The 59,243-nt window shown below is 38.5% G+C and overlaps 1 protein-coding gene across 4 annotated transcripts; it reads left to right on the forward strand.

The window, feature by feature from the left end:
• Positions 1-2,119: 2,119 nt before the first annotated feature.
• fndc3a (fibronectin type III domain containing 3A) lies at positions 2,120-58,742 on the forward strand. Of its 4 annotated transcripts, none has more exons than XM_008426371.3 (26): positions 2,120-2,566; positions 7,671-7,814; positions 24,710-24,785; positions 36,530-36,606; positions 36,693-36,942; positions 37,070-37,351; positions 37,973-38,031; positions 40,139-40,305; positions 40,412-40,471; positions 40,550-40,688; positions 40,793-40,846; positions 40,943-41,067; positions 42,185-42,359; positions 43,528-43,614; positions 46,063-46,201; positions 46,997-47,065; positions 47,153-47,271; positions 48,060-48,165; positions 48,332-48,507; positions 48,596-48,709; positions 50,030-50,179; positions 51,373-51,719; positions 52,392-52,604; positions 53,545-53,711; positions 54,546-54,670; positions 56,253-58,742. In XM_008426371.3, the coding sequence occupies exons 2-26, from the start codon at positions 7,704-7,706 to the stop codon at positions 56,574-56,576; spliced, it is 3,711 nt and encodes a 1,236-aa protein (XP_008424593.2). In that variant the 5' UTR covers positions 2,120-2,566; positions 7,671-7,703; the 3' UTR covers positions 56,577-58,742. The 4 variants fall into 4 exon arrangements, with proteins under 4 accessions (XP_008424593.2, XP_017163815.2, XP_008424594.2 ...); XM_017308326.2 differs by having other exon boundaries at positions 7,674-7,814; XM_008426372.3 differs by lacking the exons at positions 2,120-2,566; positions 7,671-7,814 and adding an exon at positions 22,052-22,825.
• The last annotated feature ends 501 nt before the right edge of the window (positions 58,743-59,243 follow it).

The raw sequence follows: 59,243 nt of genomic DNA on the forward strand, positions 1-59,243 counted from the left end.
ACTGTTCGTTCGCATAAATCAGAAATATTACAACTTACAGATTTTCTAAGGAATTTTCTAAGGAAAGTATAAATCAGACTGATTTAATTTCACAAAAATATGCCAGTGTGTCCCTTATGCCAGTCTACCTCACACTTTCTAAATCTGTATTTCCTTTTTTTCCACAAATATACTACAACAATACTACAAACATAACTAAAAAGAGAACAGGTAATAGAATTTGAACATTACCTTATCTAAAGTATTTACCTAAAAGCCCATGTATTTGCTCAACATTTAATCAATCACAGAGAACAAGACTTTTCTTTTTTTATTATTATTTCTAAATACGCTGATGTGTCCAGCAGGGGGAGTTCTAGATAATCTCATATTTGTGCGTGGTTGGGGGATAAGACAATGCGCATATTTGTGAATATCTGACGCCTATTCCAATACAAGTAGTTACAAAACAAAACGTGTCTGGAGCTTTGTTTCGTTATAAAAAAAAATGGGTGCCACGAAACACTGGATTGTACATTTCAGCTTTTTGGATTTCATACTTTTGAACCCATTTATATGAGTGAATACCCTTCTCTATGGGTGAAATACAAATATCGTACACATTGTAATCAATCAATCAATCAATCAATCAATCCTTTTATTTAGACACAAAAAATAGATAGATAGATATATAGATAGATAGATAGATAGATAGATAGATAGATAGATAGATAGATAGATAGATAGATAGATAGATAGATAGATAGATAGATAGATAGATAGATAGATAGATAGATAGATAGATAGATAGATAGATAGATAGATAGATAGATAGATAGATAGATAGATAGATAGATAGATAGATAGATAGATAGATGAAATACTGTAATTTTCACCTATTGTTCAATAAAAAGTAAGATGAAGGAAGTCCTGATCGGCTATCCTGTGCTCCTGAAAACAAGCATCCCTACATGATGATTCCACCACCATCTTTCATAATAGTTTTTTCATGTTGGGTAAAAATGCAGTTTTGGTCTCATTTGACCAGATCACCATCTTCAGCGTGATTCCGTTCCCTATATGGCCTACAGTAAACATTAAATGTGAATGTTATGCCTCTCTTCTTGTCGCTCTTCCACAGAGGCATGGTTGTGGTGTGTGTGACTGACCAATGTCTTGCCAATAGACCCTACCAATGGAACTTTAGATCTCGAACAACAGGCCTCCTAACTGCTTTTAATGCTCTCCTTCATCGGAATGTCAGTTCAGGTGGATGACCATAGGTTTTCAGTTCTACCATACACTTTCTGCTTCCTCATTGAATGAGATTTGTGAGATCTACAAAGCTTTGAATACTGTTTTATAACCTGACCCTGTTAACTTCTTTGCAACTTTATCCTTGCCTTGTCTGTGCTAATTGGTCTGCATGTTATTGTTTATTCAGTAAGATTCTCTTAGCAAATCTCTGAGGTCTTTTATGAATAGGATCTTTCGAGTTGAAAATAAGCACATATTCGTTAGAATTGATTTTACTTAGGGGCATCTAATTAAAGTGGACTGAAGAATGTGCATCACTTTTTTGTAACCCCTCTCCGCACTTACCCTTTTTGTTCAACATAAGATCACTCCGTCTACATAAAATTCTTATAAAATTTATTGCAGCTTGTGATTGTAACAACCTATTAGAGTTCAAAGAATTCTTTTTCTTAAGCAGTCTAACATATATTACTGTTTTAACCTTTTACTTTTTGTAAATTTAGAACCTTAACCTTTTTTACTTGAATTCTTACCTGAATGAAGTTTGTGTGGGAAATGAGTAGCTATTTAGATTAGATTAAGATTTTTAAGAAAGCATACGATGTTTAGTTATTATACAGCAGAGAGTTACAAATGCAAATTAAAATAAAAGCTATCTCCCTTTGCACACATTTGTTTGTCTGTGGCTGACTTGGACGAACCGCTCTAAGACACGTCAACCATAGCGTCCCCCTTAAAATCAACAGAAAATTGCGCAAACAAACGAGGTTCATTAATTTCAGCACAAATTTACCCCACACGCGCCTGCGAAGGTAGTTAACCCCTGTATAACAACCTTGTGTATATTTTATTTTCGTTATCTTGGAATTAAAGGGGATTCGTCAGAGTTACTCGGTCGCGCATGCGCGCTAAGCTCCAGCAAGCAAAATTCCTGCTTTTTATTATTCGTGGAGCAAGGCTGCGGATGGAAAGTTATCTCGATAAAACTGACAGCTACGCTTTGTCGTCGTTGACTGGTTAGCCCTGATCTGATTAGGGCGCAGTTAGCACAGAGACGCCGTCGCTTACACGACGAGAAAAAAGCACATCATCATCATCTCGCGAACTATTTTGCTAGGTAGCATTAGGTAGCTAATGCTAGCATGACAAATTTAGCCTTTTCCTGTGTTTATCCAGGTAGCTAGCGAGGTCTCAGTCTCAGGTGTCGCAGAAGGTAGCTGGAGCTTGTAGCCTACTGACATTTAAAGGTTCCCAGGAAGAGCTTGTGTTGGAAACATCATTGTGCATCGGCGTGTCAGTCAAGACTGCTGCTGCTGTGCCAACTGACTGAGTGAGTAACATTAGCTGTAACATTCCCCACTTCTGCTGCGACAGTCAATAATGTATGAACCCCTCCCGTTTATTAAAGAAACTCTAAATTCACCGTAAGGTCATTATGTGTCAGTGTGCTGACTGAAAGGTTATGTTAGACTTGGATAATAGATAGCTATGACATAACGCTAAGTAGACACCTGTAGTCACTTCAGTTAGCTGCACGGTGGCTGCTTAACTTAGCTAACAAAATAAGAAGCACAGACCCTGAATTATGTTATTAGTGTTTTTATGACTTTAATGTTGATTAAAAATATTGTAGAGTCGCGAAGAGAGCAAAACAACAAGCCTATCTAATGGGTTCCCTGAATTGATGGCCAGCTGTTACATGTCTGCAGAACACATGATTTCCAGGTGTTGCAGCAGAACTTCAGCTTTAGGTTTGGGTTTCAGTAGAACTTTAAACAAACTCGAGGCAGTTTTTAGCTGAGTCGTGTGCCTTAATATTTGAGTTGGTAGTGGAACAGTTTTGGCATTGCTATTGTTCAGTTTAACAGACTGGGATGAGCTAAAGTATTAGCTTAAACGGCGTTGAAAAACATGTTGTTGTTTTTTTTACATGGTTGAAGGATTGGTTTCTGTTGGGTGAGTTGATCTATAGCATCGTTTTAGTTTAAAAAACGAGTTATTTACAGATGATTCACACAACATTAAAGTGAAACCAAGACTGTCAAGATGGGGGTTTAAAGACCTAAAGGAGTCTTAATGTTTTTCATTTTACTTAATTCATACACCTTTGTTAACGTATAAGTTAATATAATATTAAATTAAAGCAAGATACTACATTGCTTTCATTTATTTTTAAATGAAATATAGTTAAATCATACGGCTAATGTTCTGTTTATTTAAACTATCTGTAACTCGTGGCATATCAATGCCTTTTAAATCAGCTTATTCTTTATTTTTATTTTTTGGAACATACATAATGGAAGACATTATCTTACCACAGACCTTTTAAGTTTAAGTGATAAATTGAACTTGTGTTTGAAAAATGATTTTCATATGAATTCAAAGAAAATGATTGCAAAGTTCTGGTACGGTCACATCCTTATTTAGGATTCACTAAATCAAATAAAAAGATGCTCTTTAAGGGGGGGGAGTAGCTACTAATGTTGGCATAAATCAAGGAAATTGTCCACAAGCTGCAGCCAGAGATTTGCTAATAGTTGCATATGTATCTATAATTATAGGACTTAGTAGAATTCATTCCTGCAAAATTAAAAAATACTTACATTTCTGTTTGTAAAGCAAAGTTTTGGAGCAGATTGTGCAGTGACCTTATGCAATATTAATATTGACCAAAGTGAATAAGCAATACAATAGCATGGTTTCTGTGAAGTACAGAAATAAGAAACAAATTTGATTTGTTGTTCTGACTTGCATTTTATGTTAGATGTTATATATATTCAAACTCTCTTCAAGCATTGTATACAGTAGGGCTGCTTAGTTAAATTTATGTGGTTGCAATATTGTTAGTAAATGATGCAATGTCAGTATCAGTTATGATTAATGCACATTTCCCCTTCTCCTTTCGATTGTCACATTGCCTGACACCATCTAAAAAAACAAAACGGATTTCTTAGAATATTAAATTAACCATCAGGCAAGTTTGTGTGTGATGGTTAAAGTCAAAACAGCTACATTGTTGGATATACCTAGTCCCTCAATTTATGTTTAAATATGTGAGTAATTAGTAACCCAAAATCCCAAAAACTGCTTCATTCCAAAATTCATTAAAGGGATTCCCACAAAACTTTCTACACATAAGTTTTGATTAATTTTCTGTCTTTTAGTGGATAAAATAAATGTCTAATAACTCGTAACTATGTAGTCAACCCTTTGCAAGTTTATCTCAATATCCCTGTACACTGTGCAGCTAATGGGTGATCATCCAAGTACTATACAATGGATTTATTTGTCCTAGAAATATATTTGTTTATTGCAGCGAAATGCTTTGCAAGGTAAAGGTATTTGTAAAAAACAAGTTGTTTCATTGCCAAAAGCAACTTTTTAAATGCATTTTCCCCAGTAGTTGGATAGACTAATACTGTGCAGCCCTAATGGAGATGCTGAAGTACTCAGGAAGGCTGTGATGGTTTAAAAAAATGCTGAATAGGTGCAACATGTTCCAAGAAAATATGCCCCAAACTATTATGCGACCTACTGTTGGCCCTGTACACTGGCCATTATCTCCAGCTTGTCTACACAGCTCCAACTCACTCATTTTCTTTTTTTGCGGACAGTTCTCTGGTAACTCGAAAGATGGTTTTGCGTAAAAATCCCAGAAGTAGATTCAGAAGTTTCAGAAACTTTCAGACTGCCCCATCTGGCACCAACAACCACACCATGTTTAAAGTCCATTTAAATTCCTCTTCTTCCCCATTCGGATGCTCTCTTTAAACCTCAACAAGTCTTCACAACATCTTGATGTCTAAATGCACCGAGTTGTTTCCATGTGTATTGGTTGATGTTTGTGTCAACAAGCAGTTTGACTGATTTATCTAATTCGGTTGTGAGTGCTTTAAAATGTATTTACACCTGATTGAACTTTGTTTGCATATGTTTGTTTTAAAGACATAGTAACCAGAAAATAATTTTATTTTGGCTTGGTCCCGGTTCATACTAAATGGCGATCGAGCTTTAAAAAAGTATCCTCTACATCTGGTTCAAGGTGTCGACTGAAACTGTAACCGTAACCGAAAGGCAGCTGGTGTTTTTGTGGATGAACACGAAAAAAAGATATATATATATATATATATATATATAATCAGGGCAACAACAGATGTCGCCGCAGTTTGGCTACAGGAGTTATGTGTGTTGCGCGCTTTGACAGGAAGGGACTGAACTTTGGTTTTAGTGTATCATAGCCACAATAAGAATGCAACGTTTGAGTCAGCTGGTGTTTTTGTCTGGCTTTTATTAGAGGGTGGTGTAAAGGTTCATAGATAAATCGTTTTTATCCAGAAAGAGAGACTTGAGGGCAAGGCAGGAAATGGATGTATCTTGTATAACTGTCAAATAAGCAGTGATTTCACTAAAATGTAATCATATTGTGCAACTTTTAATTTTTTTTAAAGAATCAAACAGCAGATTTAGCATTTCTATTTACATAAAAAGCGTGCGGCCTTTTACGGACAAACAGTCTAATATTTGTAGAAGATTAATCCCAACAGATTGGAACCAGAGAGAAAGAACCGCCCCGTCTGCAGTTTATCTTGAAATCTGCTCGTAATACTTTGCTAATCTCATGTCAGTCCACACTTGTATGAATAGTTCCCTTAAATCTGTTTCATTCACCATTCGACTGCAAAATGACTTTGTTGTTTCAGCATAAGGAGGGGAGGGGCTAATCGAACAGATAAGCCAGATCACTGTGAGGTTTAGGGACGCATGCGCTGGAGTCCAATTAGGTTCAAGGACACATGCCACTGTTCTATGATGACGATTGTGTTTATTTGTTTGACGGAGTATTTAATATATCAGTGTTTTCTTACATGTTGCCCTGTGAGGATTTAGTCTGAAGTTTTACAGATTTGAATGTAGAACATTTTTATTCTTTGATTTAATAAGCCTATTTTTTTACCACTATAGACAGTGTGGCACCACTGCAAGCCTTTGCTCTTGTGTTTGTCATTTAAAGAGTGTGAGAAGACATTGGGTAGTATTAAGTGCTTGACTCAGCTGTGGGTGGGGAAGATACTTGGAAACTTCTCTTGAAATGAGGGGGTGAACAGTTTTCCATTTGCGGTTATTTAATTCTGATTTTTTTATTTTTATATCTGAAGTGTGCTTGCTTTCCTTCACACATTAAATAAAGCTCAAACAAACATCTACTTTTTTAAGACCTTTATTGATTACTTGATGTTAATCTGTCGTCGGAATAGTTTAAATGCAGAAATAAGGCCCCAAAATGGTGGTTGAAATAATAAAAGGTTAAAAATAAATCTCTAATAAGTCAGATACCTCTCACCTAACAGAGAGGAAGGGAGCTATTTCTTCTGTTCATTTATGAACTGCTCTGTTTTACTAGTTGGCTTGACTCATGGTTTGCCATATAATTTTATGGATATATGGATATAAAATAAAATGTAGCCATGTGATGAGAGGCTTCATTTCAGACAAGTTTATCTCTCTTAAATATTTTTGAGAATTTCTGGAAGTAATTAGAATGCTCAAATACCACATGTATTTCAATTTAACTGTGCATCATTTCATGAAAATTTTTATTATATCCCTGTTTCTGTTGCTTGTAGTTTTGCTACCCATTTGAGCTAACTGTTGCATTATTAGTCAGATTATAACCCCTGATTGAACCAAAATGACTAAATGACCTACTGGTAGACATTGTTTATTAAAAGTCCTATTTCCATGCAGAACACTACAAACATTACTTTTACTCATTGGTTCTGAGTGCATAATTGTTTATGAAGATTTTATTTTATTTTATTTTTTGTTTGTTTTCCACTAATACACTTTTTGCGTTTCCTGTTCAGGGCCTACCATCTTGTTTTGCAACTTGTATTTATTTGGACTTTGTCATGTCTGGTCAACACCCAGATGGGATGAAAAGTTTTGGAGGATACTTTCTGTCATATGTAATGTTATTTTGGTAAAGAAAAGAAAAAAAAAGAAAAAATCAATTAAGATCGTAATTGGTATAAAAAAAAATATATTTTCTTTTTAAGCTATATCTTCCGTGCCTAGTTTTAACCTATTTGACCAACTAATTTGTGTTGCACATCACAGGATGTGGCAAATGTTAGCACTTTGTTTGTGGTAAACCCACTTAACAAGAAAGCAGTAAGACATTTAAATGAAATTCTTAACTCTGTTCAGAGAAGAGTAGAAAGTTTTAAAAAAATAAACAGTGACTGCAGAAGTTTGTCACTGATCTCAGTGATTCACTCATTGCAACTTACTAACAGGCAGACAGAAACCACATCCCTTGCATGATCTGAGTAAATGTTCTTAGCAGCACATTCCAAATAATGTTCAAAACTGACACCTAAACCTTTGTCATTGACCAATTACTCTCCCTTTGATGATTGTCTTGTTTGTTGCAGCAGCACCTCTTCAGTGGTGTGAATGAGGGAGACATGGCAGACCGCACGCCACCTCTGGAGTCTGGCCAGCTTCTCAGCCCTGAACTCCCAATCCTGGCCTCACCACCACCCCCAGCCATGGTCAACGGAGAAGGTCCCCAGCAGGTAGACACACACATCTCTGTGCTCACTCACTAGCTCTCTGCTTTCAGTTGCTCTCATATCCAAATGCCTGGCATTTAGAGCTGTACTTTAATTTTGGAAAACCACTTTTCCAAAAGTTACCCATCAAAAAGGTTCTGAGTAGGGGACACTGATAAATCGGCCTTGATTTTCTTAATTTTGGGAGATCTGTGATCAGCCGAGATTTGTACAGCTGATATTATCCAACGATCAGGGATCATTTCAAGGATAGTCCATAGATTTAGTTGGGAAAATTTCATAAGATTAATGTTTTTCAGTTTAGCCATGTGAAAACCAATTTTGTTGTTTTGGATAATTGTGTCCAAGTTCTAATTAACCGGCTGTTAATTTGAGGTCAAAGCTTCACCTGCCATCATCAAAGGGTGACACCCTGCTGTTGAGAAGATTACTGCATGTAGTTATTGTACATGTTCACAGTTAATGTTATTCATTTCATCAGCCTATCTACTTAATACCATATCACATTGTTACCCATTTGTGCTCCTTCTTGGTTCTACCTCTACTTTCAGCACTGTCTCATGAAAGGCCAAACTTGACAAAAGCTGGACAATAACACGTTCTTCACACCCTCCGAGACACACTTGCACGCTGGTGAAACGAATAAAAGATGATAAAGGGAGAGATGGATAAAAAAGATGGATATATAAATTAAGAGAGATGTAAATACAGCACATATAAGATGAATACAGAACAAGCCATAGAAGTCCCCACAGGAGACACTGGAGGTGAATTAGAAGAATTTAGAGGCAATCTTCCTCTTTCATTATACCATCTACTTTCCGCAATGCCAACTCCCTCAACATGATGATGTCACCACTGTGCTTAACACTTTGGCTCCTCTGATTTTGAAACCTTTCTCTTTGCTTTTAGTCTGCTTACAGGTCAATGCATTGGAGTTACATTTGTGAGAAATTCTTTTATGTTCTGTCAGTGGCCTCAAGTTGGCAACTGGTGAACTGTGAAAGAAGAACGATAAATTTTCTTTTTTGTCAAGCATCCCTCATTGTTTTATATTTAGCTCTTGAAGTGGTTACACCAGGGGCAAAAAAAAAAGTGTAAGATTCTGTTGAGCGTTGCAGGGAAGCAGTGATGTGGTATTTGGTTGTTTGGATAAACCTGCAGGGGCCTGTGTGTCATTAAGAAAACACACAAGTGTTTGAAGCCCTGCATGTCGCGCTGTTTATCGACAGCAGAAAAATGTCATTGTTTGAATTAGTCTGATAGCTATTCATTAATTACCTTAACATTATTTATTTGACGACATGCCTCTTTGGGTAATGATTTCATTAAATTCTCAAAGATTCCTGCTTGGTAAGATAGAAAAATGCATTAACGGAGAGTGTTTTAAAAACATTTTGATCTTCCTTTTTATGAAACCCTTATGTTTTTTTTAAAGCTTTTTAACATGCTTAACAGGTTGTGTTCTTACTCAACTAAGTACTGAAACAAACCAAATGGATTTGCTGTCCTCATCAGTTTCTCACTGAACGGAGTTCATAGGCAGCAGCTGCACACTGCTAATGAACCGCATCTCTCTCAGTTTTGATAGCCGTTTTGCCATATATGTACATAATACTGGTTATCTCCCATCATGCCCCGTCAGTATCAGCGTGAGATTAAGCTATCCTGACAAGCCTGAGTGATTTCTTGTCATTTCGCTTGTCACTTGTTTGATTTGCGTCGGTTTTTTTGGGGGTTTTTTTCCCTCCTGATTTCCCGAGGATAGCAATGACCCCACAGTGATCTTTCAGTCATTTCCTCAGTCTTACTCCTGGCAAGGCTTGATAATATCACCACTGCCACATAAAACTGCCTTTCCACCCAGCCTCAGTCATTTTCCACTGTGGAAAAACCCACACCTGAATAAGGCTTTGTTCACTTGGAGATCAAATTTTGCTTGTTTTGTTCATTTGGGAGGGAGGTGTTCTCTGTGAATTCAGTTACCTTACCACCTCTCTCCCAAAGGTTTCCTGATTGCCTGAACATGCCCCTTGTGTGTGTTTACTCAGTTTTATGAGAGCTAAAGGAATAAAATGCTGTTGCCGCTTCCTGACTGTCATCATTACCACTCTGCTGCTCAGAGATTTTCCGACACAGCTAATATACGAATAACGCCTGTTTTTCTTTCCTCTTTTTAATCACCATTTTCAGTATTATCAGTATACAGTTAATTTTAAAGATTCAGGTACATGCATTTAGAAAGATCTAGTGTATAATTATAAAACTATTACATGTACAGCTTCTTTGTACCTTGCAAAAGAATTGGGCTATTTCACATACTGTCACTTTACAACCACTATTTTGAATACATTCTATGTAGATTTTTGTGACAGATCAAACACAAATTAGTGCTGAATTCCTAAATATAAGGGGGGGGGAAAAAACCATGGTTTAAGATTTGCATATGTATTCAAGCCCCCTTTGTTCTAAAACGTATAAATAAAATGGAGAAGTCTCCTAATTAGTAGTCTCCTGGCGTGCAATTTTATCTCTGGTCTGAACGAATGCTGCAGGTGGCTTTTGAAAACACGCCAGCCCCACAGAGAAGTATGGTGGCGACAGCATCATGCTGTGGGAATATTTTTCTTCAGCAAGGACAGGAAGGCCGGTAAGTTGGTAGTGAGACATCAGCGGAAAATTCATTAGAGGTTGAAAGGAGTTACAGTGGGGTGACTATTGTTAACTGGAAACGTGCAGACATGACCTGGTTTGCCGGTCTATCAGTCAAACCTCTCACCGAAAGGCAGAAGAGGACAGTGGTTGCTTTTTAGACCTTTGCTGAGGTAGATAAGATTCGCGGGTAAGATCGGCTTCACAAATAAGTATCCTCTGATTGCCTGTCTCCCAAAATTAAGGAAATCGGTGCACCCCAAATAATTAGATATGTTTTTCTATGTTTAAGGACATTATCAAATTCTTTTGTCTTTATTTATTGTAAAAAATAATTTAAACCTAGTCCTAATTTTAAATGCATTTATAAACATTGATCATTTGTATCAGAGTGGCAAATACAGATTTTTCTTTCTTATATAAAGTATATGCTATTGAGGAGGATGTAACTCTGCCAGCACACCAATTAGAGTGAAAAGTGGAGAGTGACATGTGGAGCAACCTTTTGGGCAGCATAATGTATGTGCTTTTCTTTGAAATGACGTCAGGACCAGATATTTCGGTCTGCATTTTCTAGGTCAGTAGTTTCCGTTCAAATTAGACATTTTCATCTTTGCTTTAGAATAGGCCAGACATTTAAAAGTTGCCTACATACTTAAAACCTTTGGAACAAAAAGCCTTTTGTTTTGAACTGCATAGTTTTAAAAATATCACATTCAGTGAGTCATGATGCATTCATTAAATCCTGTAAACTGGCTTTCAAAACTCTTTAGTTTGCATTTCTTTTTGGTTATTAACTGTAATTATCATCAAGGTATTTGCCTCAAGAAAGAAATAATCTAATGATGCACAACATGGCTGCTTAGAACTCTGCCTTATATAATTGATATTGTTATTTGTTGTTGCATACTATTAATAAATGCTTAGATTAGAAAACTGAACTTGTCTATTAGTAGCCTATAGGCTTAATACTTCCTAAAAAAAACATTTGGGATAAAAAAAAAAAGAATGAACACACTTTGAAACCCAGGACCTGATATCAGACAAATAAATTATGCCATTAGTTTTTATGTAGCACTATCCTGTTTGATTGATCATTACTGACTATGTAAAGTAATAGTCACTGTAAAGATGCAGCTTATTTATATGTGGTTACCTGGTTACTGTAGGCACTCTTTAGTGGTTATTGAGTGTAATTTGTAACTAGGCAACTGGGTTGGGCAATTAGTTGTAAAAAAAACATTATCTAGATTCTCAAATACACTTCAGCTCAGTTCTTAATCACCTCAGTTCTTAATCACCTACATGTGTGTTTGCTAGCTTTTTCATTCTTCCTTCACACGCTCACTTATTCTCGTTACAAAACTATAAATGCTACACCAGTTGGTTGGTTGATCATGTACCATGAAACAGACTTTATTCATTTATAAATCAGATTAGAGGGTTGCAAATGATTCATTCATACAGCTTGACGTATTTCATTTTGTATTCATAATATTACAGTCATGTGGCATGGCACTTACCTGGATTTTTTTTAAAAAGGAGTGCGTCTTGGCAGATGTTATACAGAGACCCTGTGACTTAGTGAATTATCAGTGTTGGCATCTCCTCAATTCATGTTTCTGGAGATATTTTTGCTGCAAACTGTTAAAAAGCTTAATTAGGTAGCCTAGTGTGCCATGCATATGACGGGTAAGGAACACACACTAAATATAAATTATATTTTAACCCATGAAACAGCATTAGATTATAAAAAGCTTGATGCTAGCTGTCAGCTTCTTCACACACCTTTATTAATCTGCATTCATTTCACTGCATAAGATTTCAAATATAGACATGACTCATGTAATGCATTTTTCATTATAATCTTCTGGCCATTGATGTCCAGTCACCTCCAAAAATGCTAAAATTAAATTGTGTGTTGCAAAATAAAAGCACTCACCCAAATACAGCATTCTGATGTACGCTGATCGATATTTTAGCTTGAGATTTTTTTTTTCACCCAGAAAAGTTTAAGCAAGGAGTTTATCAAACCTTTTAACTAATCTTTAAAGTGTTTCTGACAGGAGTTCATTCATTTCGGATAAGAACAGCACTGCTGATCCTGACAACACTGTTTGCAGATGTTTATTCCTCCTGTAGCCATCCAGGTAATAGCTGGTGGTTGAGGAGAGTCATGTGAGGTCAGAGAGTGGACCTTCAGGACAGATTGCTAAAGTAATGCAGATGAAAGGTCTCCACGTCCCAAAGTTGTTCCAAGGGAAAACTGTCCTCAGAATATTTTGTGTATTCCCTCCAGTATTTAGCAATGTTCGGTTGTTTTAATTGTTCAAGACCAACGTTGATATGCGTTCCTTTGATCAAAAACAGTGGATTATTATGCTGTCCAAGCTTATTCTTATACTCCTTCACAAACACCTAAATGTGTAAAGGTTGATAGCTGTTAAAAAATATAAATACCAAAGATCCTATTCTAATTAAGACACATGCTTGTGAATCTATATAATGAGTTTTGATGTTTGAGGGTTTTCAATAAAGGTGGTACATTTGAACATGCTGTTGGTCTGCATTGGAATTCCTTTTGAAAGGTTTTTTAAGGGGATTATTTTTGTTTTTCCTAATACCTCCACTTAAATCCTTCCCGTGTAGCTCAGTGTGTAGCGACATATTGAAAAAAGAAAAAGGAATCGTTTAGACCTTTTCCTATATTGCCATACCAACGTTTTTTCTTTCTTTTAACCAACAGTGGCATGTTCAGTTTGCTCATGGTTGCAACAGGTTTGCAGGCAGGGTTTGCTTATCCCACTGGTGATGTTGAAATCGATACTTAAGACAGCCTAATAAAGTATACAACATCCTGTTTTACGGTGTCCTGCTTTAAGGGCACCATGTGAGTCACACATCTAGGTTTTGAGCTCTGTATTGGTTGCTCTTTGGTTTTCACTTGACACATCTATATTTTGTACTGTTGAATAAAGTATCTCGTAAACTTCACTTTCTTATTGTGACTTTTAATATTCCAAGCCTTTGTTCGCTATTAATGTTGTTGCATCGTCTAAAGCTGGACTAAAAGAGAATAGACTCTGGACTTCATACAGTTTTAAAGTGGAGCTGGAGAAAATGTCAAAATGCAGTTTTCTAGTTTCTTAGGTCTGTTTAGATACTGTAGATTATAGTGAATGGGATGCTAAAACTCATTGTGAGTTATAGGGTGTTTGTGATGATCAGAGAGAGGGTCGAGTAAAATATGAGTACGCTGATAATGAGACCCAATGTTCTTAATTTTGGGAGATCTGCGATTCGCTGATACTGGCATGACAAAACCAATGTTATTCACTGATTTTTATATACCTCTGGAAAGGTTTGAAAATCAGCCACGGTCCCCTTTTGCTCTGCTGTGAGAGAGGGTTACCTGACAGAGCTGCCCACCAGATGCCGCACATTAACTGCATGGTGCAGTAGTTACCCCACTGTTGCCAACTTAGCAACTGCATTGCCGTGTTTAACAACTTTTCAGACAAAAACATCAGTATCGGTCAAAAACGTAATCGGCAGGTCAAGCATTTAAAGCAGTGGTGCTCAAAATCGGTCCTGGAGGGCCGGCATTCTGCATGCTTTAGTTCTCTCCCTGGTGGTATAACAACCTTTTCAGCATGTCAATGTTCTTCTTAGGCCTTCTAATGAGCCATCATTGGATCCAGGTGCGTTAAACTAGGGAAAGAACTAAAACATGTAGGATGCCGGCCCTCAAGGACCGACTATAGGCACCACTGGTTTTAAGATTGGTGATCGACCAGAAATCTACAATCAGTGCACCTCTACTAACATTTGTTAATTATAATCAGTATATCCATCACAATATTTAGCAATCATACTGAAGTTTAATCTTTTCCTGGTATTAGGAAAACATAAGATTTGTGAATTGTTCTATAAGGACAAAAAAATGTTAGTCTTTCTGCTTTGATGTCATAACAAATAAAGACCCTAAAACTAAGTAGTCAGTTTAGTAATCCATTTTTTACCTCGGCAATAAAGATTTTGTTGAAAACTTGTGTGGCAATTAGCTTATGTTTTCAACATGAATAAGCTGTATTGATAACACTGTTATAGACATAATAATCAGTAGTAATTTTGAATTAATTGTTCACATGAACTGAATATGTAAAATTTTGTCAGTACTGCTAAACCTTAATATTTTACTATGCAAGAGGATAATAAAAAAAAGCACATTTGCAATGTTTATGTTTAACCTTTCAGCCATTTTCTTTCTGGGAATTGAATGTAACGTAGGCGTGCTGTTTGTCTGATAAGGTGCGTAAATATCATGACGGCTGGAGAGTGAGGAGCAGGGATTACAGGAGGGGTCTGGGCCCTGACGGAATGAGGCAAGACGGTGGCGACAGTGAAGTGAATTCACTGCGATAGCTGACCCCCTTGGTTTCTGACCTTTTAGTTATAGAAGCAGGGAGGACAGAATATTCTTTGTACTTGTGTTTTTTGTTTTTTTTTTAATCCAAATCTTTGGCTTTGATATTAACGCTCCATTGGACCAATTATTCTGAGTCAGAAAGGAAGCTCTTGTCTTGGGGTCATTACCTGAGATGATTCCTTTTAAGAGATGACTTTGGCTACAGGATGAATCACTGCTTCCTGCCCCCCCCCTTTGGTTTTTCCTGCGCTTGCCGTTTTGGTTTGGAGCTAAATAGGTAACAGATGAATCGGTCTGCTTCTGTCAATGTTTAAGCCTCACTAATGGCTTTAGCACTTAGCGGTTGGCTGTGCTGATGGATATGTATATTTTCTCCCATTTTGTTCATTACTCTAATTTGTTGGTGCCTAGATTTAACGTTTTAAAACTTTTATGCTTGTTTTTTTTTTGTTCTCCTCTTTTGATGTATTTTAGGACTTTGCTTACTGCCTGAAAACACATTTGTGTTGCCTCATGTTGTTGGCTTCTTATCAAACAGAATCTGTTTAAAAGTCCTTTCAAATGGACTATGATTGATGGATTACAAAAAACAGTGAATACTCGGATGGGATATTAATGAACTTTAACACCTTCTTAGTTTAAACAAAATCTGCACAAAGTGAGGTGACATTTACGACCAAATATATATAGACATGTTTTTTCGCTCAGTTGTGAGTAAACGCAACATATCGTGACTTGAGCTAGGCAAAGAACACAGTCATAAATGTTTACTCTGCTTGTGGCTACGCATTATGTGTGGGCTAATGTTACAGTGGGATAGTGAGACCTGACTCTTAATTTAGCTGTATTTAGCACCGGCCTTGTACGTGGTAACCAGACAGACGAGACAGAACCCTGGACGCGTTCCCTTTACAAGTGACCAGAGGGCTTGAGATGTTGTGACAAATATGCAACCCACTCTTCTTGTCTCCTGGTAGGCCTCTGAATCATCTGCAATGGCGGGGGTGAGCCCACTGTTTGTCAACTGTTGCAAGGAGGAGGGTAATTTGTGACTCAGCAGGGTTTAGGGCACCTTGTTTAAGTCAGTAAAGCAAACCATATCAGCTTAGCTGCTGTGAAAAAGGAATGTTTTAGACACTCCATCCAATTTCTGTAATGGTGGTAAAATGCTTACTTCAGTTTGTTTGTGTCAAAAATTCACAAATGTACAACCAGGTCAGATTTTCTCGTTGCGAAGAAACGAGACACCAGACATGGTGAATCAAAGTGAACAGGTTTTTAAGTATCTTCCACTGCTATCCTCACTAGCATGTTGTAGGTGGAATGCACAAACTCAATCGGTGCCAAAATATTCCAACTTCTTTAGTAGTTGGTTGGTAGTACTCATTTAAGATGCACTTAAATGAGTACGCACCTTACAAATTGTAATGTATAGGGCTCAAGGACACGTAGATGAGCACACTTGTTGATGCATATTCACGTTAACAATTTACGTTCTGTATGTCAGGTTTGATCATTTTGGTATTTGAGTTGGTTAGAGAACATTGGAATAAAAAAACATTTTTATATAAAAAATAAAGAACAATTTCCCAAGTTTTATTTCCTTATTAGAATAGAGTTTTAAAGTAGTTCCATATTTCTTAACTGTTTTCTATTCAAATGCCAAATTCCTACTTTTTTATTATTATTGCATTTTATTAGGAAATAAAGATAATTCAAAAAGTCTTTATTGATTATGAAATAATCTAGTCCAGCTTTTCCTATAGTGCTTAGACGTCCAAGTTTTATGGATCTGGAAACAGAGCTGATCTGTGCTTATCTAGATGCCAAAAAGCCCTGCAAGATATCCCTTTAGCACACTGCTGAATCAGAGACAAAGCTCCGATTCTCTTAAGTTATTAGATTGACTTACCTTGACTCAGATTTCCAAAAGGCTGCCAGCTTTTTTTAAAATCTTGCATGCCCTGGTCACAGAGGTTAAAAGCTCAGAAGCATAAAACTGAGCATCTTTGCGGTAAAACAATCCACCTTCTAAATATTTACTGATGTCTTTGTCCCTGTTTAATAGAAGCAACCTGAATGAACAGTTGACATGCCTCCATTGAACATATTAACGGAAGCTTTTGTGGTTCCTTTGGCATCACTTCCAACAGCTCACTGATGCTGATAACAACTAACGGCATCTTCTTTCTTCAAAAAACACCAAAGTATTTGCTTATTGCACTCAAGGGTGGGCATTTATCTCATCAATTATTATATATCATGATAACTTACTTATCATGATAATTTGGATTTATTGTTATAAGGATAAATTCCAATTAAAATTTAAAAACCACCTAAAACTATCTGTATTGTCGGAATTCCTTTTACCATTATCTCCATCCATTTTCTATAAAAAGATCAATAAAAAATAAGTTTAAAAATATGATTAAATGAAGGAACTGTTTGCACTTTCACTATGTAAATCACGCTTCATTATGTGACTGGTATGCCAAAGAAACATGTTACAATTGGGAATGTTTTTTTCAGAGCAGTACTTCTGTTTGTGGGGCTATAATTGCTGGAGTTGGAGCTACACCCATACAGCTACCTAAAGAAGAAGTAATAAATTGCTCTTATCGCCACTTTTATCGTTATCACAATGTACCACAAGATTGCTATAAAATGTTTAATTTCTTATCAGCTTCACTTTATTTTACTACATCTTTACTTTAGCTTTGACTAAATATGTGAATAAAGTTACCATGAGATACTGCTCATTGACTATGTTTAATATCTTTCTGCTAAAAAAAATTACAAAATGCTGTGTCAAATTAATACTTTTGTATTAATAAAAAATAAATAAATAAAATGGTTGGACCAACTACTAGAGATTTTTGCCCCAAATGTTCTACCTGTTCCCATGTGTAACACGTCCAGGGGATCCTGCAGGGTTAAGGATTATCAAATTGCTTTGAATCATCCCTGCACACGTAAGTATACGCCATCAGCTGCAGGGAGATTGCGTCGGTTCCTGGTTAGTTCCGACCCTGGCAGGATTTTCCCTGTGTCATTTGGCTCTCGTTTCCTGTCCACCCAGCTGCTACGCTGCATCAACGCACAGTAAACAATTAGGAGGAACAAATAGTGAGAAACCCGAACTCTGAGTCACCGGTGGCTGAGAAACGTCAGAGCTAACTGTCATGAGCAGAGAACAGGCCCATCCTCAGGGGTATTAAAACATGGCAGTGGCCACCTGGATGACACTGTGTGTTAACTGATCCTCGCACTCTTTGCATAAAAGTTATACTTGGATGCAAATCTCTGCAGTGTGGAGAATAAGAATTAGCCTTTGGACAATGCAATCTAGACGTTTTTGGCTAGACTTTTTCCATTCTAAGCTAAAAAAAAAATTAATTGAATGTGTTCATGAGTCTGAATCTCAGTACTTGGTTGTCTGTGTAAATCTTGTGAAATTAGCTTTGCAGAATCTTAACCTATTTTCTGTACAAGTTAAGTCATCATTCGAGAAAATACTAAAAGTTCAAGTACTTGGCAGTTTTGTTTCAGCTTGAAAGGGGCTGTAAACGGTTAGCTTGTGTTTGCCAACTGCAGTTATCTGGAGGGGAACTTCCCCTATCTGCGAAGATATAAATGATTTGCTATCGTTTTTTTCTTGTTCTGTTTTTCTACTTTTTTGTCTTCTGAACACCTCTTAAACTGCTGAAGGGACATTTCTTCTGTATGAGATCTTTAAAATTTTAATTGAGCAGGTTTGTCCTGAAGACTAGGATGAAATCATAGGGATGATTATATGTCCCTTTCTTTTTGATGTTAAAGAATAAAATTATTTTGGGGATCACATTTTTCAGTATTTGACCAGTCATACACCATTAGCAGAGAATTGGCCAAATCTGACCTTTGGCCAATTGATGGGGCATTTTAATTTATTTTAAAATGACTTGCCAGACAATACTTTAATAAATCAGGTAGTTGTTTTGGTCCTCATAAGAGTAGGCTGATATTGATTTAGATTTCAAGAAAATTGTAGAGAGGTGCATGTATTTTGTCTAAAAATACATCCACAGGTGACACGTTTTTTGTTAGATTGCTTTCAATTTTAATAAGGACAATAATTCTCTTTAGCTACTTAATAATCTTCCAAAGCACATGTCCAAGATTAGCGAACAGCCATGACCTAATAACATACATGGTAACACCAATGTTTTCATGTATGAGATTATGTAATTCATAACTAAAACAGGAAAGTTGTGATTATTTGTACTGCTCCAAAATAGTTATGTTAGTAATAGTTCATCTTGATAATTGCAAAAATGTAGAAATGGTGCTTGCTTAATTTAGCAGTAGTTTTCTTGAGCTTTTTTTTCTTCTTCTTTTCGCATAGAAAGTCATACTTTCCTGTTTTCCAGTCCAGGTGTTCAGATGTTTATGCATTTACATTTATGCTTATCATAAAGCAACTAGCAGTGGTGTTGCTGCACCTTTCAGGTTCGTCTTCTGGACGGTATACTGGACATGCCCGGGCAACTCCTGTAACTCGCCTCTTAGGGGAAATCTAAACCTGGTGTAGCCATACAGTTTTTCCTTTCAAAGGTAGTGTGTTTGTTTGAATATTGTTCTTCCTGTGTGTTTTTTGAAATGCCACCTTCCAGTGTAAACAGCAGCTAATAAATTTCCATAAAAACTGCAGAATTTATTTCAAGTGCTACTAAGTGCTCATTGAAGATTTTATAATTACAGTGAGAGGTAAAGTGGTATGTGAGTGTTAGTGGGGGGTTTGACTTGGGTAAAAATGGTTAAAGGCAAACACACACATTCAAAAACTAAGGGAACAAATTAGACAAGGGTCATTTCCAGAGATTTAATTCAAGTGCTGATTCCGTTGTGGTCTTTGGCATTAAACCAGACTTGGTATTTAACAGTCGGAACACTGTTTCTTCTTTTTTTATTATTTTTTTTTTTACTTTCTCTCTTTGGTGGTCCAGAGCAATGAACTTCTTGTTTATAGATACTAACAGGTTCTCTCGTGAGACTCGTGATTAAAAATCCACAGTCAGTGTAGCGTGTCTGTCTGATCTAATCCAAAATAAGTAAGAAAATAAAATAACAAAAGCATATATTGTATGCTCTTTTTCTTGCATATACTTTTTGATTTGCTGATGCATAACATAGAGAATAAAATGTTGGTAGATTTGTCTTGAAATGTTGCAACACTAAGTAAACAGAACTGCACCCTGTTGGGGTTACTTATAGAAACGGAGGAAAACACGTAGTTATTCAATATAGCATCAATATATTTTAGATATAACATGTGGAACCTGATGGATTACTTAAGTTCCACTTTTGATCTTGCTTGACTTAAAAACCAAAAAACCCTGTATAAATGAGTAGTCTAAAATAACAACCGCCCACAGCCTCCATATTTATGCTTTGAAATAGGTGTTTTATATTTTGCTATTCAAGTTTGTGGTTGTTGTATGTGTTTTATTGGGATTTTACGAGCTAGAGCGAAATAAAAGCATTTAATAATTGTGCAGTGGAAAAGAAATGAATTGTTTACAAGTAAAAATCTGAAAAGTGTGTGCTGTATTTGTTTTGTCAGGAATTTGTCATCCAAACTATTTATGGATTTAGTCCACCTGTATGTAATTAACGCTCGGCTTCATGTAGTTGCTCTGGAAGTGCTGGTGGTTTGTCACAGAACACATTAGAAGGTGAAGGAGCACATCTGTCAGGGGTAAGATTGTGACAACGGTATAAGTAGGCGTAGGCATGAAATGTTAATTCTGCTTGTGATTGTGCATATTCTTATTTTAAATATGTTTTATTTATTTATTTTGAGGACACATTTATACCATTTTGCTGCACAAGCAGTCTAATACAATCTTCCAGCAGTGCACCAAGTTACCCTAAAATTTTTTGGCTCAGGCCAATAAAAGAAGGGGGCAAAAGGAGAATGGAGACATTAGGTTTTTTTTTTTGTGCAAAAGTTAATGGTTTATTCAGACTTGTTTGAGGAATTGCAACTTGAATTTAAATTATCAAATTAATCTATGATGAAAAGTAAAATCTTGCTAACTTTTTTAATGTTTTCTTAAATGATTCATGTTAAGTAAATTTAAAGTGACAGCTAAAGTTACAATGGGTCAGATTTTATTGTGCAGCTCCAATGCAAATATATGCAAATTTCAAGTAAACTTAAAAAAATGTTTTTCACTAATGTTTTTAATCCACGATGGTTACCATTTTTTGTGGCCCTTTGGGAATATGAACTCCTTTGCCAATCTGTTCAATGGTTGGAAAAGAAGACGATCAATGAGAGAAATTTCCTGTGGTAGCTAATAAAAATCACACATTTCTTATTTCTATAAAAAAGTCATTTAACTTCCTCCAAATTATCCACCACTTTGTTTTAGCTCATCACCTAAGATACTGGGTAATATAGCAGTGTGTTAAAGGGTATTAGTACATGGCAATGTATTAAGTAAATTCTGAGATTATTTACCAAATTAGATTGTAAATGTATTGAACACTATTTAAAGTCTTGTGAATGGGTCTACTGTGCAAACTGTTAACATTCCTCTTCCATAATTAATCTGACTATATTTCCCCGAGGTCCTTTTACCCTCCAAGCGCTACTGCTTACGGGTTTCTATTTCTCGCTTTTCTTTTCTGTAATTGCATCAATCAGTATTATTCGTTGTCTCAGCAGTAAAACAAACTAATGCCATTTTGTAGAACAGTTTCGTGCACCTTTCATTCAGCAGTATCATTGACGCAGGGTACATGCCAACTTGACAAACACTGATCAGGTGATCAACACTGTCACTTTAAGATCCCGTCCATTCAGAGTAAATGAGGGCAGATGTTGAGGAACTAAGCACTTTCAAGCTGCATGCGCCGTAACTATCCAAATAACTCCTTTGTTTTGACGGATAGCGTGCTGCTTTACGATCTTTGAAGACGTTTGAGAAACTCAAGGCTGCAGCTGTCACAAGCAGCGGAGTTCTGCAACTCCACCTCGACTCTGAATCGATCAGGAGCGTTAGGAGGATGTAAGCATGCCGCTCTGTGAGAGAGAGAGAGAGAGAGAGAGAGAGAGAGAGAGCGCAAGCCAGGGGGAAGTGTGAGGGGGAGGGAGAGTCAGGAGAGAGCGAGGCAGAGGGACTATAGCGTAGTCATATTTTTCAGCCTCAGAAGCTGCGTGGGTTGCTCAGCTCTCTCATGCAATTGTTGTTGTTGTTGTGAAAAAAGACAGAACAATGGACTCCCCACGCCATGGACCCCTTATACCTTTACTGGCTCAGCAGTGCTGTGATTACACCCTGATGGAATGCTATTGAAATGAGGCACGTTAAGGAGCACAGCAGGCATTAGCTGAGCTGGCGCGTAGTCTGTGAAAGAGGCAAAGAAGGAAACAGAATAGCAAAGTGAAAAGTCTTTCTCCTTCTTCATCCTCTCCTCTTGGGCTCATCTTGCCGTCTCTTCCTCTTCCGAAGAGTGGCCAGCACTGATAAGGTTCCTCAATCCGTTCTGGTAAAGACGTCGCTGTGGATTGTTGAAAGGGTTGCTGTGGATACTTGCAGCAGGGAGGCTGCTGCAGCGTGTGCCGCGGTTGGAGCAGATGCAGCTGAGCCAAGCTGAGCAACCATGAGTTTCACGCTACGCTTTACATAAAGGGCTTCATCCAGCGCAGGAAACCGAGCCTCCAGGGTGTTTTTTTTTTCGGTCTCTTCCTGGACTGAGTACCAGGAGTAGATGAAAGTGAAGACCGCAAAAGATGAGCTTAAAAGAAAAACAGATGCGTTAGCGTCGCAGGCCATGTGATCCCCGGGTGAAGTTCTGGAGGGTCGGGTAGACCCTGAAGCATATTTTCCTGTCTTTGACGGCGTGAATAGTGATGCTTGAATGAGGGAAAGCAATGCGGGGAACAGTAAGTAGCTGTAAGATTTTTTTTAATTTTTTTTATTTATAGAAACAAAATCTTTCTCCTTTTTTTAAAAATTGATTTTAACTGTAACTTCCGGTTGAAAACAAGGTCAGTTTTAATTTTTTGTTGCATTTATATCTAAATAATTAAAGCAAGCAAGAATCGCACACATGTTCCTGAATGAAGCGCTCAGACTCTGATTGAATTAGACTTCCTCGCCCCTCCCACCATCGCACTACACACACTGCTGACGCTGCTTTGTGTGGGTTTGTATGACCGTTTGAGACTCGGTGTGTGGCAGTCAAAAGGCTCCTTCCTATCGTCCCTGAACACATGAATGGGAGCAGTGTCAGAGATGGAGGTGCTGATGATTTCAGTGTTTGAAGACAACCACAGACAAAGCCCTTTGCCAGAGGAGTGTAGATTCTATGATCGCGACTTCCACAAGAGTGAGGTACCAACGAGCGCCCACACACAGCGCCAGGCAACAAAAGCCTTGTTATGCATATACATGACTTTACAAAGAAAAGCTAATTGAAGGATATCTTTTGTGGATGTATTTTTTATGTTTAATCAAAAGGGTTATGTCTAATAAAATTGTATCTGGGTGCCCGTCCTGGTCATTTGCATGAGTCAAATTGCATGGTTTCGTTTCTCACAGTGAATGTGATGGAGCTTTGACTGAAGAGTGATATGACATTTATAGCTGCGTGGAGCTGAGATTTTTTGATTGATTTTCCTTGTTCAGTTTCTTTGCTTTTTGTGACTTTGTGTACGGATTGAGCTTTACAATGCTGATTTCTGGTTTTATCTGAAGTCAGATCTTTCATTTCCAATTTGACTAAGATTTTTCTATTCTTTTTAAAAGGAATAACAAAGCAAAGGAAAATGCAGTGTTGTAGTGCCTAATGGAGGAGATGGCAGTGAATCAAACTGAATATTAAGGATTTAATTTCAAAGCATATTCCGAACTTTTACCTGATATCCATTCAAATACTTAAATGTCTTAAGACCTTATTTTAAGTAAAACTTATTTATTTACTCATATTTTTAAAAAAATAATCTGTGCATTACTGTCTTGGCAAGCAGTTTGTGTTTCACTTGGAGAATTTGTCTTTTATCTGTGATCATCATATTTCTTCCACCCCTACTAAAGGCCTTAAATCTATGAACTCCCAGCATTTTCAATCTACAAACAACCAACAGCATACATTATAAAGGGCTTTTTTTTTTTTTTTTTTTTTTTACATTTAACCACCAGATAAATATACGTTATTTATATTCAAATATAAAAAATTTTCAGGGACAGTGAGTAATTTTGATAACAAAGCAAAAGAAAATGACAATCATCATCTAGCTTTTAACACTTTAATGAATGATGGAGGTGTGGAAGTTCTTAAAGGGACAGGCCAATTTCAAAGTATTGGATACATTTTATAACAACTGAAGGTAACAGTTACTTGATTGTGCTATAAATGGCGATATGTGCCGGAAAATACCTTTAACACCCGTTTGAGAGATAAAGTTGAGGCACAAATTCTTCTGTTTGGGATTTATTAGTTGTCCAATAATGAATAATTATTGAAGATGTTATTTCCATTAATTTACTCTTCTTTACTCTATAAAAGATGGGAATATGATGAAGGTTCTTTGACAGAGGTGATACTTCTGAGTCCAACAAAATGAAGGAATTACATTATTTTTATTGGTCTGGCGCACTGACTGCATTATAACATTTTTACTGATCTCAAGAAAGTACATGCTATATCCATTGATTCAGTTATAGACCAAACGTGGTGGGAATTCTCAGATATGATGAATTTTATAAATGTGGGAAATAAATCACACTTTCTGTATTTGTAAACTAAATGTCTTGTTTCTTTGTAGGTAATCCTGGTGCAGGTAAACCCAGGTGAGGCCTTCACTATACGACGAGAGGATGGTCAGTTTCAATGTATTACAGGTAAGAGACCAGTTGTCTTTGGTAATTTACAATGTAAATTTGAGCGTTTTATTGCATGCCTGTAACATAAAAATATGTAAGAAGAAACATAGTTCTTCTGAATAGTTAGTTCACAATAATCTTGGTGAACATTCACTTCAGCATAAATTGAATGTCTGGGTGAATTTCATTCCTTAATTCCTCCGTGCAATTTCAAAATGTCGATGATGAGTCATGTACTTTACCCAGTAACAAGAGAGAAGATGCTAAATACAACAGTGGTGTAGCGCTGTAGACATCAAGCTAATGCTGAGTGCAGTTAATTACTTATTGTATGTTTTCTCTTTTCTTTTGTTTCAAAACAATAAACCTTTATCATTCTTGTGGTGCAACATAGCCACCGACCAGTCAGGGTGACCAATCCTGGTCATAATTTTATGCCTGGGTGTTATATTTGCATTGTTACTTGTCAAACAAAAGATATATAATTAGAAAGTATGAAGCAGCAACCAGTTGCACTGAATTATCAAAGAAACTGGAAAGACTATTCTCAGATAAACTGAGCTGCACATTTTCACACTTTTATCAGGACTGCAAGAATTTGTACCATTTGTACCACAGTGGAAATGACTGAAAATCAACAATATCTGTGCATCAGATAAATCATGTTGAGAAACATGTTCACTGGTGGATTTAAGCCAGTATGAGAACTTCAACAGTGAAATCCTTGAGAAAAACTGGCACCTTTTCTCATTATTTACACAAAGAAGGAAAATGAGGTCTAAAACAGAAAACAAGCATTTATTCATAGTGCTTCTGATATAGTATGTTGATATTAATGCTGTCTGTACATTTTCATTTAATGTTGTGATGCATGCTTAAGCACACTTGCTAATATAGTGTTTCCAGTAGGGATGCACACGTATGAAAAATTTGGACCAATATTGATATCCGATATGAAAGTTTCTGTTATAGCAGATAACTATTTATTATTTATATTACATATTTTTCACTATTTTTGCTGACTTCACCACTGCTTCTCTGCTTCTCCACTTTAAACTCTCCACAATTATGTACTGCATCACTTTCGGTGTCACATGACCAAACAAATACCACATGACCAACTTCCTCTCGTCCCCCTCCAGAAACAAATGGCAATAAGATGGAAATAAGTATTGCTTATTTATCAGACCTACACAAAATGTTATGTTAAGCTCAGTTACAGCCTATAAGTGAGAGGGCAGCCCCCACCACCATCATTTTTTTAAAATCTCGGTACATCTTGATACCGGTTACACTTAATCGGATGGTTTCCTATTCCCCAATATGCTAATGCCTACTTTAGGTAGATGTAAAGCGATATTGATGCTCATGGAGTGATTGGAACATAAGCAAAACAAAATATGTTGCAAATGCTTCCATCTAAAACCTGCAACACACAGGATTCAGCAATAATATTGAAATCTGATGTTTTCTTCTCAGCAGGAATTTTGTAGAGTCTCCAGTTCTTAATTTGCTTTTAAAAGCTTTTACATTTTCTGTTATTATGTGAAAAGTGATAATTCTGCTATGTTTATCATCAAAGCCTGTATGATTGTGCAGAGCAGACTGCATTACATGGATAATTGATCTGAATAATCATCCTCCCCCGGAGGAAGCAAATAATGCCCAAAAATTAACAGCTGATCCTGATACATTGACTTGTATGTGTTGGAAAAACGATATGCTTTTGGTAAATTGTCAAACACTAATCTGATGTGGTAAATATTTTTTTACTCAATCTTTATTTTACAAAAGTCATTGTGTCCTAAAGTCACTGTTGTACAGATTATTGTACGGCTTTTAGAAAAGCTGTGCTCAGGATGCAATAAGGCAAGTTTTTTTTCTTTTTCTTTTTTCTTTTACAGAAATGAAAATCTTAGCAGCAATAAAGTCTCAGCTCTGAGCCGGCACACTGTGATAATTGCATCCTATGATTTGAGCCATTAGAGAAAATGGTGCATCTTAAAAAAATATTATGCAACACATTTTAATGGAATTATATAATGTTTTTAAATAATGAGTTAACCATACATGACACATGAATGAATGCATTTTTAACGAATTATGTTTAAGTCTTTTTAAAATTGACATTTAAGTCTTTTTACAAGTCTACACATGTATCAAGAAGTGCTTGTGCTGTGATATCTGGCAATATCAAAGCCCTACAATATTTCTTGTCTAAATGGGAACTCCCATCGGGAGTGCCCTGGTGTGCCGTCTCAAATAACGCGTGCCAATTGGTACTTTCAACACTAAAGACTGCTGCCACTGAGCTGATTACTGGTCTTCATGTACGGATAGTTTTATCTGTAGTTTAGACACTATTGGCCTGATGCTGCTGGTGTTTAATAGAAAATAACATTTGTTCTTACTTCATTGAGTATTAACCTTGAATCTGTCTTGTGAAATGCAAGCTGGTTTCTGTCAACATGACTTAATTTGGTCAGGGTCAGAAACTATTTTAAGCATCTTAACGATGGTATGTTTTAATCCTCGACACACTGAATGTATGTCTGACTCTAATACTTTAGCCAAAACAGGAGCAATTCTTGATGTGCATGTTGTATTGACCAAGTGAAAGAACGAAGACCGCCTGTCGGGCTTCCCAACAACCTCTGGTCAAAAAGCCTTAGTATGTGATTTAATGTTGTTGATGTAAAAATGGGAGACTTAGTAATGGAAGGGAGACTTGTTTATTGCTTATCTGGTTGCTCTTTAAGAGTGTTTTCACTGGTAGACTGTTCGATTGAGAACCAAAATTGCAACGTTTGATACATTTTCAATCGGTGTGGTTCGCTTCCACAAAAAGCAAGCCACATAAAACGAACCAAACCTTTTGAGAAACCTGTTTACACTCTTGCATGTGGTGGCGCTGCACCAAGAATCCCTGAAAGAAATGGCATGAAAACCTTGGAAGAAGACTCTGAGCTCAACAAAATAAAGGAAAATGGAATGACTTCTGGATTTAGCACAAGTCATTTCTCCTGCTAGCACTAAACACGCGTGCGTGCTTTGGTTTCATTTGCCAAGAATGCTTTGTTATAGTCTGCTTCCTGCTTTTGAAACAGTCTCCAGTACACTTGCATTCACATACTCATTCAAACTGCATTGGAGTTCAATTCAACCAATCCAAGACCTAGGTTTTTAGGAGAGCCAGGTTTCACTTTTTTTTTAACCTCCATCAGAGCTTTATTACACATTCACACTTCCCCAAATTAACTAGACTCTCTAGGGAAACAAACTAGAGTTCAATTAAAGCAAAAATAAACAAGGATGGTGTGAATATACCCTAAGAAGGAAAACCCTACAAGTCTAATTCTGAAGTCTCGTAAACTCTAAAGAAACTGATCTGTAAAAGTTTTCCTTCGCTCTGTTCTGCAAAAGTTGTTCAGTTTCTCAGCACATAAAATTTACATTGTGCTTCTAATCTATCATAATGTAAAATAATAATAAAAAAGGGTATATGGTATAATTATAGTATTGGGAAGCTGGAGCAGAAGTGTTTGAGTTAAATGCATTGCACATTTATACTGATGGGAGTAATTTTCTTTTCCACAGTAGTTAGAGATTGAGCTTGCTTTGTGACGGCAACAATAAAGTGGAGCTCTCGCATGCTGTTGACAGCATGAACGCAGGACAGCTGGATTAGTTGTAGGAGGTGGCGTTGGGGAGCTGTAATTGTGAATTAGTACAATGCACTGTTTGCCTGGGGGAGGAATTGATCTCAAAACGCCTTTTGTTACATTATTACTAGAAGCACAAAATCTACTGCCCTTTATTGATATTTCCTTATGCTCATATCCAATGTTTCTTTCTGTTTTTTTCTTTTAAATTGAGAATTTGATTTACTTTTGTTTACATTAAATAAGATATAAAGATGATTAATGTTAATAATATGACACCCAGTGATACCCGAAGGAAGCAGTATTTTTTATTTTATTTTTTTTTAGAGTAGCATTTACAATCTGCAGATGTTATTTTTCCACAGTACCATTTGGTTTATACGAATAACAATAAAACAACAGGCCCCAGGTGTCCAGGGTTGGACAACAAAGCTACAAAAAGAGAGATAGAAGGTGATGTGACAGCGCCAGAATGCCGTCGTATAACGTTTTCACATCAGAGGACTCTGTTTGCCAGTTTTTATCTGACTCGACTCTCTCACCAGCCCTCCATTATCAGCCGAGTTAAACTTCCTAATAGAGAGCTGGAATACATAGTTTTTCCATCAGAGGAGAAACATGGAACTAAGAGATGCCACATAGATCAGTGTGACTGCTACTAACTGGCCTGTCACAGGGTGCACTCATCTCTCTGTGACGCGAATAGAGGGATGACTCACCGCTTGCAGTGCAAGGAGGGAGGAAGATGAGTGTGTGTGAGAGAGAGAGAGAGTGTGAGTGCAGGCTAGCATGAATGTGCATCTGTGGTTTGTTTGGTTTGTTGTGTGAACACAACAGGCTTATCTCTGTGCACTTTGGTAACTGTTGTGCATGTATCTGTTATGCATGAATACGTGTGTCTATCTTTAACACTGGAGTGTTTAACAGAATTTGTTTAAAGATGGGGCTGAATTATAGCGGTATGGATTTAGAATGATCCCCTCTGCTCCTGTTTTTTAGGATTCGTTCCATCCCAGCCTCAATTTTTGTATTCAGTCTCGTATTTTTAGCAGCTGGAGGTGCGTAATTGCTACGTGATAGGGCATGACAGCCTGTTTAATCGGAACAATCTTGTAAATAGGCAGTTTATAGAGGGCATTTGCTTTTCTTGGTATCTGCCTTCAAGGTGGAACCTTTTAGCGAGAAGAAACTAATTAGAGTAGCCAAAGAGCTTCCTTCTGCTGTTTTTTTTTTTTTCTTTTTTTTTTTCAACTTACCTTAAGGGGAGCTTTGCCTGTGAGTGGACATGTCCTTCCAACTTCAGCCAAAGTGCTCCCCTTTTGCTCTGCGTTTTCTTCCTCAAGATTTCTGATCCAAAGGCTGTATCACTGGAATCTGTTGCCACCTGATAAGCTTAAAGCTGGTGATTCACCATCACTTTGGATGATTCATTCTCTGGGTGAGGGCACAAAGCGGCGTCTCGCTCAACTGGAATTTTAAAGTCTTTTTTTTTTTTCTTTTTTTTTTCGCAATATGCTCAAAAAGATTCACAGAATTTCCGTCAACTTGATTGCAAGCTGTTTGGTTAGGAACCTCTTAACAAATATGATCTTACTTATTGCATAACTAACTCGTTGGCTCTGTCTAGTTTATTTCCTTTAGTATCATAGCTACAGTGTCTTGCAAAAGCATTGAGCCTTTTTCTCAACTGCAAATTTCAAACGTAGTAGTGCATAATTGTAAAATAAGAAAAATATCTAGTGATATGAAAATGTTTTGCAATATTATTTTGGTCCTGATAACGCTGTTATTGTAGTCTCTTCTTTTTAAATATACAGAGATGTTTCTCTGCTTTAAATTTTGAGCATACAGGATGTTGACTTTAGAGATCTTAAGCTCTTAACACTGGTTGTTTCTTTTAATGAAAGTGTATTTTTTGCTCGTTTGCAAAATTGTGATTAAATGAACAAAGACACAAAGATCCTAGGAGAGAAATGATTCAAAGAGAAATTCAAATAAATCTGCCGTTCTCATCTCTGAATGTTAGTCAATTACTGACTGAAATAGGTGTGAATGCCTGTTTCAATAAATGAATGGACGCCTGCCAGGCTCTCCAGTCTGAATTGAGAACAGTATGAGAGCCTGTATGTTTCAAAGTTATCTGACCATTTAGAAAGCAATTTTACTGTGTTTAAAACCCTTTAAAAACATAGGCTGTGAAGGTAAGGCAGTTTGAAAAATATTTCCAGCATTTTTCCATGTGCAACATCAAACCTTTGGGCTAAATGTAATAGGCTCTTGCTTTGCAATTTCTGGTAATAAAACGGTCTCATTTAATAAATTCTCACTTTTCTCAGTGACCTTTAGATAGACACTTTTTAAAGCCTGGGCATATTAAGAATCTGTTAAATTCCAAAGAAAAGGATCTTACAAGATCTGGACTGGATGCTTTTTCTAAATCGTTGGCAGTAAAATGGCAGAGGGTAAAGGAAAAATCTTTTTTCAGCATTTTTTTGAGTCATTGCTCTTCATCTTATTTCTGATTTCCTCCGGATATCATCCCAACACACTCAAGCATAGATGTTGTCGCCAGAGTTGATTGGGACCGCTCTCGTCTGTGCTTGTTTGTGACAGAAGCTCTGCATAATATTCAGAACCTCAGAAGTGGCTCGTTTCTGAACCTTGCACAAAAAAAAATGTTGCTGGACTATTGCAACCATGACTGTAAGATTTGCTGGCAATAATGTTGGATTAAAGCAAAATGTGACAAACCACACCAGTAGTGTCTCCTCTAAACAATTTTGTCCATCATTTTGTACCTCTTTAACATTTAAAATCTTTGAACAGACTTCACAAGCCTACTCCAAAGCAGAACAATAGAAATTTATTTTCACGGCTATATTATTCTTTACTGACCTGCGTCACTGTCACAAACCAAGCAGCAGACACATTTGCACTTTTTTCCATATTCCTCACCTCCTCCGCCAAACTCCAAGGACAGGAACACAAACTTGTACGTACACCGGGTTCATTCAGTGCGTCTGCAATGAGGAGTTTTAATAATGACTCGGTTTATGTTTCATGCTGCCCAGAGAGAGTTTCATAGAACAGGATTAGAAAACATTTTCATAAAACTGCAATTTTCAGCTTTGCAAAGCAGCATAACTGAAGCCAACTGTTTTCTGTCCAGGTTTTGAGGGTTAACATTTTGCTCCAGGATGGAACCCAGCTGAAATCCTTATTTCCTAAACACAGTCAAATAATTTTCTATAAAAAAAAGAGGGAGAGAGAGAGAGAAAAATGGCGCCCCAGCAGCCGTGGCCTCTACCTGGCTCTGGTTTAGTCTGGCTCAGAGCCGCAGCGGGGTGTGATGTTCTGTAATAAGCATAAGCATGAAGGTTACTGATGCCCTTCCTTCCTGAAAACACTCACCGGTGGGAATGTGCGAGTTGTGTGGACGGCTCCACACATTAGGAAATCAAAGTTTACTAACACCTGAGGGAGAAAATAGCTTTTCTTTTTTTTAATTCTTCCGTTGTTTGCTACGTGGTTTCCTTTGTTATACTCTAGTTCACAGATCCACCCAGACCGCGGCTTCCTCTCTTTCTCTCCTCCTGATCCATCTGCCTGTGTCGGTGGTTGCTGGATGCTCACAGAAGCAGGCTGGCCAATGGGGGAGTTGGCTGTGTAATGTTATAATGGAATCTTATGCTAATTGATGACAGTCATTTTTAGCCTGTAAGAATTGAGGGCCATGGTGTATGGTCTATGCACCCAATACTTTGTCAGGGCTTCTTTTGCATGAATCATTGCATCACTATTTGACTTCAAGACGATCAACCTATGTATTTGCTGAGGTGTTGAGAAAACACAGAATGGTTTAATAGCAACCATCAGATCTGCATTGTTGGATCTAGTGTACAGTGCACTAATAAATGTTCATAATTTTAGGAGATTTGTGTTCGACTCATACTGGCATGAGAAACTAGTCTTCTTTAACTTCACAGAAATCTGAAAATCAGCCAGTGTGTACTGTCAGGTCAGTAGCCTTCCTCATAATTATATATGTGGTCAACATGGTCACAATGCAACTTATTGTTTTTTGTTTTTTTTTTTAAATCGAGCTAATCAAATTTTCTGTGTATGAAATGTGGGTTTAATTAGCTGTAATCAATAATCATCTAACGGACGAACTCTTGAAACATCACCGTGTAATGAATCAATTTAATATAAACTTTCTTTTAAGCAAGACTGATATAAACTGTTAAATGATACAACTTAAGGTGCACTTGTATGTTTGCCTCCATTTTATATATCGCTCTCTTCCTCTGTGCTTTTGTAGATTCTTAGCTCCTTTTATCCAGCTTTTATGTGGCAAATATTCCCCGCTTCATTTTGTTCTCCCAATCTAGTTGAGAGTTCGCTCATATATTTGATTAAACCTGACAGTTTGCTTGGATTATTGCCACCATTTTGACACAACCTCTGCCAAGTTTCCTAATGCAGACTACCTCAGTGGACCTGGGCTAAGATCCACTTGCATACTATTATCCTGTATCTACCCATTTCGAGTAGTGAAGAGGCTTTGTGCTCAAACTGGCAAAGAAAAAAAAGCATATATGTAAGCAAACCTTTGGAGCCTTTATCTATTTATCGTCATTAATGTTTATTTTCCTGTGCCTTCTCCCTCTTGAAGGCTGGCTCTCCATGGCCACGTCAGCACACCAATGCTCCAGTTGACACAAGAGGGAGGGGGAGGTGGTCTCTTTTTTTTCTTCTTTTTTCTTTTTTTCTGTCTTTTTTTTTTTTTATTCTGATCTGTCGGCGCTTGTGCGTCAGATTGATGTAAAAGAGAGGGTGTCTTTACCCCCACCGCCATCACCTCTGTTGCTTTCCAACTACGACACCATGAGGTTTCTTTCCCCCCCCATCCTGCTCTCTACCTACTCTCTCTAACTCACTCTCACCTTGCCAATGTTCTTCTCACCTTAGTCTTTGTGTGCATACACGCAAAGCCTTTCAATCTAAATGGACAACGCACACGATGCTAATGTGATTCATCAGATTTGCTGTTAGTCAGCATCAGCAGCACTGAAGTAAAATTGCCTTAGTCAGTCATTAGGCAGGTGCGTCGCTGAACACTGTGTGGCATATTTTTCACCTGATTTGCCTTAAAAGTGAGTGGAGTTAACAGTAAACACTTTGAACTCCCTCTCAAATTATTTCCTAATACGACAGTAACGATGGCCAAGTCGGAGCGACTGCCTTCATTCAGACTGAGCTCTTACCTTCTCCCCAAACTGAGATTTTTGTCCTTGTGCCTGCTGTGTTCTCAGTCAGAGAAATGACTCACTGTTTAATTGCCTTTTTGATTTTAATAGGCCTACTTGTTAGCTGTTTGAAGTAAGTTTATCAGCAGTTTGGAAGTGCCCTGATGTCGCTGCTCTACATACCAGAGCTTGTCTCACTGTGATGCTGCTGTTGATTCATTTGACATGAATGACTGACATGGCGCGTTGAGTCACAGGGATGAGACCGGAATAAGGGGTGGTTGCTTGCTTGTTGCTAGCTACTGGGGGTAGGAATCTTTCACTATCCATCTTTCACTAGGCAAAATTGCTAAAAAGTCAATGAATTGAATCATGATAGTGAAAGAATTAGTTATTCATAATGATTTGTGCTTCAATCTATATGTGTGCAAAGGATCCTTATGATCTACTCCAGTCAGCTTTGTAAGGCAGAATGAAATATGTAGACACTAAATTGTCTTTTTCAGATATCCATACCTTTCTGGATATCTGAATACAAAGACGTTGCAATCCCAGTCTTTGTAGTTATTTAGTGAATATGTGTATACTTTCTCACTCTGTCACATTCCATATTCATGTCGCCTGCAGATACAAAGCCGGATAGTGGAAGTGGACTGGTTGTAGTGAAATATCAGCATTGCTGTCCGAACACATTTCTGCATAAACAGCGGCATCAAAATTCGGGCCAATCATGGTGTACGGTACAGCATACCTTGGCTCAGCTGTATTGGCTCCGTTCGTTTGTAGTGTTCCTGAAGTGCTGAGTCTTCATTTTACGAACCTATCACAAGGTGAAGCTCACGTCAAGCTCCGTCTTCCTGGGCATTCAGTGGAGAAAAAATGAAAAAAAAAACACAAAATAATTAAATAAAGCAATCTGAGTCATGCTTTTAACTTTAAAGTCATTGAAATGTTTGCTATAAAGAAAGCACGGTGCATCTGGAAAACATTCACAGAACTTCACTTTTTTTGTCGTTTCACTCAATATGTAAGATTTTCTAGTAAAACTTTACAAAAGTGGAGATGCACACAAAGTTTTTCTTCCAAAAAGTGGAATTAAACATCTCTTTAGATCGGCGTCAGCTGCACCTGAACTCTGTCATTTTCAAGCTGCAACAGTTTAAGTGGAGAGGTTTTATGGTGTGTTCTCAACAAACTGGCTACTGTCTGTGTACCTGCTTGAAATTTCTGTTAAGCTCCCATGAGAGCTTGAAGTTGAATGGTGGCACCTGGGGGAATATCGCTAAGTGTCGGTGTGAGTTTACAAGGTTTCGGTGTGTTATTATGTCTCCCTCCCATCCTCTGCAGCTGTGAGTCTATTATCACGAGTCATTTAGAGCTGCTTTTTCATCTTAAAGCATTTTGTGTTCAATGAAAAAAAATCCTTCGTCATGCATTCTGTTTGGTAGGTCAGTGATTCCTCTGCTCCCCTGCAACCATTTCTGGCATTGGGATCTCATTGTTTCTGTCTTAGGTCTGGAAAGGAAAGAGAAATGTGCTAATGTGCAAACTTGGCTCGGAGATTGCTCTCTGAGGCTTTCTGCTGAGCTGTCACTTCTCTGAGCTGAGCTAAGCCGGTGAACTGGTCCTCACAAAGGAGCAGGAACCTTTGTTGTTTCTCAGCACTTTTGAGAAGTGGTCAGTATTTTTAAAATATAATCTTTTCCTTTTTTTACTTGTGGGGTTTGGGGAAAACAAACAACTAAATACAGTCAAAGAATATGCAACAGTTACAAAAATACAATAAGCAACACTGTGGATTTATCATGGTCAGAATGCCAAGTGTCACATGCTGTTTGTCAGAAAGAAGTGATTTTTGTTTTTCTGTGATGTGGCTGTGAGTGACATCTTGTCTGTAGCTGTCCCGATTGGGCTGGGCAGATGTATTCATGTTCTTCGAACGTTTTTTTCTCATGTGATCATATTTCATAGGGATTTTAGGTAATGGATACAAAACATGGAACTGCATAATTGTGAAGTTGAAGAAAAATAATACACTGTGTTTCAAAGATTTTTACAGATGGAAATTAGGAAAGTGTTAGGAAAATTAGGAAATTATTTTAATAATGATTCTGTCAATCAGTTAACAAAATTGGCAGATTTTTCATTTTAAACTTAAACCTTTTTAATACATTAGAACTACATTAAAAGATGCAAATAAACAAATGTAATTGTCCTGTTGGATAAGAAAAGAAACTTTATTTCCTAAAATGTAATAACAGTATTCCTTTAGTTTACACTTGGTCATTTGCATGAAAGGATGCATCTGCTGCTAAAATAATAATAGTTTCAGTAATAATTGAAAAGCTCAGCCCTTTCTTCTTGATTTAGCACCAATACAGTGTAGGGCTGATCTGTTGACTACATTTTGGATTAATTGGATAGCAAAATGTGCTTAACAGGAGATTTTCCTTTGGAGAATTTGAACCAAGTGAAACTAAAATTGCCACTTGGGTTTTAAGTATAATATATTTAAAGTTTTTTTTTGTTTTTTTTTCGTATCCTGACTGCAAAATGGTTTCAGCAAATGGCATTGTTTGAGTCTGTATACTCCGATTAATCAATTACTAAATTAGTTGACGATTATTTCAATAATAGATTAATTGTGACTAATAATACACGATTAAACCTTGTGTCCCTTTTCTTCCAAATCACTATTATAGACTACTTTGTGTTGGTTTGTCGCATGAAATAAAAACAAAAATACACTGATGTTAGAAGTTGTAGCAAAAATTAGAGAGAAAAAGTTGAAGGGGTATGAATGCTGTTTTGTTGCAGATTAAATGTGTTATCGTGTTTCTCTTTCTCACAGGTCCTGCTCAGGTTCCCATGATGTCTCCAAACGGTTCAGTGCCTCCTATCTATGTGCCTCCTGGATACGTCTCACAAGTATTCCCTCCAAACTTCTCTTTTAATAGTTGACATCTTCCTGGTTTTGATGTTGGCGACCCAAGATCATCTTTGTTTTCTTCTAGATCATTGAGGAGAACGGAGTGCGGAGGGTTCTGGTTTTACCTCAGCAGCCAGATTTCCACCCCGGGGGTCATTCCCCACTCCACCACCCTCCGCCACCACCCCATGCACACCTGCCTGCCTTCATGCCACACCCCGCCATGATGGGCCCGCCGCCGCCTCATCTGTACACAGGCATGCCAGGGGGTGTAGGGGACATGAGCTCCCAGTACATCCCCCAGTACCACCCAGCTCATATCTTCTCAGAACAGGGTGAGTTAAGACAGAGTAGCAGCTTTAATATTTGCTTGTTTCTTTTCTCTGTTTACACTCAACTCAACTCTCCATCTCTTTCAAAGCTTGTAATGACCTGTGAGTGTGTTCTCTCTCTCTTTTACAGATTCTCACTCCCAACACGGACGCCAGTCTTTTCTTCACAGGGACGACAGGGCGAATAAAACACATGAACGTCTTCAGAAGAAGCTGAAGGACCGTCAGGGAGGGGGAGGAGGAGGACAGGTGAAGGACAGTCCCCCGTCTTCACCCCAGAAGTCCTGCAGCAGCCCCCCAACGGTGGACATTCACAACGGCATTGGAGGAAAAGGCCTTGACGCAGAGCTCAGGCATGGGGTCGCCTGCTCCGACAAGCAGACTGGCAAGGGAAAAAACGGAGAGTCCAGAGGTAACGTGGGGGTCGTTTAGGACTCTGTTATGGTTTTGCTGTTTTGACATCCATAACAACACTGAATAGTTATCAGTTGTGTTTGCAATTCCACCTCATACATTTCCTGTTAGAAGAAATCTTATGACTCTATTAGAGGGGTTCCTTCACAATCTGGAGAACTCTGTAAAGATGTATAAATTGATTTAAGTAATCTTCATCCCTTTTTTTTCTTTTTTGCAACTTTATTTTATAAAGCATGTGAACTGTAAGCATATCTGCTATTATTTTGTGAACTTTTGTTTGCATGCCTAAAAAAATGGCTAAAATAGAGGTAACTCTGGGATTTTGAGCTGTGAAAATATAGAATTTAACAGACAAATGTGTACAAACAAGGTCGTTTTTACTTTGTTTGACTTGATCTACTTGACAAAAAATGTTAACATGACCAGATAGCTTTTAAATCATAGTATTTTCAAGCATCAGTCAACATTTCAAAGAATAAACACAAAAAACCTGCAATATTTGTCAAATTAAAAACGGGTCATTTTTGTTTACTTTAGTTTGTTTTTGTTTTTTTATTTCATTTTCTCTGATTCTTTCAATCAAAATTTACCATCTTGCATCATCTTGTCTTTCCAGAGCTCGACAAAGAGGCTCAGGCCCTGCTTGCACTTCTGAGCAACATCAGTAAACCAATGGTTGGTATTCACTGATACCTTATTTTTACTGCCTTTAATTATAAAAAAAGGTACTTTTATTGCCTCTCCTAATATCCATCATGAGGTTTTGCTTATCGAGTTAAAAGATCCATTTGTTTTGTAACTTGTGATCTTTAAACTATAAAAACGTTCACTAATTGTCACCAAGGCTTGACATTTTTTTGTCAGATTAACCTGGTTCAGGCAACACAGACAAAATGTACTGCAAGTAGAAAGTGAATGTTCTTATTTTCCAACTGTTTAAAATTGGTGGTCAAAGGCCACTGAACTGAACTGTGGGAAGCAGAGGACTTAAGGTGAGGCCCAGGGCTGCCGGTTGGAGTTACAGACTTGACCTGATTGAGTTCTTCCACATATGAATCCCCCCTGCAGTCGAGCTCAGGCTATTTTAAACCTCCAAACAGAATGAAAAATCACAGGGTTGCACAGCAGCACATCCCTGCAGCTAAAAAAATCTTTACGCTGCTCTGCATTAGCTGGCATACTTTGATTCCTTCCCTCCACAGGAAATGGGATTGCTGTGGATATTTTGAAAAATTTAGAACAGGATATTATTATTATTGCTGCTGTTGTTGCTGTTATTATTATTATTGTTGTTGTTTGCTGAATCAAAATAATAACACTCATATTTACAGTTAACATCTAAATAGGAGTTATTTTCTTATGTGCAAAATGTTTTATCTGAAGGGAAAGTGTCAATGTACATCACCTTGAACTCACTTTCCCTATTGTCAAACATGGTGTTGGCACCATCATGCTGTGGAGATGCTGCTCTTCAGCAGAGACAGAAAAGCTAGTCAGTGTTTATGCGGAATCTAGTAGATCTGTTTTAGTCGAGTAATATATCGATCATTTTGAGGATTAATGAGTAATTCAACTAAAAAGGGCCCTGTTCTGTAGTAGCAACTGAAGCTAGTAAAAGAAATATGCTAGTTAAATAAAAAACATATTCTGTTCCCTTTTTAATAAGAAATTGCTTAAAATGCAATACAATTCAAACATGAGTCAGTCTCAAGTTTGAAGCATGGAATTTAAAAAAATATATAAAATAGGTATTTTCATCTGTTATTTTTTTCATGTCATTACTCTTCTTGATTAGAAAATACATGTAATCTTAGCCAAAATGTATTTACTTCCTTATACATGAATAACATGTCAGGTTCTATTCAGTTACTTTTTTGCAAAAGAGACAAAAATGTCACCACAAATGAGGTCAGTGTGGTGGATGTTTCCTGCTGAGGTGTTGCAGGACATCAAGAACATGCTATTGTGAAACACTAATTGTGTTTTGCAGTATATACACTGAGTTATCTTTTCCATTTAGCTTAAAATAATCTCACATTTTTGACACATTGTCTCTTTTTGGTAGTTCCTCCCTCCAAGGGTGCTAGTAGCACTTAGCATTCGTCAGCATCTCATTGGCAGAAGTGAGAGCATTGTACAACACACAGTCATTTTGCCGGAACACAATATGATAAATGGTAAAACATAATTTAACAAAGCTTCGAGGCAGACAAGGAATTTTAAAAATCGAGGTTCTCAAACCATTTGATGAATTATTACAGTTCTAGAATCTAGTGAGCTGAATACATGAAAATCCCAGAAGAAAACCTGTAAAAAAAAAAAAAAAAGCTACAAAAGCCTGGAGATTGGGATGTTTCCAGCTAACAACAAGCCTACTAAACATAAAATTAAACATACAATCACATACATTTGCTTAAGGCATATTGAAATATTAGAATGGGTTAGGCCTTAATTAAAAAAATGGAATTGAAGATTTTTGGCAAGATTTGAAAATTAATTTTCATAGACACTGACAAGTCTGCATGAGCTGCAGCTCTAAATGTGTAAAGCTGGCAGAGACACACCATGCAAGACAAGGATTTGTTCAACTTTATGGATCTTATTTTTTAAAAGGAAGTAGGGAAACCATATATATAGGTTTATATTTCCTACACTTTACAATGAAATGTATTGAGGACTGCAGTTAAAAATGACAAAATGTGAAGGTTCAGGATGGCTATGAATAGGTTAACAAGGAACTGTTCTGACATTATGTGAGACTCATTAAACTTTCATATCCAAGGTGTCAGACATCCAGGCCAGAGGAGCAGTGGTCAGTTGGAGCGCACCCACCAGACCGGAGGGTGAAAATAACACTGTGGAGGATGACGCCAGCCTCCCAGAAGACCTAAGCTATGAGGTTGCCTTCTCTATTAATGGCAAAGATGGGAAATACCAGAACGTTAACAGGTGAGTCCAATCACCAGGAGACCACAGAGCTCTGGAATTCCAATAATTTTACAACCAGAATTTGCTTTAAAACTCAAATCACTGTTCTTATTTTCTTTTTAAACAGTGTGCATGAGCTAAGTGCAACTTTGGAAAATCTTCGACCAGCAACAGACTATCATGTCAGGTTAGTATAACCCCCTGCTTGCTTTAATTTGTCATTTTACAGTGGAACTGTGTGTGTAAACACGTTGTTGCCCCTCAGGGTCCAGGCAGCGTGCAACTGTTTACTGGGAAGCCCTTCAGAGTCGGTGAGCTTCACCACGTTAAGCTGTGAGCCAGACCCTCCCAGTCCTCCCAAGAAGGCCAGTGGGACCAAAAACACACTTGTACTCGCGTGGAAGGTAAACGTTTCACTTGTGTTCAAGGAAATGATGCCGACACATAATTAGAAATGTACATAGCCTGTTTCCTAATGGATGATGAATCATGTGTGTTTCCTCTACAGGCTCCATGTGACAATGGTTCTAAAATTAAAAATTTTATTCTCCAGTGGGATGAGGTAACTTGTTTCTCATAATTGTACACCTTTTACACTTTTTATGTGTGAAGCTTTGGCGTAAAGTGGCTGGTGAATTAAGCAGTGTGTTTTCTAAAGGGAAAGGGCACAGGCACATTCGAACAGTGCTACTACGGACCTCAGAAGCAGTATCGCGTGACCAAGCTTACTCCAGCTTCTAGATACTCCTTCCGCCTTGCTGCAAAAAATGACATGGGTGTAAGGTGAGCAGACTGAAGGATTGCTTAGCATTACATTTTTCACATTTTGTATGTTACTGCCACAAACCTTAATGTCTTTTAATTTAATCTTATCCGATAAAACAACTCGAAATAGCACACAACCGTGAAGCTGAAGGGAAAGTATACACAGTTTCCAACTTTTGCTGCAATTACAGAGATAAGCTACTTCGGCATGTGTTTTGCAGTCTCTTAGGACGCGTTTACCCTCAGCCGTGTTTAGTCTGCTTTATTCAAACCAAAGTTTGTTTGCCTAGAAAGTCCAGTTTGTTCGGGGAGGTGTGAATGCACAATCGAACTCTTATGTGGACCAAAAAAGCAAAAAAAAAACGTAGGTCTTGGTTCGGTTGAAGCAAACTCTGCTGCAGTTCAAAGTCATCTGTGAATGCCAATAGGACCGGAGACTGTTCTAAAAGTGCAGGGCATTCTGGGTAAATTAAACCGAAACAAACATGCGAGTCTGGCGCAAGGCGAAATGCCTTGTGGTCTTTTGCAAAAGACAAAAGAAAACTCCTACAACCATAAAAATCTGACACCACTTCATTTTTGTTTACATTTTGTGAAGAAGGACGTAGCACTTAGTGTCGTCGTCAGACATTTACATTTAGTTTCGTTTGGTGGTTTTTGGTGCAGCGGCTCCACAAGTGAGGAGGCGAACAGATTTTTCAAAAGATTTGGATCGTTTGACACAGTGCAGCGTGAAAGAGAACCGCATCAGCTGAAAATTTAACAAATGCTGCATTTCTGGTTCAGGTGTGAAAACCTGAACTGCATTTGACTCCATATGTCTTCACATCAACTTTGACTATCTTCTGGCTGAGTAGAGATGTAAACTACATTCCGTAATTACTCTGTTCATCCATTATAAATGACTGTAAGCTGTAACGGTGACTGTGTGGTAGTAACATGACAAAATGTGAAAACATTAAAGTAGCAGGAGCCATTTTTCATTGTGCTCTCCATGCTGGAATATTTCCCACATGTTGTCCATTTTTATGTCACCTTCTCTATAACTGTCCTCATCCATGTGTTGATGTGCGTCTCTCACTCCGTCTTTTTGTCCCATCCTCTCCTGTCGTGTGTCTCTCTCTGTCCTCCCCAGCGAGTTCAGTGAAGTGGTGGACCTGTTCACCTCATGCAGTGTGCCATTGCCACCCTTCCCTCCAGAACTGGAGCTGGCAGGAGTGACCTTTCTTACTATGAAGTGGCAAAGGCCCAGCAGCTCACCCAAGGAGGATGACATCTTCTATATTCTGGAGATGGAGGAAGAAGGCTCGGTATATCTCTTGGTTTAATACCTCGTTTTTTTTTTTCATTTGATCGATCTACTCTCTGTTAGGGGTTGTTGTAGCGACATCTTCAGTTCATTCCTTTTTTTTTTTTTTTTTGTTTTTTGCCTGCAAAGAAAGCTATTCTGTTCATAATTCCCTACAGCCTGACTGAAAACCCAGTTCTAGCTGATAAAATGCCGCCCCAAATCACAATGCTTTAAACACCTGAGTGGCTATGATGCGATTTGGTTTGTTGGAACTGTGACCAAAAGGTCAACATTGGTTTCATCTGACCTTTACGGATTGATACTAGCGTGCTTAGATTGATACCTTAGTTTTAGATTCCGTCTTGAAATTTTATTTTATGTTTTGTAGTATCCCATCTCGCCATAAATTTGATTTGCTCTCAAATTAAATTTTTTTGTTCACACAAATATTTTAAGTATTTTGTAGATACTCATAAATGTCTAAATTCTGTCCTAGGTTTGAACAAAATAATTGAAAGGAAAAACCGCAAAAATGCTTAGAGTAGAAGTTTGATATGTTACACTGAAATAAAAACATATCGTTAATCAGTACCAAAATATACAGTATTACACACAGTATTTGGACTATCGCTGCAGAGTAAAGTTGCTATTAAAAACATAATCATGAAAAACTTGACTATAAGTATGTACTGACTCCCTTTTGCATTACTCGGTATGTGTTGATTTATTCTGAACAGAGAATTATACAAAGGCAACGTCATCACATTCATTTTGTTTATTTCTTCTCCCTAAAAGATTTTTGCTTTAATTTCAACTGAGTTGTAGAGGTTATATGTCACATCAAAGCTGAAAAAAGTTGGTTTACGTCACAAAAACTTGGCTTTTTAACTGGTGTGAAGACTTTTGCTGTCCATTGTAGTGGAAAATTCTTTCAGATCCTTTTTTTCCGTTCTCCATATCAACCATCTTAGAATGAAAAAATACATATTGGTTTACACACCTCTTTGTAGTTCATGTCAGCTTCAGATGCCACCTGCAGGTTTAGCTGTCAAAAACTCTGCAGGTCCCTTTACCTCTGTTGCTGTTCCCCCCTCAGATCCCTTATTTTTTTGCACTTCAGTGATTGTTGAGTAAGTCATTGCTCAGCTGGTGGTTTTGTTTTTTCCCCCCGTTCATCTCTGTCCCAGGGATATGGCTTCCAGCCAAGCTATGACGGTGACGAACTCTCCCACACCGTGAAGAATCTCCGCAGGAGCACCAAGTACAAGTTTCGGGTAAGCGAGCTCTGCGAGGTGTTAAGTCAGAACGGGTTATCTGGTTTAATTTAGGAAGCGGAGTGTATGTGTGTGTGTGAATTGGGCGAGCTTTCAGAAGGGAGGGAGGGAGGGCCTGGGTGGTGGCGGTGGTGCTGCAGAGCCCCACGTTTGCCATATGACTCATCCGTTTACAGGATTCTGCCAGCAGAGCAGCGGGCAGCTGAAAGCATCAACAGGCTTGATCCAGTGTTGATCGCATGCAGGGCCCCAGTGAGAAGCTAGTTGAGCAAAGCGTTTGACCAATATGTGGCCCTTTGGCTGGCAGTAATCTTGCCAAGTTGAGAGGAACTGTTTCTTTTTTTTCCCAATCTTTGTAAATTTTCTACCATTTTCTGCAACCTGTCTTGCACCATCATCCTTTATATTTTCCCATTACATTCTGTTCGGTTGTTTGCCATCCTTCCCTAATAATGGTTATTTTCCTGCTGCAAATGCCGACAACAGCTGCACTTTTTTTCCATTATTTGCCTCTAGGACATGAAATAAAATGAAGGTGTGGACCATAAAACAAATTGTAAGGTTTATGCAGTAAGCCAGAGGAAACGGTGCAACTCGTTTGGAAAGAATGATGCTGATGGAAAAGTGTTTTATCGGCGAAACACACTATCACATGTCTGAATGATAGAATCCCTCTGTTTCTCATTGCAATTACCAAAATACACAGTGTAGGGCGAAGCTGTTTGTCTTGCTTCAGTCTGTGAAAGATCTCCGTTCAGCAAGATGAATATTTCTGTTATTTCTGCAGTTTGAAGCTGCATTTGCTCATTCTGTGGTTGCAGTGTTTGGTTTTAGGGTTTCTGTAGATTTAAGTTGTAGTGTACAAATTTTCTCTTAATGCTGTAATTGCAGATATCATAAATGTGCATTGCTGTATCTGATGACTTGCAGGTGGCTCAATAAGAAATGATTTAAATTTGTTCTAAGAGTGAAACTCTTATATTATACATGCTTATTATACAAAGTTAATTTTGATGATTAGCATTTATAGCCAATAGAGACCAAAAAGCATATTTGTTACTACATTATTAAACAAGACCAGTAAAGTTTCACATTTAATACAAAATACTAGATAATGGCCATTTTATAGCCTTTAGTATCATGGGAAAACCGCAGATGTTTCATTTACCATACGGACAGTTTTTAACATCCTCCTCAAACGGGATAAAACATAAAACTGCATTATTAAAGAAGCTGGATGTTCACAGAGCTGTTTCCAAGCATATTAATAGAAAGTTTAATGGAAGGAAAAATGTGAAAAAGGGTGCAAAAGTAACATGAATAACTGCAGCCTTAAGAAGGTTTTTGAACCAAAGTATATTGAAAGGCTGGCAGATATTGGCAAGTCAGTGTCTCTGGAGCTCTGCAACTGCAGCTTCCGTTGTGCTTAGCTTCTCTGGAGATATCAGAGGTGTCCTACATGAGCTAAGGAAAAAAAATGATTGGATTATTATTCATGAATCCAAAGTATTTTCAGACGGAAAGTCAATTAAGCTCCAGGATTTTGAATAAAGAGCTAAGAGGCACACATACCCAGTCATTTGAGGTCCAGTGGGAAGTTTCCCTATTCAGGAAGTCATGTAATCTAATCACGTATCCAAATTAGTGCGGAAGTAGCTCAAATAAGAATATTTTTGGGGGACAGGGAGCTTGGAGGGGTGAAAAGATTGGAACTGGTCTGTTCATACTGCCACAAAAAAGTCAGATATGGAACACATACAGACACAAAAAAAGTGGATTTGGGTCACATTTGAATGCAGTGTAAACGTAGCATATGTGGTTTGGTCTAAAGCAGGACCGACATGCAGGATGTCGGTCCTCGAGGCCGGCATCCTGCATGTTTTAGTTCTCTCCCTAGTGGTAGTAACAACCTCCTCAGCAAGTCCATGTTCTCCTTAGGCCTCTGATGAGCCATTATTTGATCCAGGTGTGCTAAACCAGGGAGAGAACTAAAACATTCAGGATGCCGGCCCTCGAGGACCGACTTTGGACACCCCTGGTCTAAAGGAAGACTGGACACCAAACCCAAAATTGTAGACAAGTTAAATCAACCTGGACTTCTTACTCTGCAGCAATTTACACAAAATAACCCCACTCTAATTGTTGAGTGGATATTCTGTACATTACACAAACTTTTAGTTGATCCAACATTTGTTATTAAAAAAAAAAAAAACACTCTATTGATTGTCCTTTATTCTGAGAAACTGAATTTCCGGCTAAATGATTGAAATATTAGACTTCATGCAATGAATTTGTATACTACACAATCTTCACTTTTTGGACTGAATTTCTGAAATGAACATCTTGAAGATGTAGTTTGAGATGCCCTTCTGCTCTTGCTTAGGTAACCTGTTGCCAGTATTATGTCAAACTGTCTTCTCACTGCCTCTATTTGTGAACTTTAACAAGGTGGCAGCGTACAACTCGGAAGGGAAGAGTAACCCCAGTCAGGTTGTGGAATTTATCACAAAGCCAGACAGACCCAGCTGTCCCTGCAGGCCTGCCATCCGAGGAAGAGTCCAACCCGACAGCTTCAAAATGGCCTGGGGTGAGATTTCCTCCAAGTTTCTCTTCCAAAATCCTCCCATGCGTTCTTCTAGCCGACAACCTGGCAGGTCCGGTTTACAGATTCACTTTTGTCCTGGAGCGCTGCCCAACAATAGATGAGACAGATGACATCCAAGCTAGTCTGTACAGTGGATGACATCAGTTCTTTTTTTCTGTTCAGACATCAGCAAGAATCCTTCATGCACGTCACTGGACGAACTCATCTTCCAGGGCTGTGCTCAATCTGTGTGACTAAATGTTTTTTGTTTTTTTTTCCTCCAAATTGAAAAACACCTCTGTGGCTCTGAAAATGTCTCAGTTCTTTGTGTTCCAGAAAATTGTTTGAGTTTAGAAGCCATACTGTGTTTGCTTAAAAAAGTTGTTCTTTCTTATATTTTTTTTTCTTTCTTTTGTGGAGCAAAATGTAAAGCTGTCAAAGCTGCAAAAAATTGGCTCAGGCTGTTTTGACACAGGGTTGTTCTTGTTTCAGTCTACAGAGGAATATATGTAGTGCTTGATCATAACTGACTCAAATGGGCAAAAATGTCCATTTTCAGAAGCTGCTGGAGATGTAACTGCAACAAATGGCACAATTTTTTCACTCCTTTGAAAACAGTTTTTCTCTTTCTATAATTATGCTCTACTTTGTGTTGGTCTATCACAACAAATCATCTTAAAAACGCATTGACGTTTGTGACAAAAGTGCACACCCTTACCAGTTTGTGAACATAAACTTAGATTAATCAGAAATAAGAGCTTGTATCTGATAATCCTGATGTTTTGTCTCTTTATTCAGAGCCCCCTAAAGACAACGGAGGAGCCGAGGTGACGAAGTATGTCGTGGAGCTGTCTGAGGGCTTAAGTGGTTGGTTACATTTCTCAGCTCAAAACTACATTTTGCAGAAATTTAAGTTAATCAGTTTGGAATGAACTAAAATGGGTCTGATTTTAGGTTTGTTATGGGGACTGGTGTATTCGGGACCCGCCCTGGAACACGTGTGTGACGGTCTGAAGCCCGGCTGCTGCTACCAGGCGCGGCTTTACTGCATCAGCGAGGGGGGGCAGAGCCCGGTGAGTCACTGCACAAAGCTCCACGTGCTTGTTTGCGCACAAAACATTTCAAGAGGTTCAATCACTTCAAATTTAATTGGACTGCAGAGAAAAGATGGGGAAAAAAAACACCTGTTTCTTTTGTTTTTTTGAAAGAACACCAAGAGTGTTTTTAATGAGACTGTCATACAGGCTTAATTATCAAATTGCTTATTCTCCAGACATGTAAATTTTCCTCTTGTTTGTTTTTAGTATTGATACATTTCTTGGCTGATAGGGAAACTAATTATTAGCTCTGGCAGCCAGTGCGTCTGATTCCTTTAATTGGAAATTGTCATAAAGTCAAACTCGTTTGGTCGGAGATTAGGCCATGCTTTCTTGTGTTTAAGTACGACACGTCCTGCTAATCATCTAACCCTCCCTGGATGTGTCAGAGGAGGTTTTTTTCTCATCAGCTCAGTTCGTCCTATCTTCATTAATTTTCTCTATCAACCATTTTGTCCGTGCGCGCAGTTCCTTGGTAGGTAGGTGAGATGTTTTCTGGTGGAACGGCAGTCGCACGTTTCGCTTCGTCACTAAAAAGTTAGGTCTCTGTTTTTGTTTGTCTGATAATCTAGCCACCCATTCAAAACTATGCCTAAACAATGCACTCAGATTTGTCTCCTCTCTACTCTGCTGGAGCCTGATAAGCTTCGGGAAATGACAATTGTTTCCAGTGTCTTTTGTCGGGGAGAGTGAGAGGATGGTGTGAGATTGTCAGCTTTGTTATTTCCCTGCTTCCTAATTGGTGTGTTTTATTCTCTTGCAAGCTGTCAGAAACCCTGCAGGTCCAGACTCCCGCGGTGCCCCCAGGGCCATGCCTTCCCCCTCGGCTGGTGGGCAAGCCCAAAGCCAGGGAGGTGCAACTGCGCTGGGGTGAGTCATTCCTCTCAAACTTAGCTGTGTGTGGGATGACTTTCTAGCGTCGGTTGATGCAAATGTTCGCCTGCTGGCCTGCTTTCAAGTCTTTTACTTTGCCGTTCTTGCATGGTAACATTTGCTTATCATCTCCATTTTATGAACCTTCACCAAAACCACTCAGGTCCCCCTCAAGTAGACGGAGGAAGCCCAGTGTCCTACTACAGCGTTGAAATCAGCGGACCGCAGTCTGAGGAGAGCAGGGAGGTTTATCAAGGCTCGGAGCTGGATTGTTCTGTGGGAGGGTTGCTTCCCGGCAAGACCTACAGCTTCCGGCTGAAAGCGGCAAACAAGGCCGGGGTGAGAAAGACACACCAATAACAGAAAGATTACCTGTTCTTTACAGGAAATACCGGCTAAAATGTTCTTGTTGCTCTTTCACAAACAGTTTGGGCCTCTCTCTGAGCGCTGCGAGGTCACAACTGGTCCTGGAGCCCCGGAGCAGTGCAAGGCGCCTGCGACCACATGCAAATCACCCAGTTGTGTCATCGTGAGCTGGGAGGTGAGTGTTGCCCTTGCTGAAAGTAATCCTACCCATCACAGTATTCATTAGTTTTGGGGGGGTTTTCAAGGTTTTATGTGAGAGGGTCAAGATTGTTGAGCTGAAAGCACCCTGTGCCACAAATGTTTTTACTTTTTGTGACATTATTAACTTTTTGTCCCTTTTTTGTTTTATCTCAATTCAGATTTTTATACAAAACTGACCAGTAAATCACTGGTGCACGGTTGCATTATATAAGATAAGGTTTTGGGTTGTTTGAGCTGCAAGATTTGCTTTTGAATAAATCTTGAACAAATTTTGAACAAATCAGTAATTGTGGTACTAGTTATTCCAAAATTGAGATGAATGAATTTTGTTTATAATGGGGAATCTATTTTTCGCATCTAAAATTTTTCTGAAAGGTAAAAAAAAAAAAAATCCCTAATAAGTAAGAAAATGTCCGTCTGCTTCAATAAACTATGCTTGCAGTCCAAGTTTGAGGTCGGGGGCATGCCCAAAATTCTTCGTGATTTGGAGGAAAAACCCTATTTAAATGTTTTGTTTTTTTTTGCAAATAAAAATTTAAGAACTTAACTTACATTGGCTATTCAGCTTTATTTGCTCAATTTCAGTGTAACTAAGAAGTTACTAGATTTTATTTCTCAATTGAGTCCATCTCTATGTAATTCAATCTCAGTAAAATGCTGCTGTTGTGTGAAGTTAACCTTCCAGCAAGAGAGCAAACCTAAACGTACGGATCAAAGCATGTTGGTGTGTTGGGACGGTTAATTTTACATAAAAGGGGGAATCTGGAATAGAAGTTGACAGATGTTCTTGACCCAATCTGACAAATGGAGAAAGGGGAGAAGCTTCTAGATGTTGAAAGTCAGTAGAGATGGGTTGTCACAATAATAAAATTTCAAACTCGAGACTGAGAAAAATACTCAATGCCATATAGATTTCCACCAACATGTTTTTTAGAGAAACCAGGTCCTTTCAAGTTGAGGCTGCGCTGAATGTACATTTGTGTAGCAACTTGGGCGAGTGCAAAGGTGTCGGCATCAATGTTGATGCAAATGACGAGATGTCTAAATAATCGATATCTCGTCTGGCATTTCACATCCCTAGTAGAGAACCACCCGAAAAGAGTCGCAACTGAAATGGCAGCAAAAGGCGGTTTACGAATCTCGACTTTGTGTTGGTCGGTCACATAAAATGATTCCAATTTGCTATACTTATACTTAGAAACGTCATATCCATCATTCGGAGAACACAATAGACAAATTCCACTCGGCTGCAGTGTGTAATCAGCGCTCATTGTCACTGTCGTTTGACTTCCAGTCCCCTCCGTGCAACGGCGCTCCGGTGACGGAGTTCCGTCTTGAGTGGGGAGCAGCAGAAGGCAGCATGCAGGTGTGTTACAGCGGGCCGGGACTCAGTCATGAAATGAAGGGGCTGCTGCCAGCAACTAACTACTTCTGCCGCGTGCAGGTGAGCTTTGACTGACTCTTCAGGTTTTTATTTCTATATATGCTTAAATATTGTCTCGGTTTTTGTTCTTTTTTTACTGAATGTAAAATATTGTTTGAAAGAACATAATCATGCCCTTGTAGCTCATAGTGCATAAAAGAACCAATCTATTTTATGACTAGCGTTGTTAAGACTTGGGTAGGAGGAGAAAAAAAAAACTTTCAAACAATAAAATCAAACTTTATACCAGACTTGAACCACCTCTGAACAAGCATTTCAGTTTTGAGTGGGCTGGTATGCATTATTTATTTTTTCTTAAGTGGAAATATATTGCGTGCATTTTAGTGTTTTGTCCGAACTTGTTGCCACTTGGGCCAAAATGAAGTCCAAACAACTGTCAGGCCAAAACAATAAAAGGAAAAAGGAAAATACTGTTGTTTTTTTTTTGTTGTTTTTGTTTTTTTATGTACTCTGTCATAAACCAAGTTGCAGTACTTTAATTAAACAAGTACTCAAATTGTGTGGTGGAAAGGGATATGCAAATTATTGTAGATCCAAGACATAAAAAAGTTTTTCCCTCATTACAATAAAGGGACCCACTTTGTGAATTTTGAAAGTCAAACAATAGAACATGGCTTTTTCAGTTCTGAGTAATAAAAACTGGAGTTAGGTCACTTTTATTGAAAATAATTTTGACAGATTTGATTAATTAAGATCTGGATCCACCAAAAGCTGCTGCAAAGAGATAGTCCTCAAAATACAATAACAATAATTTTGTGTAATAATAATGTGATAACTTTGCCCTGATTAAAGATAAAAACTCTCCATCTGCATCAACCACCTGTATAAGGGGGAACAAATTTGCAAAGTGCAGCTGTGGGCTGCATAAATGCAGTCCGGGGGCAACAAATGGCCCCCGGGATGCTTTAACAGGTGGCTGCTTTGTTTTGTTAAGACTGTAACTGACAAAATAGTTTTCCTTTTCTTAAGATTCCTTTTTGTATTCCTAATTCCAGACATCAGTACATTTCTCATTTAAAAGCCTCTCTAAGCTGTATTTTATTTGTTCTAGTCTCTTCCAGCTTTGCTGCTGTTGTTAACTATTAAATATGCTTGTTGTTCTGTTTACATTACAGCTCCACCTAGTGGTCAAACCTGCGCTTCACTTATGTTTCCCTGAGAGATTACAAAAACTGTCTGCTCTTGTTTTGCAGGCTGTAAACGTAGCCGGTGTGGGGCCCTTCAGCGAGGCCGTGCTATGCCAGACTCCCTGCTCTGTACCAGCAGCTGTCAGTAACATCTACATACTGAAGGAGTCTGAGCTGCAGAGGTTTGAGTCTTCAGCAGATGAGGACGAAGAAGAGGAAGAGGATGAAGCGGAATCCCCCCCGCAGGTGGTCTATTCCCCATCCACCTGCCTGGGGGTTTCCTGGGACCCTCCGTGCGATCACGGCTCCGAGATCACGTCCTACCTGATCGACCTTGGAGAGAGGCAGCCTGTCGTTGTCGGACCAGTAACCAAATACGTCATCCAGCATCTGCAGCCGGACACCAGCTACAGGTTGGCGCTGCGGTGGAAAAGTTTCAGATTTCAGGATCAGCTGATTCTCACGAGAGCAGAAACACACCATGCAAAACAAGCATGTTAGTGCAGCATGAAGGGCTTTGTACCCAGATAAAAAACGGGACGAATCGTAATGCAGTTGTTGACTATAAAATCTCATGTGTCTGCAAATAGTGTACAGAATACACACAATATACCTTTGTATGTGGGGTTAGTTTAATACTTCGCCACCACGCTGCTTAAAAATAAAAATAAAGAACAAAGTGGAAGGAAAGGATAAAAGGGTTCCAACAGCTTAAGAGGAAATTGGTTATGAAAGAAGAACGATAACCAGTTTGGTGGAATCTTGGATATTTAAAACAAAAAAACTAATCAATAATTATTGATATCATCTGATATGAAATGTGTACATGGTCCTAGGGAAATGTCCATCACACATCTGCTGTTTTTTAACCCCTCCAACTACTGTTGCAGGATTCAGCACCGTCTCAATCTCTATTCATACCGAACTCTCACGAAGCTGGAGTTTTTATTGAAAAGCAGATAAACCATTTTAAAGCTGTGAAATATCCAAGTGTAAAACTTTGCAGACAAACACAAAGGCTCTGAGCCAGACAAAGCTCGCCCTCAGCTGCCTTTTGATGTTCTCCTCTGCTTTTTCTCCCTCAGGATCAGGATCCAAGCCCAGAATAATCTGGGAACGGGGCCCTTCAGTCACACCTTTAAGCTCAAGACGAAGCCTCTGCCGCCACAGCCTCCCCGGCTGGAGTGCACCGCCTTCAGCCACCAGACCCTCAGGCTCAAGTGGGGCGACGGCCCACCCAAATCCGTCACCTCAGACGCCCCCCAGTATCACCTGCAGATGGGGGACAAGAGCGGCAGGTTGGTAGATCAGAGGCTGGATAGGGAGGCAATTTAAACCGAAGAATGAGCTGCAGTGCCTTTGCAAAAAATATTCATCTGTTCATGACTAAGCCTGTCACAATAAATCAATTAGTCGCATGATAAATTATAACAAGCTTGGTAATTTCTATTTGCATGATTGTTTGTTTCTCATGTCTCTCTCTCTCTTCAGTCTGATTCATTGGTCTCAACTAGCTGCTTTTTTGCAGGACAGTTTAAGCCTTTAATATCCATTTTATTTGTTGTTTACTTATTTTTCATATTTAAAGTGTCTTCCAGTTCCTGCCTTTAATGTTTGTTAGAAATTAAAGTTTATTGATCTTTGAGAGGGTGTACTTGCATTATTATGCCATTACCATTATATTACTTAACGTAGTCTCAAACAAACGATATTGTCATTTATCGCCGTAACTTCTGGGACAATTTATCGTCCAACAATTTTATTGTGTCATGCCTATTTGTTAGTCAGTGTTTGATATTCAGTGTTTCTCCATGAATGGAGGAAAATCCACTTCATGATCTCAGCCAAAAATTAGAAACTATTTATTGACACTCTCCAGCTCAAGCTCCAGTCTGAGAGTGAGCCGTTTTATTAGTTGCAAGATTTTTTTTTATTTATGGGTCTCAAAGTAAAGAGATTGAACACAAATACACTTTTCAGATTATTTGTTATTCTCTTTTAGTTCAAATGCATGTGCTGCTCTTTGTTCTATTACATAAAATCAGAACGAAACACCATGAAGTCTGGTTTGAATGTGGTGAGATGTGAAAGAGACGTGGCTCTTTTAGCAGAGTTCTGTTCTGAATCCGTCTTTAGTGATGTATATTTTGCCATAGTGCAGCGCCTGCTTCTCTTCCCCTCCTTATTTGTGCTTTCCTCATTAAATCCTTTCCTTTCTTCATGCTCCTGTCATTGCAGATTTATCTCCTTGTATAAAGGACCATGCCACACACACAAAGTCCAGAGGCTTAATGAGTCTACCTCTTACACGTTCCGCATCCAGGCCTTTAACGAGGCGGGCGAAGGGCCCTTCTCCAGTGTTTACACATTCACCACCCCACGCTCTCCTCCGCCTCCTGTGAAAGGTACCGTTCAACTTCTTTCTCTTCTTTTCTTCTCATTCAGTTCCACAGACGCGTCCTGCTGACGGCTAATGTGCTCAGCTTTTAACCCCATTTGACCAAAGCTGGGCTTTTTACTCGAAGAAGGCCCGTCAGCCACAGACGTGTCGGCTGTCATCTGGAAAGCAGTTGTTCGGCTTTGTGGTCTGTTCACTGTCGGACTCTGCAAAGCCTCTTTTGATCCCACAGCAAAGTCAATAATGAGGGTGTAGGTTCTATTGTCAGTGCAGAAGCCCTTTTTGTATCTGGAAGTCATGTGTCTGATAGCCTGTGTTACTCAACACTGTTTGTGAAGTCCACTTTCAGAGTAAAGAGGGTTTAGTGTTGGATTTTTGCTAACATGTTCACTTATAGTTGGATGTTTTGAGATCAAAAAGGCACTTTAACGGTTTAGTTTAGAGGCTTACAATTCCACCTTCCTGTTGAGGAGTAAGCTACAGCTGTGGAACTCTAAGTCAGAAGAAGCTGGATGTGTTTCTTAGTCTTTATTTATAATTACATGGTTTAGAACAACCCAACCTGACTAACATAATTAAATGCCAGATCTGCTCCGATCAGAGTTGTATATCTGATTTTCAGCTTAAAACAAGCTCATATGTCTTGCTCATACGTTTTTTGCAAGTTTTATTTCAACTGTGCTAGCATATTTGTGCTAGAATCTAGATACAATGCTAAGATTTTGTGTTTTTGCAGTGTAAGTTTTTTACTGTGGTCTGATGTCAGAGTTTTGGGGAAGCCCAAAGGAGTGTTATTTATTCTGGATTATTCCACTGCGTCTTTCTGTTTTCCCACATTCAGTCCCTAAAGTGGAGCGTCTCGACGAAAACTCCTGCGAAGTCACCTGGGAGGCCCTGCCGCTCATGAAGGGGGACCCGGTCATCTACAGCCTGCAGAGCATGATGGGAAATTCAGAGTTCAAGCAGGTACCGGTAACTTCCTCTCCTCATCCTTCTCCCATTACCTTCAGCGGCCCCATCGTTCTCCAGAGAGACGGCTTGGTGCAGATCAGGATGCAGATGGGTTCTGGGCCGTGTTGTTGTCTCTGCAGTGCTGCCCACTCTGTATTGTCACTGCCGGATTTAAATTGCCCATTATGCAAAGGTCATTGATCCATGAGGCATCCCAGGTGTCTCGCCCCTGCAAAGAACATTCATCCCTCATGACGGCCTGCAGCCATGTTAACGTGGAATGATGGCCGCTGCAGGGCTATGCTAATGTGGCATCACATGCTGGCAATTGAATCAGAAAGCTGAATGATGCGACTTCTGAATTATGTCTTCATTGTTTTATTCTTACCGTCGCTCTCATTGGGGTTAAACATCTGTTTTTAAGAAGAGACATTATTCTTGAAGCAGAGTTTCAACTGGCAGGATGCTGTGTAAACCAGCTCTGGAGTAATTAAGCTAAAACTAGATAAAAAATATATTCATTTTGCAATTAATATAAAAAAAATCTATTTTTTTTCCTACCCATAACTTCCGAGCCATATGTATTTCTAATATTATACAAAATAAGCTTAAAAAATTTGAAAATTCATTAATTGTCACAATCAATTGTTAAAATAACTGTTGCAGCCCTATCTATAGTCGAGTAGTTGTTTTTTTTTAACCATAAAATCCTGAGTTCAATCAACCATTTTCATTTTATTGGTGGTTTTCTGTGTGAAGAAAATTTGAGAAACGTGTCGCTCTTGGAAGCGTTCAGATCCGTCTCAGAAAACTGGTTGGCAAACATCTGAAAGCAGATGGCTTCTCCTACAACATGATATCACCAAAAATATGAATCAGAATCCGTTCTGGTGTTTAAATGGTCAGTCACAGCTAAAAATAAAAATCCAGCTGGTAGGAAGCAGTTGGATGAGTAATTATCTCACAATCACTTTTAAAAGCATTCATTGAAAATGTTCCCCTCTTTGGGTTTTGTTCTGGGCTTTGACTCGGGCGCTCTGACAAATGAACACGTCGTGATGTAAATCAGTTGTAACGCTGGCTGTATGTAGCTCCTCCAGGGTTACCATGGCGACGTTTGTCTGCTTCTCTTAATCGATACTGTGTTTGACTGACTTGTCAGTTTTGGTCAGGAGTAGCCTTTAAAAGTAAGTAGGACTGAAACGTCCAGTGACTTTTTCCAAATAATGATAAAAAATTGGAGCCCATAATTTTATCTATTAAATAAGGTTGATGGAAGAAGGGCTTTTAGTTGCTTTGAATAAACTAAAAGACTTTCTAGACCCAATTAACTGGGAAAAAAATACCCAAAAGTAAGGAAACTGTCCAACCAAAACAAACTGCCACGTTGTTTCATTAAAATATTGCATATCTAATTTATGGATCAAAGAAATTCACATCAAAAATTATTTTTGCACTTTAAGTTGGCCTCCGACTACTTTCAACTTTGGGATTCTCTACAACAACTCTGTGAAGAAAATTGTACAATGAGTTACAACAACATTTAATTTCCCTGTGGGATTAATCATTTCTTTCATTTTCTTTACCCCTTCCAAAGACTTTTAAAGGTTCTGCCACATCCTTCCACGTCCAGAACCTGCAGCCCAGCAGCGACTACCGTTTCCGCGTGTGCGCCATCCGGCAGTGCCAGGACGCCACGGAGCTGAGCGGCCCCTACAGCCCCACCGTGACCCTCTCTCAGCAGCGGAGCGACGCGGCGGCAGGCGGCGGCACGGCGGGGCCCGGCTCCCGGACCGGCACGGAGTCCATCAGAACCAGACAGAGCCTCACGGACGAGCAGTGCGCCTTCCTCCTCCTCATGGTTTTTGCCGTAATCGCCATCCTCATCGCTTTTGTCATCCAGTACTTCGTCATTAAGTGAGGAGTCAGCGCCGCCTGGCTGCAGGATTATAGCTTTATTCTCCCCCTCATCCCCTCCATCTCTCTGTTGTTTTGTGTTCTCTGTTTTGTACTTTAACTGTTTTCCGGTTTGGACGGCTTAATCACGTTATCTGAACTGGGGTGCAGCAGCAGCAGGATGTGTGTGTTTATAAATGGAGGATGTAACATCTCATTTGGCACCTGTGATTCCTTCCGGACTCTCCTGACTCTGTCACCCCGCCCCAAAGTCATGCATTCAGCTCAGATTTCTAATCTATAGCGATCAGCCGCCTGTGCAGAAGGAACTCTGAAAGCCTATTGGTTCGTTTTGGGGGTTTATTAAATGTATAGAAACTGTCCATATTTATATTTCCATTTCTGTGTCCAGTATGAAGCTGTTTTTTCATAGATGTGTTCCAAAAAAAAAAGAAAAAAAAAGTTTGTAGGTTCTGTCTTTAGCCGACGTGCTTTTTGACTGTGGGACCTGAAGGGCCAGTGTTTGCACAGTGAGGTGTGTGTGCGTGTGTGTGTCTCCAGGTGTGTGTACTCTTATGTAGTTCGTGCCACAGCTCAGACGGCTGGGAGGGCTTCTCGCCCAGATGAAGGAACCTAACTCCACACCCCACTCTACTCCGTGCGGGAGTCACAGAAAATCTCCCTTTCACATTATAGAGCGTTCATTTAGCACTTTTCAATCTTTCTCAAGTTCGGAATGTTCAAGGATGCAACAACAACTGGAGAAACGTTCGTATATTTTTGTACAGCGAGGACACGAGGCTCGGCGGGTTTGTGGAGGAGAAAAAAACCCAGAATCAAAGCGTAAAGTTAAACAGAAACCAAACTAACAGTGAATTCTAATTATTTTTACTATCATATAGTTATACTGTAGCTTGTTTTTACAATCATGCAGCTGCTTTTCTCTTAAATATTGTTGTTCAGCACAAAAAATGTACGCTTTCTCATATGTTTTACTTTTGTTTTCTCCTTGGTAATTGATTTTTTGCACCTTAGTGGAAGAAAATCTTGACTGTCTGCATTTGTTTTTGGTCTTGTGATGCATTTTATAGAGCACACTTTGAGATTGTGCAAGCCCTACTTGTGTTTTGGGTGTTTTTAAAAGTCGTAGTATCGCATAACGTGTCACTGAAACAGCTCATCTATACGCGGGAATAAAAAGAAGAAGAAAAAAATCTGTACACCAGTTGTTTCAGAGGCCTTAATTGGAGAGAGGGGGGAAAAAACAGTATCTTTTTTTTCTTCTCTTAAGTTTTGATCTCTTTTTTTAGTGTTAAGAAATGCTAAAATGTGTTTTATTTCCTTTTATTTTGCAGCATTCATTAGGAGTTAACATGTAATCCTGAGAAAAATGAAAAGTAGTTCTTTATATTTAGATTTTTCTTTTGTTCCTTTTTTCGGTTCATACATGTGTGAAGTATATTTTTTTATAATATTGAAGTAATATATGTTAATACTCTCCACAGAAGATTAAAACAATCCTGAGTAGTCATGAATCATGGAATGCAAGTGATGGATACATAAATGTGTTACAATGCAAATCTAAAATTTGCCTTTTCTCTGTACGTTGAGTATTTGTAACAGATTGCTGACACTGGGTCGTCTTCAGTGCTGATCTGGCTGTGAGGTCTAGTGTTGTTTAGCAGATCTCCGCTGCTGCCGCTGTAAAAGAAATAAAAATAATAATAGAAACGAAACGCAGGTACCTTGCAAAACATCCTGAGTAATTACATGATTTGGTCTTTCAGACATTCTAACGTCTCTTCTTTGTCACTGAAATGATTCAAATTCCTATTTTTGATAGCGATTGCAAAGTGTGCCATTTTAACACCTCTTCACCGTTGGGCTTGCTGCCTTTTGGCTGGAGAGATTTAAAAAAGGAAACAAAAACAAAAAAAAACACAAAAAATGAGTAAAATATGCACAAAAATAAAAGACCATTTTTATGTAATTTTAATGTTTGCAGTTACCTCATACACCGTACATTCCAAAAAGATTTGTTATACTATACATACTACCAGACATATCACTTTACAATGTTCGTTATGGGAAAAATGTATAATCATAGATATGTATCTAAAGTGTATCTGTATAGCCATGATATCTACAAAAGGATCCATGCACAATAAAAGATTTATAATTCTTCATCATGGTTGAAGTTTGAGCGCGTCTCTTTGGCTTCCTTTTGCTTCTAAACAGAAACACCTAAAACATCTTCAGAGTTCAGTCAGTTTTACGTCAGCATTGAGACTTTATTAGTCCACGTAGCTTTGTTGTCTCATTTTCAAAGACTTATAGGGCGGTATTATGCGTTTTCCATGCACGATCAATTAAATGTCACCGTCATGTCCAAGTATAGCTCATATGTTGGACAGTTTCACCACATGTGAACATGAATAAGAAGTCTAGATCCGTTTTATGGCATATAATTGTTTGAACGTAAATAATGACAAATAATGTTGGTGCACCTCCCTTTGATATTAGATGTCTCAAATCAAGAAACTACACCTGAAAGCATTTTTCGAACAATCCTGGACCACTGAGCGAAAAGTTGTCGGCTCCTCAGGAATCTTCAGAGTTCATCCTGAAGACACTGAAAAAGATGCGGCAGCGCCTTCTCTCAGCCCGAACACGCCGTGATGGATGAGGGTGA

This window comes from Poecilia reticulata, chromosome 13 (genome assembly GCF_904066995.2).
Source record: "Poecilia reticulata chromosome 13, P_reticulata-male-v2, whole genome shotgun sequence".
NCBI lineage: Eukaryota > Metazoa > Chordata > Actinopteri > Cyprinodontiformes > Poeciliidae > Poecilia > Poecilia reticulata.

Coding starts and splice junctions, on each gene's coding strand:
- fndc3a (XM_008426370.3), top strand. CDS start 23,160: ATGGGAGCAGTGTCAGAGATGGAGGTGCTGATGATTTCAGTGTTTGAA. Junction 51,720..52,391: donor CAGCCGGACACCAGCTACAG/GTTGGCGCTGCG, acceptor TTTCTCCCTCAG/GATCAGGATCCAAGCCCAGA. Junction 53,712..54,545: donor TCCTCCGCCTCCTGTGAAAG/GTACCGTTCAAC, acceptor TCCCACATTCAG/TCCCTAAAGTGGAGCGTCTC.